Here is a 72,089-nt window from a genome sequence, read left to right as displayed (position 1 = left end):
ACATAGACACACGCATAGACACACACAAAGACGCATAGACACACACAAAGACATGGACACACACAGAGACATAGACACACACGCAGACACACACACATAGACACACACACAGAGACACATAGACACACACAGACACACATAGACACACGCATAGACACACACAAAGACGCATAGACACACACAAAGACATGGACACACACAGAGACATAGACACACACGCAGACACACACACATAGACACACACACAGACACATAGACACACAGACACATAGACACACAGACAAATAGACACACGCAGAGACACATAGACACGAAAATACACAGACACACACGCAAAGACACATAGACACACACAAAGACATGGACACACACAGAGACATAGACACACACGCAGACACACACACATAGACACACACACATAGACACACACACAGACACATAGACACACAGACACATAGACACACAGACACACAGACACACACAGACAGACACATAGACAGACACATGGACAAACACGTAGAGACACATCGACACACAGACACACATAGACACACACACAGACACATAGACACAGAGACACATAGACACACACACGCAGAGACACATAGACACACAGACACAGACAGACACATAGACACACACAGATACACACACACATAGAAACACACACACACATAGACACACACACAGACACATACAGACACAGTCACACACACAGAGACACAGACACACACACAGACAGAGGCGTGTGTCTGTGTGTGTGTCTGCCAGGATGAGTAAAAAAAAGGTGTCTCGATAAAAAGATGACCGATAAAAGTGTTTTGAAGTTATATCCGTTGACTTGTGAACCGAATAAATCCTGTGTTCTTCACACACTGAGTCTTGTCATCGTTTTTCTTTTCTTACCTATAAAAGGCATTTTTTTCTGTGTATCCATCCGTCTGTCTCTGTGTGGACGCACACTTGCTCGCGAACCGTGGAGTTTACTTTTAAAAAAAGTAGCCGGGTACCACGCAGTAAGCCCCGTGGTGAGCCAGCACCATTCCGTTTTCCCATCCGTAAACTTTAAAAGTTGTTAAATTAACAATTTAGTGCTATTTCGCATTATTTAAGTATTTCCTTGTGCCGCTAAAGCTGCCCGGGGGTTGCCCCTAGCAACGCTCGTGCGTCATCGGTGGAGGGTGGGGGGGGATTTCTCATTCGCGTTCAAAATGGTTTTACTTAACTTGATTCCTCTGTCGTGGTCAAATGTCGTGATAAAAATTTCGTCCACTTCCCGTCGTCTAATCAATTCCACATTTTGCACACGGTACTCAGATCCGGTGACAATGCATGTCTGTATAAAAATCGGCATCAATTAATTAATTGGCTCCCTTAAAGCGATTAACATTTTGTATGGACGCCTTATTATTCATATATATTTGTGTGTAGGTCAAAAACGCCACGGTCCCTAAACTGTGGAATCGCCTCGCCTGCTCCGTGTGAATGAGTTACGGGCACCCTCACTCCACACAAACAAAAGTTGTACATTGAAGATTGATTTATAAAATAACCAATTAATTCAAGTAAGCGTTGATGTGTGAGCAGGCGCCGCATCATTGACGTACTTCTCGACGGTGAGTTGAACGAAGTTGTGACAAAAAAGTTATTAAACTTCATTCCTCTGTTTGATGTCGTGGTCAAATCTTGTACTCAAGATGTCGTCCACTTCCCGTTGTCCAATCGAGTTCTTTACTTTTTAGTGCACTTTAAAATAAAACCGTTTTTAAAAGGAGTTTTTCACTATTCAAAAGCCACCACAACCATTTCAATGCTACGAAGCTTGGGCAATTATAATTGAGTTAATAAACATTCTTGTCATAACCATTCTTGTATTACTATCCGAGTGTCTACCCTTAATTAACTCCTGTCTGGTTCTCATGAACTAACCAAAGCAGCATTACATTTGTGTGAACAGGGCTGAGGGTTCAGAGCATATACATTCTAATCTCAAATCATCAGTGACGTCAATAACTGGAACAGAAGAGTATTCTTGGTTTTTTCGGTAAAGTCACCTCGTAGAAGGGAAACAATAAAATAATAAAAATATAAAACAATAAAATTCTCACGACGTTTCGACTGAAACACAAGAAGCAATCATCAGGTGTGAAAACCACAGCAAGAAAATTTCAAAAAAATTATTGCTGTGGTTTTCACACCAGAAAATTTGAAAAAAAATATTGCTGTGGTTTTCACACCTGATGATGATTGCTTCTTGTGTTGCAGTCGAAACGTGAGAATTTTATTGTTTTATATTTTTATTATTTTATTGTTTCCCTTCTACGTGGTGACTTTACCGAAAGAACCAAGAATATGAATCCCTGCAGTCACGAAAGCTTTAAATCGAAAAATGGAACAGATGTGTTATATTATCTTGTCTTTGTGAAACACAGATAAAAAGAGGCCTTCAACATTGATTGTGCCTTTGTACCGACAGTTGCTGAGTAGTCCAGTGCCATCACCATCAGAATCCACGGTCAATCCACTGCTGGATGAGGTTCTCAAAACGCTCTCACCATCTCCCGAGATCCCGAAAAGTATTAATCCACCCAGTACCTGCAGGTGATACTCATCAGCTGATAACATCCCGTCGTCTCGATGGGCATTCTATTGGCCGCATTCCATTCCTTGGCTGTCATTCCATCACTATCCTCAACCAACCATCAGCCAACATTCTATAACAGAATTCAACTAAGGGGAGAGTATTTTAAAGGATGCGATTAATTCACCCACCCATGGGATACGGGTCCATAATAGCAAATCATTACAGTCGCAGGCGCACGGCAAATTTAAACGATGGAGACACTACAGCACGCCGTCGATTTGCGGTGCGACAATGCAATTAACTGAGCTCGATTTTTCGATTTAAAGCTTTCGTGACTGCAAGGATTCATCTTCTTTGGTTCTTTCGGTAAAGTCACGTAGGTAAAAAATAAAACAACAAAAATCACGACGTTTTGGCCACACCTGATGAAGGCCGCTTGTGTTGTGGCCGAAACGTGATTTTTGTTGTTTTATTTTTTACCTACGTGACTTTACCGAATAGAACCAAAGAGTATAGCCCTGTGAGCCATCCGGCTCGTGAATCGGAGTGCAACCACATCAAACAAAAAAACAAAAACACGAACAAGAAAAACATCTTACAGTGACTACTTTGTGTTGACTGTGCAAAACAGAAAATCCATGGAGAAAAAAAACCAGCAAAAATATTCCTGACAAAAAATCACCGTACACCACCAACGCTGTGTGCAAAAAAATCCCAGTGGGATGCAAGTCAAACAACAACAACAATGACCACAAAAACTTAGATTAAGGCCATTAGTACTACAACAAAACACACATGTCCAACGAGGTTGTTGTCGTGTGTGTGTGTATGCAGGGGTGTATTACCACTCGGGAGACAAAGGCGGCCGGCCGTGGTGCTGGCCGCCCACCCCCTCGTGTGATGTGCCGGCCTTCATCGGCGCCACTCGATAACGGCACCTCCCCCTAAAGTCTGTTAATGCTGTACAAGGGATACTTGTGTGTATCTATTATGGGGGGAGTGGTGGTTGCAGTAGCGAGACAACTGCACGATGTACCCCAGCTACCCCAGTTACATTCCCGGCCACGGCTAACACGAGTGAGGGATTCTGTTCGTCCCGGTCCTGGGTCTCCCCTGGGTCTACTCGGCATGGGGAGACAAAGGCGGCAACCGGGAACGGAGTTGGCCACGCCACCCTACCGTGCGCCGCGCGGGCCTTGAGAATCGCCGCCCACCCAGCAGCACGTCCCACCGGCCAATCGAGTCTGGGGCCTGCAGGCGGGGGAGACGCGGTGGCTGTGGTAAGGGCTGACCCCGGTGTCTTGTGCGCATGGCCAGGATTTGCATATACCACGATCCAGAGGCGGAGCCGGGGGGGGGGGGGGTGACAGGGGGGGTGACATTCTGCGTGTAAGTGCACGCCACTCTTGTCTGGCGAACTCTGTGCCAACTGCAATGTCAGAGCGTGTCGCCAACCGATGGCGTCCGGTTCAACAGCCCGACTCTAAATCATTCTTGAAATTAACATTTGTTGAATGTCACCCCAGCCTGAAAATCCTGGCTCCGCCCCTGCCACGATCGCTACCCGCCGAGCTTAAAGGTCAAGAAGGAATTGGCTGGAGGCCCTGTCAGGAAGGGCAGATTGTGTAGCATGACGGGAGGGTGGGGTGGCTGTGGGGGATGACAGGGTGCAAGTGGTCGCGTCACCGCCCCCGTTGGGTCGTCAAAGACATAATCAAGTGACATTCTCTCTTGGTTAGTTTTAGTTTCATTTATTTTGGTATAGCCCTGTGAGCCATTCGGCTCTTGAATCGGGTGCAACCACAACAAACAAAAACACGAACAAGAAAACATCTTAAAGTGACTTTGTGTGACTGTGCAAACAGAAAATCCAGGAAAAAAAACATCTAAATATTCCTGAAATAGCACCGTACACCACCAACGCTGCGTGCAAAAATCCTAATGGGATGCAAGTCAAACAACAACAACAACAAGAAAACTAAGATTAAGGCCATCAGTCTAACAAGGCCCGCGTGTCATTGGAACACACGGGCCGTCACGGATACACGATTGTGTTGCCGTCACGTGACACGTCCAGCACAGTCACGTTGCAGCCCCGTGTCATGCCATTAACAAGAAAGCAACACGTCACACGATTGTGTCACTGCCACACTGCCGATGCAGCGTCACCAAATAACGAGCAATTACATGTCGTAGAATCCATTGTAGCGTGATCCCTGGACGAATTGCGCATTATTAATGTCAATTATTTTTTATTACAATTCCCCCATTGTAATAAGATGGTTTTTTGGGTTCTTTTTTTTGTTTTTGTGTTTGTTGATGGCTCACAGGGCTACACCAAATAAACTGAACTGAACTTAGTAATAGGTTTTTACCCTTTTATCTGGCACCAAAACTGACACCTTTATACAAGGGGATCATGTTTGCAATAACCACAACACAAGCAGTCAAAATGCAAACAAAACAGACAACTCTGATAATGACATTGGCACTGTCCTTGAAGTTGATTGGTCCACACCCGAGACGGCATTTCTTAGAGCCCAGTCTCCACTAGCGTTGGACCAGACGACACCAAAAGGCGTATCTTGCTCCTGGCAAAGGAGGTCTCGTAATGAACTGAACTTAACCCGTGTCTACGCTCCTGGCCTTCAACACGGCGACACAAACCGGCGTCCCGCGCGGTGCAGGATACTCGCTGAAACCTCGCGCATCGTGCGGCGTGGGGAGGCCTTCGTCCAGCAGCGGAGTGGAAGAGCAGCTGTCCGTGTGCGCAATGGGAACCGTCATGAGACTGGGACGCTCATGGAGCTTTGTTTTCAAGGAGTCTTTCGTTAAAGCCAGACGCCTGTTTGAGCGATGAGCTCCTGCAGGCATATTGCCACGTGACGTTGGCGCTGATGTTACGTAGGCCAGGCGGTATTCATAATGTTTGGGATGCTTTCAATCGGCAACCCAAGCAATCGGGATGGCGAGATTAATCTTCTTGGTTCTGTCGGTAAAGTCACGTAGAATGGGAATCAAATAATAAAAATTAAACATAATAACTAAAGCGCTGTCTTCCCGACAGTTGTTTCTTCACCTGAGGAAGGCTACTTGTGTTGTGGCCGAAACATCGTGAGAATTTTATTATGTTTTATTTTTATTACTTTATTATTTTACTTCCATTCTACGTGGTGACTTTACCGAAAGAACCAAGAAGATGAATTCCTGCAGTCACGAAAGCTTTAAAAAGGCAAGATTAATGTTTAGTTTTTGGCTGCTACAAATTTGCACGTACAATCTTAATTCGTTGAGCTTTAATTTGAGATAGCAAGGTCGCTTCTGAAATAGAGCTATATAGCTCACTGGGCCTTACCTGGTAAAATAATAAATAGTTGTAATAGTTTAATTGTAATGTACCATCCAAGGTTGGCATGCTTATATATATGTGTGTGATATAACCTGTCTTTGGTACATTAGCACTGGGATGATTGGCTGCCACCGTGTTCTAAACTTGTATTTACTACTGCACTTGTAATGACTATCGATCTATGACTTAAAGTTCTCGCTTTTAAACTCCTGGGAATTTGATTGGACAAGCACACACACACATCTCATTTTCATTATTTCCTTTTGGGAGTACAAATCTGCTCTGGAGCTGATTTGTTCATACGTCAGAGGTATTCCTGTGAGTTCCAAAAGCGTTCTGGTTCCATACACCTGCAAATGGGATTAGAAGAACCAAACATTGGCAAGAGAGGAAGGGCGGAGGTCAAGTAGAGAATTAAACAAATATATGTTGCGGCTAAGGTTGGGGGTGTTAATACTTAAGCTCTGTCTGTCTGTAACTTGGGCTCACAATTGTTCTCATCAATATGATCCAATACGCGTACAACTTTAGTTTTAACTTGCGTTACTAGAGACTTGCCCAAAAAGAAAACGAGACAAATTGACCAAAGGGTTTCCCAAAACGTTTTCTGGCCAAGGTGATGACGTCAGAAAGCATGACGTCGTGTGACGTCATCTCATCGTCAAACTTAGAAGGCGATGCCATTGAATCATCACGTTCGTTACGTACGAAGCATCACATTAATCACGCGTCAGTAATCACAGGGAAAAAAAACAGTTCTAAATAATCGTTGTTTTTTATCGGTAAAGTCACGTATAAATAAGAAATAATAAAATAACATTATAGCGTACGACGTTTCGGTTGCAACACAAGCAGCCATCATCAGGTACAGAAGAGCTACATTTAAGAGAGAGGGGAAACACATAACCCTAGATGTATACACAGACACCCAAGTAGGGGGAACTAACACCGACACAATAGGGGACACAGAGAGAGAAGCATACCAAACAGAGTTTAGCAGAATTTGGAAACCAAATAAAGCAACACAGACGGTCGGTCAAAACACAATTAACGCATAGCCTGGTTGATGACGTTATTTCAAAGATTGCTAAATTGCAAGTTAAGTATGAAATTTAAGATACAGACGGCACACACAGACATAGACACACATAAACTCTGTTTGGTATGCTTCTCTCTCTGTGTCCCCTATTGTATGTGTTAGTTCCCCCTACTTGGGTGTCTGTGTATACATCTGGGGTTATGTGTTTCCCCTCTCTCTTAAATTTATCTCTTCTGTACCTGATGATGGCTGCTTGTGTTGCAACCGAAACGTCGTACACTATTATGTTATTTTATTATTTCTTCTTTATACGTGACTTTACCGAAAAAAACAAAGATTAAGTCCTGCAGTCACAAAAGCTTTGAACCAAGTTTAGTTCTAAAGAAATACAATTTTAAATCCAGATGATTTAAAATCGCATAGCTCCAGTGGCTTCCTAATATCGGAAGGAAGAGCGTTCCAGACGGCCGCGGCAGCGCATCTGAGAGTGTGCGATGCAGTGGCCGTCCTTGTTCGATGGCCGGACGTGGTGGATCCAAGCCAAAAATGTTGCGTTGCTACGTTTGATTTTATACATGGTAGGTTAAATTCGTGGCAATATCCTCAAATAACATTAACATGTGAAATGTTATAAATGTGTTGAACTATCAAACATATGCGCCATTTCAATTGTTTACTGCTTGTGACATTTGAATCCACAATGATATAACGCACGCAGCTATTTTGCCAGTCTAATCGTGGGTCGGGTCGGGTGTGCGATTGATGTCTCTGGTCTGGCGGGCACAGACCACGTGCAGCGAAACGCCGTACACTCAGTGGTGACCACCTGGCTACCTACACTAGTCACGTGATAACTAGTGTAGCTAGCGTGGTGGTCACCACCTGGCTAGCTACACCAGTCACGTGATAACTAGTGTAGCTAGCCTGGTGGTCACCACCTGGCTAGATACACCAGTCACGTGGTAACTAGTGTAGCTAGCCTGGTGGTCACCACCTGGCTAGATACACCAGTCACATGATAACTAGTGTAGCTAGCCTGGTGGTCACCACCTGGCTAGCTACACTAGTCACGTGTCTCTGGTCTGGCGGGCACGGACCACGTGCAGTGAAACGCCGTACACTCAGTGTTGCTGTGCCTCATCAGTTAGAGTTTTTAATTTCCGCCAACAAACCGCGTCAAATATATCCTCAGCTATCAACAACAAATTAAATACGTCATTTTATATTTTCCTCTCTCTCTCTCTCTCGAAAAACGAACCGTATTCCAAATATGTGCACGCAATACACGTTCGCGAAAATCAAACACGCATGAACAAATATGAAATATCGCAACAAATATCGTGACACACCGCGATGAATTGACCTGCAAGACTTGTGGGAGGGGGGGGGACCTCCCTTGCAGTTTGCAGCGGCACGGCTGAGACGCTTGACTGGGAGGTACTCACTTGATGACTCCCACTAGCAAAGAAACCTCGTGTGCAATGTATCTGATGCATCGGGAATTAACGTAGCGTTAGCCCGGCCAACAAAAGACGCAGATCCCCCCCGTGGTAACCTTTAACAGACTGTTGGGGCAAGTGCCCGTTAGCGAGCACCTCGGAAGCAGAATGTTTATTTACACTGGAGAAATCCGATGAGCTATGAAGCTCTTTTTCACAGATGTCCAGTAGGCGCACGGGGTGAGAACGTTAAAACAACACAAAGTAGAACACGTGATGGTAGTGCAAAGTACACAAATGGTAAATAAATCGCCCAAACACACACACGCACGCAACTAAGCCATCCCCATCCTACTAGGCAAAGCCCAGTGAGCTGCTATTAACTTATTTTTCAGAAGCGATTTGGCCTATGAGGGTCGACTGACTGAGATGACTGGCCAATGCACCGCCATTGCCCCCCAACTACACACACACACTGTGTGTACGTACACACACACACTGTACACACAATGATGTCTACGTTGTTGTTGCTGAGTTCACGCACCCAAGGGAGGGGGCAATGGAAAATGAATCTAAATCAACTTAAATTGCATCCCCGCTCTGTGACATCACCACTCAGCATGACCTCATCGGCATGAAGTGCCAGCAAGAGGTGTACCTCGCTAGTGACGTGATTTCACCAAGGTATTCACACTCCCCCAACCCCGTCCACAGCGCTCTTGAGCATGACTTCACCTCCGCTTGGGTCACTGCCGATATCAATCCAGTGGCAATCCTTATTTGGGCAAAGCTACGCCCAGTAACTTGCGGTTCATTAACATAATGTATCTGTTGAAGCCGTCGAGAGTTTATTGCGACGGGTTCAGCAGCCACGCCCCATCTGTCGACATTTGGCCCGGAATCATTAACATAATTTATTCAGTTACAGAGCAGCTCATTGTGGGAGGGGCGTGTCTCTTACCCCGGAAGTGACGTCATGTTACCTGCTTACACGCGTTACGTAGCGAGGTAACAGGAGGCTGCCGATCTGCGCTTGCACTGAAATCCGAGGTGAGAAATTCTCATGGTGGTCGTGGTTGTTGTTGTTTACCAAGGTAGAGCCTCGCTCTCTCTCTCGTAGGGATGTCAGTTGAGTAGCAGCGAGCATGGGAATCGATGTCCAGGTTGGAACTTTACAACGCGGGGCCTAGCCACGCGGGGCCTTGCCTCCTGCCCTCGCCTGATTGCATTTACTTTAATTATCTCGCTTAAGTTTAATTTGTCTTCACCCGGCTCGCCACTTTGTAACTTTGTTTTATTGTAAATATTCACTCAATTTTTATTTTTTTCACCAGGCCAAGCCCGCTTGAGCTGCTATACCGCTCTTGTTATCAGAAGCGACCTGCCCACAACAACACAAGGTGAGGCTTTGTCAACGTGTGTGAATGTTTTGACTTAAAACTTTGGTGACTGCTGGAATTAATATTCTTGGTTCTTTCGGTAAAGTCACGTAGATAGAAAATAAAATTAAAATAACAGATATATACTTTTTTACAATGAAGCAAAACACCCCACAACGTTTCTATGGCAACATTAATGTTGAAGATGCGAGGGCTTACAGGAATATTTATGACATTTGCCCACTCATTGCGTGCCATGACAGTGCTGTTTGCACAGTCACACATAGTCACTGTAAGATGATTTTCTTGGTCGTGGTTTTGTTTTTTTGCTTGTTGTGGTTGCACCCGATTCAAGAGCCGAATGGCTCACGGGACTATAACCAAAATAAATAAAACTGAAAATCAAAAAACTGAAACCGTGTGATGAATTTGGGAAAGCTTTTCACTGCATCTCCAAATATATATGAAAGGCAAAGTTGTGATTGTGTGTGTTGTCTGTTCAAAATGTTTAGCGTACTTCCCGACATGCAACAAACTGGAAATTTGCCATGTGGGTGCTTTACAGACTATACACCATGCAAACATTTTACAAATACACTTTTAGTTTATTTTTTAAGGGGGGGGGGGAGCTCAATAATGTATAGATTTTTTGCACGGCAAGTGACCTGTGACTTCAAATCTGTCACGTGACCCTCGCATGTGGAAGCATCACGCATTGTAGTGTAGCTGTTAGCGTTGTCTGTGTCTGTCTGTGTGTGTGAGTGTGTCTGTGTGTGTATCTGTCTGTGTGTGTGTAAGCGTAACGCATTGTAGTGTATCGGTTAGCGCTACGCCGCGCTACGAACCCGGCGACCCGAGTTCGATTCCCGCTTACGGCCACCACCAGTGATGATTATTTGAACCGCTTCTGGGCCTCCCCTAGGTCGACTCAGCCTCAAACGAGTAACTGTTGTGGTGTGAACATCGCCACTGGGGAGACAAAGGCGGCCGGACGTGGTGGATCCAAGTCCCGGGCGAAGCCGGATAGTACAGCTAGTCGTGAATACATGAATGAATATAGACGTGTAAGTCACGTGTGACTGTATATATTAATTCCTCCATGGCTTGATACTGACGTGTAGATGGTGTGGATATTCTTATTTTCTGTCTGCAGCTGACGCTGGTCTGATGGAGCAAAGGGCCTCAGCACAGCAGCTCGGTACGACAATTCAACAATGCGACCGGCGTGCATACAGCACGGATAAGACTGGAAATTTGACACAGCACCAGAGAACTCGCACAGGAGGGAAACCCTTAAAGTGCAGTGTGTGTGACAAGGCATTTTCAAGGTCATCTACTCTTAAAATACACCAGAGAACACACACGGGAGAGAAACCCTTCAGGTGCAGTGTGTGTGGGAAGGCATTTTCAGATTCATCTACTCTTAAAAAACACCAGAGAACACACACGGGAGAGAAACCCTTCAAGTGCAGTGTGTGTGGGAAGGCATTTTCAGATTCATTTGCTCTTAAAATACACCAGAGAACACACACGGGAGAGAAACCCTTCAAGTGCAATGTGTGTGGGAAGGCATTTTCAGATTCATCTCATCTTCAAAGACACCAGAGAACACACACGGGAGAGAAACCCTTCAAGTGCACTGTGTGTGACAAGGCATTTGCATGGTCATCAGTTCTTGAGACCCACCAGAGAACACACACAGGAGAGAAACCCTTCAAGTGCACTGTGTGTGGGAAGGCATTTTCACAGTCATCTACTCTTAAAACACACCAGAGAACACACACGGGAGAGAAACCCTTCAGGTGCAGTGTGTGTGGGAAGGCATTTTCAGATTCATCTACTCTTAAAAAACATCAGAGAACACACACGGGAGAGAAACCCTTTAAGTGCAGTGTGTGTGGGAAGGCATTTTCAGATTCATTTGCTCTTAAAACACACCAGAGAACACACACGGGAGAGAAACCCTTCAAGTGCAATGTGTGTTGGAAGGCATTTTCAGATTCATCTCATCTTCAAAGACACCAGAGAACACACACGGGAGAGAAACCCTTCAAGTGCAGTGTGTGTGGGAAGACATTTTCAGATTCATTTGCTCTTAAAACACACGAGAGAACACACGGGAGAGAAACCCTTCAAGTGCAGTGTGTGTGAAGACATTTTCACAGTCATTTGCTCTTAAAAAACACCAGAGAACACACACGGTAGAGAAACCCTTCAAATGCACTGTGTGTGGGAAGACTTTTTCAGATTCATCTACTCTTAAAACACACCAGAGAACACACACAGGAGAGAAACCCTTCAGGTGCAGTGTGTGTGGGAAGGCATTTTGAGGTCCATTTGCTCTTAAAACACACCAGAGAACAGACACGGGAGAGAAACCCTTCAAGTGCAGTGTGTGTGGAAAGCCATTTTCAGATTCATTTACTCTTAAAATACACCAGAGAACACACACGGGAGAGAAACCCTTCAGGTGCAGTGTATGTGGGAAGACATTTTCATGGTCATCTGCTCTTAAAACACACCAGAGAACACACACGGGAGAGAAACCCTTCAGGTGCAGTGTGTGTCGGAAGACATTTTCAGGTTCATTTGCTCTTAAAACACACCAGAGAACACACATGGGAGAGAAACCCTTCAAGTGCAGTGTGTGCGGGAAGGCATTTGCACATTCATCAAATCTTCAAGTACACCAGAGAACACAGAAGCATCAGAAGATCCACAAGGAGTGGCGTCTGAAATCAGCTTGTGAAAGTCAAAGTGCCGCAATGAGCCCATCCCTCATGAAACACGAACCGGAAGAAAATCCCAGCTTGGACACTTTTAAAGGTATCGAGGTGAAATATGAAGAGGTGATGGTGAAATGTGAAGAAGTGATGGTGAAGAGCGAAGAAGTGAAGGTGAAATGTGAAGAGGTGATGGTGAAGAGGGAAGAAGTGAAGGTAAAATGTGAAGATGAAGATTCAACTCCAAAATGGGACCTTCACATCGATGGAGGCAACGTGAAGCAGGAGTAGAATTCTGACTGTGAGGCAGAGCGAGGCAACTCCCAGCAGTTTGTGGAAGTGGAGGTGTGGGTGGACTTCCTCCGAGACAATCCAAAGTCAAGTGGAGACCCGGTAGATGTGTAAGCCAGAGACGATGTCGCTCCAATAGATGCACCTTTGTCATAGGCCTTTAATGACAAGAATGTGAAGTTGAACACTCATTTCCTAGGTTCAACCTGCAGACTAAGGGCGGCCAGTCTTTGTAGACCTGTGGGTTGGGTAGATCTCTAACCAGGAGCGAGAGACAATAAGCCCCCAAGCATTCACTATGTTATAATAATTGCATTTACACGGTGCTTTATCGCCTCGGCAACTCGGAGTTTTGTATCGTACCTCGTCTGAAACACTCGAAGAGCATCCCCAAGTAGCAGCTGCCCCGGTGTGGCACAAGGTGGTGGCCCTGCACCGGCCTGCATGTGGACAAGAGCATGTCAGTAGGGGGCGATGATTGATGCGTCATCTCAGTTGTGTAGTTTGTAGGCAATCTTGATTCGAAGCTTTCGTGACTGCAGGAATCCACACTGTTGAGTTATTTCGGTAAAGTCACCACGTGGGTAGAAACATAACAGATCACGGCGTTTAGATCACAACACAAGCAATCGTCATCAGGTGGGACAACCACAGCAAGAGAAACTGCTGAAGTAGGCGCCTACACCAGCAGTTTCTTCTTCCTGCTGCTGTGCTTGTCCCACCTGATGACGATTGCTTGTGTTGCCATCGAAACTCCGTGATCTATTATTTGTAGCGTAATGTTTAGAATTTGCTGCATTTTGACCCAGACGCCAGCATGCAACGGCCTACTCGTTTTGAATGACGCAACAATAGTACGTTGTACATACACGGTTAAGCAGACAGTGCGTATTTGTAAAATAACTTCTTGTTAATACGATGTAACGTGATGCAGTCAACTTTGCTGCAGTAATTCAATGTTGTAATATGCCCGCCAATGATTTAGAATTAATACTTGTCTGATTGTGCGCGTGCATGTAACATTTTGTCTGAGGGTCACACATTGAATAAGTGATGTTAGGACAAAGTGTGTGTGTGTGTTTTTTGGAAGTAACCTGTACAGAGAAGTCAGGTGAGACCCGTTGTTCTTGTGATACAGGTCAAAGGGTACTTTTGTGTTTCACAAAGCGTCTGCCTCTGGAGCAACTCATTGTCTTTGAAATAGGTAGCACGCTCGGATCATTCATCAGTTACAAGGCATACCACTTGAAAGTTACACGTATAGGAGGAGGTACATTCTCTACAACACGAATTGTAGTTTTGTCTTACGTGTTGACGTAGATTTTGTCTAACTGGGACTAGAATTGCTCCTTGCTGATTCACGTCTGGATGTTCGTTACCATCGGTTGAAACAAACCCCACTGCTGTTGTTGAGACGCTGTGCACCAATAAGGGTCCAACACATTGACGGCCTTCAGGCCAGGAAAGTCACAACATTTGAACACGAAGGACGCATTCAAGCAAGTACCCCATGCTCCGTTTTGAAGTTTTAAAATGAAACATCTTTGAATTGTGTTGTGTTTTGGATTAGATGATTTTATTTCCTCATTAAAAGCTTGTATCAATTTACACCTAGAAGACTTCATTGAAAAGGACATTTCGTGTGAATTTTCTCTCGTCATTAAGTAGATGGTCTTGCCGGGGGTTCGGTTCAATGCGGACACAAACAGTGTACACACACAGTGTACACACAGAGTACACAGGGTACACAGTGTACACACAGTGTACACACACAATGTACACACACCGTTTGTACACACACAATGTACACACACCGTTTATACACACAGTGTACACACAATGTACACACACTGTACACAGACAGTGTACACACACAGTGTACACACACAGTCTATACACAGTGTACACACAGTGTACACACACACACAGTGCACACACACACAGTGTACACACAGTGTATACACACACAGTGTACACACACAGTGTACACATAGTGTACACACACTGTATACACTGTACACACATACAGTGTACACACAGTGTACACACAGGGTACACAGTGTACACACACAGTGTACGCACACACACAGTGACACAACAACAAACGCCATTCGCCACTAAGTGGCGGTGACGTCACCACGACGCTTGTGCCAAGCACAGTGACACAGTGACACACAGTGTATACACAGTGTACACACACAGTGACACACACAGTGTACACACACACAGTGACACAGTGACACAACAACAAACGCCATTCGCCACTAAGTGGCGGTGACGTCACCACGACGTTTGTGCCAGGAACAGTGACACACACACACACAGTGACACAGTGACACACACAGTTTATACACATTGTGTACACACACACACAGTTTTCACACTGTGTACACACACACTGTATACACACAGTGACACACAGTGTACATACACAACAACAACAACCGCCATTCGCCACTAAGTGGCGGTGACGTCACCACGACGCTTGTGCCAGGCTGTGTGCACCCTGAGGCCACGTGAAGTGTCGAACGCCCGCTGGCAGGAGGTCACGGGGCAGACCCAGGTGCCACGGGTCGACTGACTGAGGTGACTGGCTGATGCACCACCTGTGCCCCCTACTGTGCCAACCTGCTGTGCTTTAGCCACCCGGCGCTCTGCTCGTTGTTCTGAGCGTCGCTCCTCCACCCTCCGTTGTTGTTGGAGGGCGACTGCCTCCAACTGCCCAGTAGCATCCTTCACGAGCCTCCTCCACAGAGGCCGATCTTGACACCGCTGGTACCAGTCATCGGCAAGTCCACTCAGCTCCACGTCCTCCTGTACCACATCACTCCATCTCTTCTCTAGCCCGTGCCGCGCCCGCTTAGCCCCCTCAATCCGGCCGAACAAAAGCTGTTTCGGCATGCGGTGGCTGGGCATGCGGGCTACATGACCCAGCCATTGCAGCCTTGCCTGCCGGAGGAGCTCACCGATGGGACCCTGCCCAGATCTTTCAAGGATTTGTGAGCTCCTCACACAATCCAGTCTGGTTAAACCCAGGATGGATCGTAGGCAGGCCAGCCTAAATGTTTCTAACCGGCGAAGATGTTCCATTAGGGGGGTCCACGTTTCGCATCTGCTCTTAAAAAACACCAGAGAACACACACGGGAGAGAAACCCTTCAGGTGCACTCCGTGCGGGATAACGTTTGCACAGCAACAACATCTTCAAGTACACCAGAGAACACAGAAGCATCAGAAGGTCCACAAGGAGTGGAGTCTGAAATCAGCTTGTGAAAGTCAAAGTGCCGCAATAAGCCCATCCCTCATGAAACACGAACCGGAAGAAAATCCCAGCTTGGACACTTTTAAAGGTATCGAGGTGAAATATGAAGAGGTGATGGTGAAGAGGGAAGAAGTGATGGTGAAGAGTGAAGAAGTGAAGGTGAAATGTGAAGAAGTGATGAAGAGCGAAGAAGTGAAGGTGAAATGTGAAGATGAAGATTCAACTCCAAAAAGGGACCTTCACATTGATGGAGGCAACGTGAAGCAGGAGGAGAATTCTGACTGTGAGGCAGAGCGAGGCAACTCCCAGCAGTTTGTGGAAGTGGAAGTGTGGGTGGACTTCCTCCGAGACAATCCAAAGTCGGTAGATGTGTAAGCCAGAGACGATGTCGCTACAATAGATGCACCTTTGTCACAGCCTTTAATGACAAGAATGTGAAGTTGAACACTCAATTCGTAGGTTCAACCTGCAGAGTAAGAGCGGCCAGTCTTTGTGGACCTGTGGATTGGGGATATCTCTAACCAGGAGCGAGAGCCAATAATCTCCCAAGCATTCACTATTTTATCAATTGCATTTATATGGTGCCTGCTTAATCGCCCCCATGTGACTTTACCGAAAGAACCAAGGAGTATGGATCCCTGCAGTCACAAACTTCAAATCTAGATTGTCTCAGCAACTCGGAGTTTTGTATCCCGTTTCAGACACTCGAAGAGCATCCCCAAGTAGCTTCTGCCCCTGTGTGGCACAAGGTGGTGGCCCTGCACCGGCCTGCATGTGAACAAGAGCCTGTCAGTAGGGGGCGATGATTGATGTGGCATCTTAGTTGTGGAGTTTGTAGGTAATTTTTCGATTTAAAGCTTTCGTGACTGCAGGGATTCATCTTCTTGGTTCTTTCGGTAAAGTCACGTAGAAGGGAAATAAGATAATAAAAATGAAACAATAAATACAATTCTCACGATGTTCGCAAGAAGCCAAAACGCCGTGAGAATTTTATTTGATTATTTTATTATCTTATTATTTCCCTTCTACATGACTTTGTAGGTAATGTTTAGAATGTTATCAATTTTGACCGAGATGCCAGCGTGCAAATGGCAATAGTAGGTTGTACATACACTGTTAAGCAGGCGGCGCATATTTTTTTTTTAAATAGCTTCTTGTTAATACGATGTAACCTGATGCAGTCTATTTCACTGCAGTAATTAAATTTTGTTAAAATGCCTGTCAATAATTTAGAATGAATACTTGTCTGATTGTGCGTGTGCATGTAACATTTTGTCTGAGGGTCAAATATTGAATAAGTGATGTTAGGACAAAGTGTGTCTGTTTGGTGTTGTATACGGCCCTTTTTCCACAATTAATATCCATAAGAATATTTACGGATGCATACACGTAGATTTCTTTTTCCTTTCTTTCGTGACAAACAATATATATTTTTTTTAATGAATAAAACCCGTAAGCCAGAAACACGAAAAACCAGATGTTGGTCATAAACAGGCCATATATATATATATAAAGAAATAATAAAACTCTCAAGGCGAGGATGTAACAGCTATCGGCGAAAATCTCCAGATGAACAAGAGTTTGATGGGCGCCTTAGGAAAGGTCCCTCCGAGGTCAGAACACCAAGAGAGCAGACACAGAGACGCCAACAGGGTAAATCGTATACATATTCTTTTCCTTATTTGCCAGTAAAACAACAAAAAAAATAAAAGGCAACAAGAATAAGATAAAATTAGCGATCCTAACGCTCACTCCAATTAAGAACAGGCCACCAGACACATGTGAATTATTATCCAATGATTAATTCGCTATCAAATGATTTTCACCTTTAATACTTTTACTGTTAAAACAAAGCTTTGAGCAGGAATACCGAGTCACATCAAAGGTTATCGAGAAGGAATGAGACAACGGGCAAACTTGCGAAAGAGTTTAAACAATATCCAAAGCAATCCCGACCACCTTTGCCTCTCTCACAGTGCGGAGAAGCAGGAATTACACCTTATCACAAGGGGCCATCAGGAAAAGCCAGCCGGGTTTGATGAGGAGACACACCCCACCCCACACACGGCAACCAGGCAAACAAGTTTTAAAGAAATTGCAATATAACATTAATAATAACATGTTAACCTTAAATGATATTCCATTATAGAACATTACAGAACCAAGGGATATGGATTCCAACAATCAAGAAACGGACCTCTTAAACTCAGGATGAAAATTATTTTTCTTTTTAATACACACAAACATACACACTGACACACGAACCCCCCTCACCACCGACACACTAACCCCCCCCCACCGACATACGATCAGATCAAAGATAGCTCCGCCTCATGAGGGGAAGCCGAGAAGGAGAGAGATTTTTGGCATAAAAAGGAGCCGTTTCAGCATTGAAACCAGCTCATCAGCCCTCGGGGCCAGCTCAACAGAAGAAGACTCATCTCAACTCAGCTCAACAGAAGAAGACTCATCTCAACTCTGCTCAACAGAAGAAGACTCATCTCAACTCATCTCAGCAGAAGACCCGCTCAACTCATCTCAGCAGAAGACCAGCCATCACCGACGCCGGAGATGCCTCTACAACTCGCCGAATTGGCGAGTGTCGCCGATTGGCGACCCGCTGCCGCTGTTAGCGGCCAGCGCCACCACGAGCGAATCGTGAGCCTGCAATCTACAACCGGCGACGACGGAGCACCAGCGTGCCAGCTGCTCGCAGACGCACTGCGCCCATTACCTACCGTCCGCGTACAACCGCGCCGCTGCGGGCGTGCTTCTAACGCCGTCTACCAGACGGTCATCGCAGCTACAACAACGTATCTACTCGTTCACCAACGTCCGTCGAGTCCGAACCAACTACTGATAGAAGAATCAACTGATACGTATGATACACTGCCCCCCACTACACGACAAACCAGACGTCTGCTTGACGCAAAGAATCGATTCCAAACATTGGCCTACTCTTTCACCACTCATACCATTCAACACACACACACACGGGTCATTAACAAAGCCTAAAACCTCAAGCCATTGAACCATCCGTGATTGTGGAAACATCGCAACGATCGAGTGAATAATCCATCGTTTTTAAGAGTGTTCATAATTTTCCTCTGTAATATTGTGCTGGGGCTGTACTTCTAACCGCATAGATTACCAACTGATCCATTAACAAGGATTAATTCTTGGCACCTCACCACGGAGCGCCGCTCGCGGGGGTGGAGAGCGTGTTCAACCGGTTCCCTGTCAGGGGTCTGGCCACAATTAATTAAAAGATTGGCCCGAGATAAGGTTCTCAAAAGGAAACGTCGCCACCCATTGAGTCGCGTTGAGAAGTCGATTAGAAATACTTGAGTCGTTCGTTAATATTTTTCTTTCTACATAATCTTGCTGGTATCCACGAATGAAATAACGAATTCAAACGCATATTTGTGCCTCCAAGAATAATACTGGTTGGAGTGCCCCTTTCAACGAGTAGTGTTGCATAATAATCAGTCATCCTATTGTTAACAACGTGACAATAATTGCATTAAGGGCCGCGCATGATCAATGACCGAATGCTGTGTTGTGTGACAATTCAAGTAACGAATCATTGCGGCCATCGAGTGGTGTTGATAAGGCAATTAGAAGTATTTCAGTCGAACGCTTTAAATTCATAATCGTTATAAATCAATGAACGAACATCAACGTGGTACTGTGCTGACGATTTCAAGCATAATAACTTCGCATATCAAAATGTATTAAGGATTGGATACGAATCAAAGACCAAGTGCCGTGTTGTGTAACAATTCAAGTATACGAGTTTGCATATTATAAAATTAAGGTTTGATAGAATAGTTCGCATGTTTTTAATCTCTCTCTCAACAACCGATCGATTGCGTTACGCGTCGGGAATTAACCACAGGTGCCGCTATCGAGGTGAAACAACGCAATCGTGATGGTATCATGTTAACGCTGTGTTGAAATTCCAAAATCCCGAGATTGAGTTTTCATATTATCCAAAAATTAAAGTTAGCTAGAAAATAAAATTTATTAAAGCAGAAGGTTTGTGTGTGATTATTCCTGAAATTCTGCATAATATTGTTCTGCGTATGAGATCTGAATCCTGGGGACCTATCATAAGCACACTATCACCACACATAATCCATAACACACATAATTCGTAATGTTCAATCGAGAGTAATCGTATCCTTATCGATAATACGGAATTAAAGAGCAGAGTCGAATCGACTCTCTCTCATTCACGCTCACAACGCCTGCGTCACTGCATACGATTAATTGCGTCATTCCAATTCATAACACAATCCTAGTCACCGAGGCTCGACCTGATAATCCATAACGACCTGCATTATCCTAACCACGCCCACTCGCATAAATTAATACGATTATCTCGCGAATCAGCATAATTTATGCGCATAATTACACTGATTAACATAATTTCGGATAAATTATGCAAATCTCAAATTTCATTTAATTTTCATTATTTTCATCAATTTTCATAATACCTATATATACAACATTGTGGGCGTCATCCGGGATCTCTCGCAGACAGTTTATGCTTGAATTAAGGAACAAATCACTGTTGTATTAACCAAGGTTTTATGATCTAACGTTGCCCTGTGACTGTAACGGGTGTAAAACAAACAAAAAACGCACTCTGAAGGAAATTCCAGAGTAAGCAGAGTATAACAAAGACAGTTGAAGTAAGATTATTTGCTCGAGTCAAACTGACCATATCCTGTGATACAATTGTTTTATACGTGCTCTGAAGGGAATTTCCAGAGTAACTCACACCACACATGAAATGTCAGAATTAAGATACACTCTTAAGTCTATTAACTACACCACATAAGATAGATGGAACTGGATCTGCAACATTCGGAGGCTGACACCCCAACGCATACCACTGACTCAGAGGGGACCTCCCCGGAAGAGATGGAATGTATGGAAAAACAATATCGTGAACTTGTGTTAAAACGTACTGGCCGGACTGCTAAAGAGCAGGCAGAACAGAGAGACATATGGGAGGGGACACATATCGAGGACATTAAGGAACATCGGAAAAAACTTCTTAAGGACGTGATAAAATGTAACAAAGCCGAACGTGATGTAAAAATTGCGGAAATAGCAAGGTTAGACTCACACCTCCTCATACAGACAGGGAAAGGGCATGGAATGCAGAAAAATTTGAAAGGGAAAGAGAGGATAAACTGTCCCTGATGGGGGAGATAGAACGTCTGCGCGCCCTCGTGGGAGAGAAAGGATCAGAGCTAGCTGCACCAGTGAAACCCCCAGACGTTGATACACATAATACATACGGGAGTAGCAGTTTACCATACTCCGAGTCACGCGTACGTAGCCCAGGGCCAAAATCCCCAAAAAATATGGCCACCAAAGAAAGCAATTTTGACAGAGAGACCCCCTTGCAATTCGAGAGGAAGGAAGGAGAAACAGGGATAAAAGTGGAAAAACATGCGGATGACAACCTCGAAATAAGAGAGACACAAAAACCCAAAATAAAATTGCCAGGATACGCAGTACGAATAGCACCAAAAGGGGCGGAACCAGGGCGGAATGAGCGGCACAGAGACAATTCGCCAGAAAGACGCACGCTACGCAAAAATGACCGATATGATGCAGAGGACAGAGACAGCTCACTAGGAAGACACATTCCACACAAGCCCGACCGACGTGGAACCCACAGCTCTCCAGAGAGGCGCACAGCACGCAAAAGTGACCAGTCAGACACAGACGGCTCACCAGAGGAACGCACCTCACGTAAACATGACCGACATGACACGGGTACCAGGGACAGCTCCCCAGAGAGACGCGCAACACATAAAACTCACCAACGCAAAACAACCCGCACCACAGAGGACAGACACAGGAATCCTGACAGTCACAAAATACGAGACCAACGTAAACACAGCATATCACCCAGCAGACACCATGCACTTGATAGACGGTATGAAGGTCAAGGACAAAGACACTCACCACATAGACACAGCTCAAGGAGATCACACACACCAACCCACAAGCACGACTCACCAGACCCACATAGGAAAAACAAAGGACACAAGCCACGGGACAGATACAAATCCTCGGACAGAGGGAGACCACGGCACAGGCAAGGGAAACATGAGTGATAGCGAAGACAGGGACAGCTCGAGTGAGCACTCCTCAGGAACAGACACCACTGACGACGAACAACACACTTTTAACAGTAAAACCCTCAAAGGAATGGATAAAGCGCTCGTGAGAATTCCCTACTTCGATCCACACAACAAGAACAGGGATATCCACACTCACATAGCCACAGTAGGACAGGAGGCTAAGATCCGGGGTCTGTGTAAATCAGCAGAAAAGCATGTCTATTATCAAGGAGCTTGCATGAGTCAGCCAGACCATGGGTAACCTCCCTGCCCAATAGGGTCAGGAGCGATTTCAAGCAATTAAGCCTAGTAGTAGTTAAGAGATTCGGGGGAATACTCCACACTGTCTGAAGGATTGAACGCGGCAAAATTGATGACTCAGCGTGCAGACGAGGACCCACGAGATTATCTCCTACGCCTCAAGAGAGCGTATTATGCAGGCGACGTGGATAACGCGCAAGAAGGGAAAATATTAAAAGGTATGTTCTTCCAATCCCTAAGACCTGAAATAATGAAGATAGTAGGAATGATGTTGGATCCCGAGACTGCCTCCCTGCGCCAGATTGAAAGCAAGGCTCACACGGCCTGGGTGAACGGCCGAAGAACCACAAACATAGCCAAAACACATCACACACCAAAGATAAAGAACGACTTGATCTGGAGGGAAGCGAATGTCCAAGAAATAATAACAACACCATACGGGACGGACATGAAACCCCCCTGGAGAGGGCGCCTAATCTACTACAAGCAACACCCATCAACGGCATGCTGAATAACACTCCACGTGGGGAGAGGAGCGAGGCAAGAGGGACTTGGCATCCACGGACAACACAGCCATGGAATACAGAAGGAGGCGGATCCTGGAACTATGGAGGAGGAAGAGCGAGTGATGAATCATACCTACACCACGGGGGCCGACGCCCACCGAATCAAACACCATATCGTCTTCCACTGCCGCCTCCACTACCAATCGATCATAGACCACAGTCAGCCAACAGGAGTCGATACGCCCACCACATTCGGATGGAAAGAGGACACCAAGAGAGTATGAAGATTCCGATACCAACACCAAAGACACGAAGACCAACAGAACACACACAGGAAGAGGGCACACCCAACGCCAAAGTAGCCCAAGTAAACATGGGAAACTCAAGAAACACCAAAGCAGTCGCCGAGGTGATACCAGAGGGCAAAGGGTACCATCTGGGAGAATTAATTCCCGCAGGACCGGTCGGGCGAGTCCACATGGAAGTAACACTGCAAGACACACTGACCAGCCAGGGCCTTTGTGATACTGGAGCAGAAATATCAATGATATCCAGGGACCTATTTGACGAACTCCAGACTGCCCTCCAGAGGAAGAATGAAGCACTGCAGATGATGCCAAGCAAGCTTACCTACTCTGGATGTGAAGGGACCCACATGCAACCATTGGGCAAGGTCACGATGAAGCTCAAGTTCAACGAAGTCAACATGAGCCATCCATTATATGTCGTACAGAACCCAGGAAAAGAGCTGATCATTGGGATCGAACTACTGAATCGCCTTAAACCCATTATGAACCTTGAATCCCGACAAATATGGGCACAGTCAATGCCGGAGCAGCATAGGGACCCAGAAGAGGAAGAAGTCGCAGAAGACTCTATGGGAATTCAAGTAACCACACCACAACTCAACGACCTATCACAGACAACCAAGAACAGAACCAAGCGTCCAGCAGGAATACGAACCATTCAACTGCTGACAAATAAACTGGGAAAGGACCTTGAGGAAGCCGACCTACGACCAGCAGTTCCCAAGGACTGTCCCCTCGTGGGGTATATACCGCCCACTAGTGGTCAAACAGGTGAACAGGGGACTTTTGAAGGACAACACAAGATCAAGAGCATATTCCACTCCAGTGAAGCAAAGGCAATTCAACCGATAATAACGCAAGGGAAACAACCCACTGAGCTACCAGGAATCACAGAAGCCTTAGACCCAGACCAAGGAAAAAGAGTCCCTACAATAGAAGAACAAATTGAACAACAAATTGAAGCGGCAGACGCCCTTGAGAATGACACTCAACGAAACGAGCTCCGACACATGCTCCAGAAATACCACTTCCTGTTCTCAGAAGACTCCTATGACTGCGGCAAAACTGACCTACATGTGGTATCTATTCCCACACTGGAGGGAGCACCAGCGGTATACGTGAAACAATACAAGATTCCACTGGCCGCCTACGAATCAATCCAAGAAACCTTGGGAAACCTACTCAAGAAGAATATAATTCGGGAATGCAATTCAACCTACAACTCACCAATTTGGCCTGTGCTAAAACCCACTGGCAAGTGGCGACTCACCATCGACTATAGGCAACTCAACAAAACGGTTCCCCTATCTCGATGGCCCATGGCGGAAATCGACCAAAGTCTCAACCAAATAAAAGGCGCAAAAATACTCACCACAATGGACCTATCAAATGGTTTCTGGACCATGCCCGTGAAAGAAGCAGATCAATACAAGTTGGCCTTCACATTCAACGGGATACAGTATACTTGGAACCGATGCCCATTTGGATACTCAAATTCACCTGCAGACTTCAACATATTCCTACACAAGGCAATGGGTGACGCAAAAGAGCGAGGCACCATCGTCTATGTCGACGACATTCTGGTCAAGGACTCCTCATGGGAAGAACACCTCGAGAACCTCCAGCATACCCTCGAGCAGTTAAAAGAAGCAGGTGCAAAGATATCAATACAAAAGGGACAGTGGGCACGTAAAAGGGTGGACTACCTCGGGTTCCAGATCGGCACTGAAGGAATGTTACCCCAAACGAAAAGACTTGAAGCCCTCCGCGCGCTCAAACCGCCCACCACAGTCACGACCCTTCAGAGCTTCTTAGGGATCTGCAACTACCTTCGACAGTTTGTGGACGACTATGCAGGGATCGCTCGACCCCTAGTCAAACTACTTCAAAAAGACAAACCCTGGGAATGGGGACAAGAACAGGAATCTGCAGTGGAGGAATTAAAACGACAGATCACAGGGGCATCCTGCCTGGCATACCCAGAGAAAGGAAAAGAATACTACCTAGAGACCGCATACTCAGATCATAGTATCAGCTCGGTACTGTACCAGATACAGGAAGCAGGGAAACGAATTATTGCCTATGCCAGCAAGGCCCTCTGTGGGGTAGAGACAAAGTTCTCCGAGTGCGAGAAGGCAATATTCGGAAACATCTGGGCTATACAACATTTTCAGAACTTGTTGAACGGAGAGAAAATCATCCTAGAAACGAATCATGAATCCTTGGCGTACCTCAACAGTAAGAAGATTTGAGAGGGCCGCGTAACCAGCAGCCGGATAGCCAATTGGGCACTGACACTCCAAGGCCTACCAATCACAGTAAAATACGCAAAAAAACAAGAAAAGTCCAATGGCCCAAGGTCTGGCTAACTTACATGATTGCACCCTAAACAGCATAGAAGCATGTGCCGCAAAGGTACCTCCGGAGGACAACAGGCACCTGCCCTTCGAAAAGGAAACATGTGCCGACCTACCAATGGTGTACACCGATGGATGCTCCAAAATGAAGGAAAACAAACTCCACGCCGGATCAGGAATCGTTTGGGAAACTGGCCCACTCACAGGGATTCAAGTGGGATTTCAACTGGGACCAAAGTCCAACCAGTATGCAGAATTGGCCGGGGTACACATCGCCGTCCAAATGGCATCCAATAACCAAATACAGACCATGGTGGTGTGTACTGATTCCAACTACGTACAGCACAGCTTCCTACACCACTTACCCATATGGAAAAATAACGGTATGAAGAACCATAGAAATAAACCAATTCACCATCAAGAACTGTTCGAGGCCATAGATACGATGGTTCAGAACAAAGATATGAAGATATTTTGGAAGAAGGTCAAAGGGCACTCCAAGATACCTGGCCAAGAGAAAACTGGAAATGACCAGGCAGACGCCCTAGCAAAAGCGGGAAGCCTGGAAGGCACACCGTGGAAGCTAGAAAGCCAAACCGAAAGAGACGGACAACAAGAGTCGACGGACCAAGACCCCGCCGTAATAAGACTGATCACCAGAAGTGGGAAGAACCCTGCAGAAGCTGGAGTCAGAGCCCAATTGAACAGTGCACAGCCTTCCGAAGATCTAGTCAGAATGCAACAAGAGGACGAAACACTAAAAACACTGGCTGATCATATCCAGGATCCAACAGGAAAACCAATCACTACCGACAACCTGAACGACAACAAAGAGCTCGAGATCATGCATAACCAAATCAAAAGGTTCTCAATCCGAAAAGGGCTACTAGTATATACGAACGAAAAAGACGGTAAAACTAGATGGGTAGTCCCCTCACAATATCAAGAGATAATGTTACAACACGCCCACGACGAACCATGCAGCGGCCACCGATGCGAGATGAACGCAGGACAGATGCTGCGGCAGGTGGCCTACTGGCCTAAAATGAGTCAAGACATACACGAACATGTGTCCAACTGCCTCGTGTGTTGCAAATACCAGCCAACGACCTCACAGCATAGGGCACCCCTACAGAAGAGGGGAACAGACTATCCATGGTCCAACCTACAAATCGACTGGATAGGACCTGTCAACCGATCAACCAAAGGAAATAAGTACATGCTGACTGTGACCTGTGCATTCTCCAAATGGATAGAGTGTTTACCAGCACCCAACAACACCGCGGAAACGACAGCTATCCTACTGATCAACCAAATATTCAGTAGGTGGGGCCTACCGTCAACAATCGATTCAGACAAAGGAAGCCACTTCACAGCCGAAGTCATCACAGAAGTGTGGAAGATGTTGGGAGTAAGAAGACAACTACACATCGCCTACCATCCACAATCCTCAGGACAGGTGGAAAGAGCCAACAGGACCATCGTGAGCCTCCTAAAGAAATATGTGTCCACCACGGGACGCGACTGGGATACGAAACTACCCCTAGTCTTGATGGCCATGCGAGCCACACCCAACCGAGCTACAGGCAGGACACCATTCGAGATCATGACAGGGAGACTAATGACCCTGCCAGTGCACCTGCTGTATGTCCCACTGGAGGACGAGACCCCGACGGCAATGACGCCCACTGAATACCTAGCGGGACTGAACAGTCACCTACAGAGCACATTCGCTATGGTCAGAGACCAGTTGCAAGCAGAGGCTCAGGGGAGCAAAGCATACTATGACCAAAAAGCCAGCCACGCAGAATACCAGCCCGGAGACCAGGTGTTGTACCTCAATTACGAAAAAAGAAAGCAGAAGTGCAGGAAATTCCTCCCTTCCTGGACAGGACCACACGAGATTGTTGACAAAATGTCCCCAGTTGTATATCAGCTAAAAATAACAAAGACAGGAAGAGAGCAGCAGTACAAGTGGGTACACATCAATCAAATCAAACCGTACCCTGTGCTGAGAGAACAAGAGGAAGAATAAAGAGACAATAAAAATTAAATCAACAACTTCCCCTATAACATGTAGTCAGTAGAATACTTCCTTTTCTTATTACAAAAACATTTTCCCTTATTAATTCAAATATAATCATGCTAAGTTGTGACACGTACACGCGCATTGTAAGGAATATCAGCCAAAAATTGAAGACAATCGATGGTTCATGGTGGAAAAAGGCATTTTTCTTTAATATTAAAAATAACCGGTGGCAGACCACCGATCATTTTTAAAAGGGCGGAATGTTGTATACGGCCCTTTTTCCACAATATCCATAAGAATATTTACGGATGCATACACCTAGATTTCTTTTTCCTTTCTTTCGTGACAAACAATGAATCAAACCCGTAAGCCAGAAACACGAAAAACCAGATGTCGGTCATAAACAGGCCATATATATGAATATATGAAAAGTATAGACGTGTTAGTCACGTGTGACTGTATATATGCATTCCTCTGTGCATCGATACTGACGTGTAGATGGTGTGGATATTCTTTTTTTCTCTCTGCAGCTGTCGCTTCCTCTGCAGAATTTGTCTGATGGAGCAAAGGCACTCGGTGCAGCTCGGTGCAAAAAGGCATCAATGCGACCGGTGTCCATACAGCACGGATCGTACTGAACATTTGACATTGCACCAGAGAACTCACACAGGGGAGTGTTGTATACGGCCCTTTTTCCACAATTAATATCCATAAGAATATTTACGGATGCATACACCTAGATTTCTTTTTCCTTTCTTTCGTGACAAACAATATATATTTTTAATGAATCAAACCCGTAAGCCAGAAACACGAAAAACCAGATGTCGGTCATAAACAGGCCATATAAATAAAGAAATAATAAAACTCTCAAGGCGAGGATGTAACAGCTATCGGCGAAAATCTCCAAATGAACAAGAGTTTGATGGGCCCCTTAGGAAAGGTCCCTCCGAGGTCAGAACACCAAGAGACTAGACACGGAGACCCCAACAGGGTAAATCGTATACATATTCTTTTTCTTATTTGCCAGTAAAACAACAAGAAAAATTAAGAGGCAACAACAAGAATAAGATAAAATTAGCGATCCTAACGCTCACTCCAGTTAAGAACAGGCCACCAGACACATCAGTGAATTATTATCCAATGATTAATTCGCTATCAAATGATTTTCACCTTTAATACTTTTACTGTTAAAACAAAGCTTGGAGCAGGAATACCGAGTCACATCAAAGGTTATCAAGAAGGAATGAGACAACGGGCAAACTTGCGAAAGAGTTTAAACAATATCCCAAGCAACCCCGACCACCTTTGTCTCTCTCACAGCGCGGAGAAGCAGGAATTACACCTTATCACAAGGGGCCATCTGGAAAAGCCAGCCAGGTTTGATGAGGAGACACACCCAACCCCACACACGGCAACCAGGCAAAGAAAGTTTTAAAGAAAATTGCAATATAATATTAATAATAACGTGTTAACCTTACACGACATTCCATTATAGAACCTTACAGAACCAAGGGATTAGGATTCCAACAATCAAGAAACGGACCTCTTAAACTCAGGATGATAATTATTTATCTTTTTAATAATTCCATCATAACAATTCGAACCTCGGTAAAACCGAGAGGTGTCGGGAGGACGTAGTTACAAACACGAGTCTTGGCGAACATGGGACCAAATGGTATTTGAGAAATATAAGTTGAAAGTATAAAGAGGTGCTCCCGAACACCTTTGTCTCTCCCGAAGAGCGCGAGAAGAGGAATTTCACGCCAGGGCAAACAGATCGTTATCGCGGGCACCATCTGCCACACATGGGACTTAGTAGTGGCCCCCACCCCACCCTGCAGACGGGCAGCAAAAGAGCGAGCGAGTTTAAGCTAAACTGTCACGCATTTATAAACACAAAGTGACGAAAATTAATAAACTAAGTAAGAGCCAAGGTAACGGGGTGGATTAGGCTGGTAGAATGTGGAGTCGAAATGATATTTGCAAAGTATAGAGAGATGGGAAGATCCCGGCCACCTTTGTCTTTCCCTGCAGCACGTGATAAAATGCATACGCTCGGAAGAGCATCTTCACTTGGAAATAAATCAAATACTATGAATCACAAGCAGGATCATAACTGTGTATGATAAGATACCAACTGTGATGTGAAATGTTAAACTTAAAAAAAAATCTTAACCATTTCTTTGTGCGTCGAAAACGTGTACGAAAAAGGGGGGGGGGAACCCACCCCTCTCTCTGGGTGGATGGAGTAGACAACCAGACGCCTTCAAGATGAATCGAAGTGTCTGTTGTCTTGATGTTTATGGCTTGAGGAAAGACCCGAACAGAACCGTGTCATAAATGACACACACACAAACATACACACTGACACACGAACCCTCCTCCACCACCGACACACGGACCCCCCCCCCCCCACCGACATACGATCAGATCAAAGATAGCTCCGCCTCGTGAGGGGGAGCCGAGAAGGAGAGAGATTTTTGGCATAAAAAGGAGCCGTTTCAGCATTGAAATCAACTCATCAGCCCTCGGGGGCAGCTCAACAGAAGAAGACTCATCTCAACTCAGCTCAACAGAAGAAGACTCATCTCAACTCATCTCAGCAGAAGACCCGCTCAACTCATCTCAGCAGAAGACCAGCCATCACCGAAGCGGAGACGCCTCTACAACTCGCCGAATTGGCGAGTGTCGCCGATTGGCGACCCGCTGCCGCTGTTAGCGGCCAGCGCCACCACGAGCGAATCGTGAGCCTGCAATCTACAACCGCCGACGACGGAGCACCAGCGTGCCAGCTGCTCGCAGACGCACTGCGCGCATTACCTACTGTCCGCGTACAACCGCGCTGCGGGCGTGCTTCTAGCGCCATCTACCAGACGGTCATCGCAGCTACAACAACGTATCTACTCGTTCACCAACGTCCGTCGAGTCCGAACCAACTACTGAAAGAAGAATCAACTGATACGTATGATACACTGCCCCCCACTACACGACAAACCAGACATCTGTTTGACGCAAAGAATCGATTCCGAACATTGGCCTACTCTTTCACCCCTCATACCATTCAACACACACACACGGGTCATTAACAAAGCCTAAAACCTCAAGCCATTGAACCATCCGTGATTGTGGAAACATCGCAACGACCGAGTGAATAATCCATCGTTTTTAAGAGTGTTCATAATCTTCCTCTGTAATATTGTGCTGGGGCTGTACTTCTAACCGCATAAATTACCAACTGACCCATTAACAAGGATTAATTCTTGGCACCTCACCACGGAGCGCCGCTCGCGGGGGTGAAGAGCGGGTTCAACCGGTTCCCTGTCAAGGGTCTGGCCACAATTAATTAAAAGATTTGCCCGAGATAAGGATCTCAAAAGGAAACATCGCCACCCATTGAGTCGCGTTGAGAAGTCGATTAGAAATACTTGAGTCGTTCGTTAATATTTTTCTTTCTACATAATTTTGCTGGTATCCACGAATGCAATAACGAATTCAAACACATATTTGTGCCTCCAAGAATAATACTGGTTAGAGTGCCCTTTCAACAAGTAGCGTTGCATAATAATCAGTCATCCTATTGTTAACAACGTGACAATAATTGCATTAAGGGCCACGCATGATCAATGACCGAATGCTGTGTTGTGACAATTCAAGTAACGAAGCATTGCGGCCATCGAGTGGTGTTGATAAGGCAATTAGAAGTATTTCAGTCGAACGCTTTAAATTCATAATCGTTATGAATCAATGAACGAACATCAACGTGGTACTGTGCTGACGATTTCAAGCATAATAACTTCGCATATAAGAATGTATTAAGGATTGGATACGAATCAATGACCAAGTGCCGTGTTGTGTAACAATTCAAGTATACGAGTTTGCGTATTATAAAGATAAGGTTTGATAGAATAGTTCGCATGTTTTTAATCTCTCTCTCAACAACCGATCGATTGCGTTACGCATCGGGAATTAACCACAGGTGCCGCTATCGAGGTGAAACAACGCAATCGTGATGGTATCATGTTAACGCTGTGTTGAAATTCCAAAATCCCGAGATTGAGTTTTTATATTATCCAAAAATTAAAGTTAGCTAGAAATAAAATTGATTAAAGCAGAAGGTTTGTGTGTGATTCTTCCTGAAATTCTGCATAATATTGTTCTGCGTATGAGATCTGAATCCTGGGGACCTATCATAAGCACACCACACATAATCCATAACACACATAATTCATAATGTTCAATCGAGAGTAATCGTATCCTTATCGATAATACGGAATTAAAGAGCAGAGTCCAATCGACTCTCTCTCATTCACGCTCACAACGCCTGCGTCTCTGCATACGATTAATTGCGTTATTCCAATTCACAACACAATCCTCGTCACCGAGGCTCGACCTGATAATCCATAACGACCTGCGTTATCCTAACCACGCCCACTCGCATAAATTAATACAATTGTCTCTCGAATCAGCATAATTTATGCGCATAATTACACTAATTAACATAATTTCGGATAAATTATGCACATTTCAAATTTCATTTAATTTTCATTATTTTCATCAATTTTCATAACACCTATATATACAACATTGGAAGTAACCTGTACAGATAACTCAGGTGAGACCCGTTGTTCTTGTGATACAGGGCAAAGGGTCCTTTTGTGTTTCACGAAGCGTCGGCCTCTGCAGCAACTCATCGTCTTTGCAATAGTGAGCACGCTTGGATCATTCATCAGTTACAAGGCATACCACTTACAAGTTACACGTATAGGAGGAGGTACATTCTCTACAACACGAATTGTAGTTTTGTCTTACGTGTTGACGTAGATTTTGTCTAACTAGGACTAGAAATGTGCCTTGCTGATTCACGTCTGGATGTTTGTTACCTATCGGTTGAAGCAAGCCCCACTGCTGTTGAGACGCTGTGCACCAATAAGGGTCCAAGCATTTTAGGGTGTTCGGCCTGGAAAGTCACGACATTTACGGCACACGAAGGACGCATTCACGCAAGCGCCCCGTGCTCCGTTTTGAAGTTTTAAAATGAAACATCTTTGAATCGTGTTGTGTTTTGAATTAGATGATTGTTGTTTCTTCATTAAAAGCTTATTTCATTTTACATCCGGAAGACTTCATTGAAAAGGACATTTCTTGTGAATTTTCTCTCGTCGTTAAGTAGACGGCCTTGCCGAAGGTTCGGTTCGATGCGGACTTTCACCTGGTAGGGGATTGCGGGATCCAGATGAGGCGACACGGAGCTGCTGGCCGTCTGCAGATCGATTCCAACGTAATCGAGCGTCTGTCCCTGCCCGTCCGTCGTTCGCATGCAGGGGGCGCGTGTAGATTTACAGTGCCCCCTGCGTGAAAACGATAGTGCAGCGTTCATCACGGATAAAGTTGTGCGCTTATATTTTAAATGTTATTCTTTTATAAGGTGATGTTGATATCGAAAACTGACACATAGCCGGCATGCCATAAATAGGAAATTAACTCTGCTTATTCGAATAAATGTATTCATATATGTTGATAAACTGTTTTCAAGCAGATTTTGTGTCTCTAACGGCGACTACAGGGACCACGTGATTGTTTAAAAATGTATTTTGATTATAACTATAATTGCCTGCAATTCGTCATGTGTAGCTTATTTAGACTAAAATTTATTCACTACCCAAAATGTATTTACTTGAAAACATAGAGCTGATATTTATTCTTGTTCTTTCGGTAAAGTCACGTAGAAGGGAAACAATAAAATAACAAAAATATAAAACAATTACATTCTCACGACATTTCGACTGCAACACAAGCAATCATCATCAGGTGTCACACACAGGCACACACAGAGACTCAGGCACACACAGAGATACAGGCACACACACTGTGTACACAGTGTACACACATAGTGTACACACACACACACAGTGTAGACACAGTGTATACACACAGTGTACACACACACAGTGTGTACACACAGAAACAGTGTGTACACACAATAATGTCCACGTTGTAGTTGCTGAGCTCACGCACGCAAGGGGTCTCTGTTCAAGAGATGGAGCAATGGAAAATGAATCTAAATCAACTTAAACTCCATCCCTGCTCTGTGACGTCACCACTCAGCATGACCTCATCGGTGTGAAACGCCAGGGGGAGGTGTGCCTCGCTAGTGACGTCATGTCACCAAGGTATTCACCCCACCCCCGTCCACCGCGCCCTTGAGCGTGACGTCACCTCTGCTTGGTCCCTGCCGATATCTGTTCCGGTACAATCCTTATTTGGGCAAAGCTACGCCCAAGTGACTGGCGGGTCATTAACATAATGTATTTGTGAAAGCCGTCGCGAGTTGATTGGGACGGGTTCAGCACCCACGCCCCCATCCCTCGACATATGGCCCGGACTCATTAACATAATTTATTCAAATTTTGATTTAAAGCTTTCGTGACTGCAGTAATTCATATTCTTAGTTTTTTCGGTAAAGTCACGTTGAAGAGAAACAACAAAATAATAAAATATATATAAAACAATAAAAAATTCTCACGACGTTTCGACCATAACTCAAACGGTCATCTTCAGGTGTGTTGGTTTGCATAAATTTATTTTTAAACGGCGCATTTATTTATTTATTAAAAAAACGTTAGCGTCACGCGCAGCGATTTGGCAGTTTACCCAGGACTAGTCCATCTATATTTTGAAAAGAGGAGGGGGGAGACGAAATTTTGTATAATGTATGCTGTCTGAAAGCCAATGTAAGCGTGAACAATCAATTAAGAACTGAAATGGTTTATCAAATCTTTCCAATGATTGCTAAGATAGAATCCATCTTCTCGGTTGAAATTGTCTCTGTGCTTGTATATGTGGATAGCCTCATGAACGAATCTCTCATGGAAGCCAGATGGCTTACAAAGAACCTCTGTCTTGGAAAAGTCCATAGCATGTGAGCCTACTGAATTAGAACAATGATCTGCTACCGCCGAGGTGTTGGTCCTACCGTGTTTAAGGTCTGCTTTGTGTTCACGAATGCGGTCCGAGACATGGCGTTTGGTTTCTCCAATGTAACTACTACCACAGAGGCAACTTACTTTGTAGACACCAGGGTATTGTATGTCCGGAATCACATCTTTTACAGACGGAACCAGATCACGGATTTTATGTAATGTGTTGAAACGGACCTGGATCTTGTGTTTATTCAAGATTTTGGAGATCTTTTTTGTGATCCCAGCAATGTAGGGTAAAGTGATGGTTTTGAAAGGCTCCTCAAGAGGGTTCTTCTTCATGGTTTGAGTGATAGCTTTGCGGATTGTATAGTCGGAGTAACCATTAGCCCTAAGAGCTTGGTGTACGTGCTTGAGTTCACTGCTTATGTGTTCCTGGTCGGATATGCATTGGGCTCTATGATACAGAGTCTTGATGAGAGAATTCTTCTGTGATGGATGGTGGTGGGAATCCGGTTTCAGATAAGCATCCGTATGGGTATCTTTCCTGTAGACAGAGTGGCTCATTGAACCATCAGGTCTCTTTTTAATTAGGACATCCAAAAGTTACATTGGAGAAACCAAACGCCATGTCTCGGACCGCATTCGTGAACACAAAGCAGACCTTAAACACGGTAGGACCAACACCTCGGTGGTAGCAGATCATTGTTCTAATTCAGTAGGCTCACATGCTATGGACTTTTCCAAGACAGAGGTTCTTTGTAAGCCATCTGGCTTCCATGAGAGATTCGTTCATGAGGCTATCCACATATACAAGCACAGAGACAATTTCAACCGAGAAGATGGATTCTATCTTAGCAATCATTGGAAATATTTGATAAACCATTTCAGTTCTTAATTGATTGTTCACGCTTACATTGGCTTTCAGACAGCAAACATTATAAAAAATTTCGTCTCCCCCCTCCTCTTTTCAAAATATATATGGACTAGTCCTGGGTAAACTGCCAAATCGCTGCGCGTGACGCTAACGTTTTTTTTATAAATAAATAAATGCGCCGTTTAAAAATAAATTTATGCAAACCAACACACCTGAAGATGACCGTTTGAGTTATGGTCGAAACGTCGTGAGAATTTTTTTATTGTTTTATATATATTTTATTATTTTGTTGTTTCTCTTCAACGTGACTTTACCGAAAAAACTAAGCATATAATTTATTCAGTTACAGAGCCGCTCGTGGGAGGGGAGTGTCTTGTACCCCGGACATGACGTCATGTCACCTGCAGCTGCCGCGTGACGTCACGAGGTAACAGGAAGCGATCGCTTCGCTCTTGCACTGAAATCCGAGGTGAGAAATTATCGTGTTGGTGGTCGTGGTTGTCGTGGTGTTGGTGGTTGTTGTTGTTTACCAAGGTAGAGCCTCGCTCTCTCTCGTAGGGATGTCAGTTGAGTAGCAGCGAGCATGGGAATCGATGTCCAGGTTGGAACTTTACAACGCGGGGCCTTGCCTCCTGCCCTCGCCTGATTGCGTTCACTTTAATTATCTCGCTTAAGTTTAATTTGTCTTCACCCGGCTCGCCACTTTGTAACTTTGTTTTATTGTAAATATTTACGCAGTTTTTATTTTCTTTTGTTAGCAGGCCAAGCCCGCTTGAGCTGCTATACCGCTCTTGTTATCAGAAGCGACCTGCCCACAACAACACAAGGTGAGGCTTTGTCAACGTGTGTGAATGTTTTGACTTAAAACTTTGGTGACTGTAGGTATTAATATTCTTGGTTCTTTCGGTAAAGTCACGTAGATAGAAAATGTAATAAAAATAAATTGTAAATAAAGCAAAAAAACTCACGTTTTGATCGCAACACAAGTGGTCTTTATTTAATGTAATTGTATGATCTGTTATTGTTTTTTTCTATCTACATAACTTTACCGAAAGAAACAAGAATACATGTGTCAATGTCTATCGGTCAAAGACGCTCAGCGGAGAGATGCGCAAACTCCAAATATACAGCAGGCGTCAGGGTCGGGATCGAACCCATGACTTCCTGTATACCAGGTGAGGTAGTTAACATCTCACCACGGAGAGAGACACGCAAACTCCAGTTAGCCTCGGATATGTTCACTGATCCTCGATTAATTACTTGGTGGAGTGAGAAAGCATTGATGCCGAGCAGATGAAGGTGGCCAGCATGATTCTAGACACGCCACTGCCAGTGTGTGACAGTGTCAAGTTTGTGTTTGAAGTAAAGTCTATTAACTCTATTGAACACGGAAGTTATATCAAAAAAATAGTTTATTTTTGTTTTCCTCTGGAACTCTTTGTAAGAATGGAAACTGGAGGTGAACACAGCACACACATTCAGCTGAAGTCGGATCTGTTCATCCCAGCATTCAAGGACATCTGAGCCTGGATTCACACCTCTAAGTTGCGATTGAACATTAATTTCTGCATTTCTGCATAACACAAATAGTATTGTTTTCAACACCCTTTGCTATGTCAGCTGAATTTAGCTTTCATAAATATTCCTTTTGTAGTCAGACAGCCGAAATTGTGTGCTTAGAGTTTTGAGTTAACATTCATCTTGATGATATGAAGGCTTCCAGGCATATTAATGACATTTTCCCTCTCATTGTGTGCCATAGCAGCCCGTGGAGAGAAACCCTTCAGGTGCACTCTGTGTGGGAAGGCATTTGCACGTTCATCAAATCTGATGAATTTGGGAAACTTTTTCACTACATCATGAATATATTAATAAGTATAGACGTGTAAGTCACGTGTGCATTCCTCTGTGCCTGACGTGTAGATGGTGTGGATATTCTTTTTTTATGTCTGCAGCTGACGCTTCCTCTGCAGAATTGGTCTGATGGAGCAAAGGCAGTCAGCGCAGCTCGGTACGACAAGTCAACAATGCGACCAGCGTGCATACAGCACGGACCGGACTGGAAATTTGACACGGCACCAGAGAAGTCACACAGGAGAGAAACCCTTCAAATGTACTGTGTGTGGGAAGGCATTTTTATGGTCATCTACTCTTAAAAAACACCAGAGAATACACACAGGAGAGAAACCCTTCAAGTGTACTCTGTGCGGCAAGGCATTTTCAGATTCATGTTATCTTGTAATACACCAGAGAACACACACGGGAGAGAAACCCTTCAAGTGCAGTGTTTGTGGGAAGGCATTTTCACGGTCATCTGCTCTTAAAAAACACCAGAAAACACACACAGGAGAGAAACCCTTCAAGTGTACTCTGTGCGGAAAGGCGTTTTCAGATTCATATAATCTTGTAACACACCAGAGAACACACACGGGAGAGAAACCCTTCAAGTGCACTCTGTGTGGGATCGCGTTTGCACAGTCACCACATCTTAAAGTACACCAGATAACACACACGGGAGAGAAACCCTTCAAGTGCAGTGTGTGTGGGAAGACATTTTCAGATTCATATAATCTTGTAAAACACCAGAGAACACACACGGGAGAGAAACCCTTCAGGTGCACGATGTGCGGGATGGTGTTTACACATTCATATCTTCTCGTAATACACCAGAGAACACACACGGGAGAGAAACCCTTCAAGTGCAGTGTTTGTGGGAAGGCATTTTCACGGTCATCTGCTCTTAAAAAACACCAGAGAACACACACAAGAGAGATACCCTTCAAGTGCAGTGTGTGTGCGAAGACATTTTCAGATTCATGTAATCTTGTAAAACACCAGAGAACACACACAGGAGAGAAGCCCTTGAAGTGTGCTCTGTGCGGGAAGGCGTTTGCACGTTCATCATATCTTGAAGTACACCAGAGAACACACACGGGAGAGAAACCCTTCAAGTGCAGTGTGTGCGTGAATAGATTTGGACAGTCATCTACTCTTGTAAAACACCAGAGAACACACACAGGAGAGAAACCCTTCAAGTGTACTCTGTGCAGAAAGCCGTTTGCAGATTCATCAACTCTTCGAAGACACCAGAGAACACAGAAGCATCAGAAGATCCACAAGGAGTGGAGTCTGAAATCAGCTTGTGAAAGTCAAAGTGCCGCAATGAGCCCATCCCTCATGAAACACGAACCGGACGAAAATCCCATCTTGGACACTTTTAAAGGTATAAAGGTGAAATATGAAGAGGTGAAGGTGAAATGTGAAGAAGTGATGAGCGAAGAAGTGAAGGTAAAATGTGAAGATGAAGATTCAACTTCAAAATGGGACCTTCACATCGTGAAGCAGGAGAAGAACTCTGACTGTGAGTCAGAGTGAGGCAACTCCCAGCAGTTTGTGGAAGTGGAGGTGTGGGTGGACTTGCTCCTATACAATACAAAGTCAAGTGGAGACCCGGTAGATGTGTAAGCCAGAGACGATGTCGCTACAATAGATGCACCTTTGTCACAGGCCTTTAATGACAAGAACGTGAAGTTGAACACTTTGTGGGCCCGTGGGTTGGGTAGATCTCTAACCAGGAGCAAGAGCCAATAAGCTCACAAGCATTCACTATGTTGTCATAATAATTGCTTTTACATGGTGCTTGCTTAATCGCCTCAGCAACTCGGAGTTTTGTGTCGTACCTCGTCTGAAACACTCAAAGAGCATCCCCAAGTAGCAGCTGCCCCTGTGTGGTACAAGGTGGTGGCCCTGCACCGGCCTGCATGTGGACAAGAGCCTGTCAGTAGGGGGCGATGATTGATGTGTCATCTCAGTTGTGTAGTTTGTAGGTAATGTTTAGAATTTGCTGCATTTTCTCTCAGACGCCAGCATGCAATGGCCAAACTCGTTTTGAATGACACAATAGTATGTTTTACATACACTGTGAAGCAGACTGTGCATTTTTTTTAAAGCTTCTTGTTAATACGATGTAACGTGATGCAGTATATTTCACTGCAGTAATCCAATTTTGTTAATATGCCTGTTAATAATTTAGAATGAATACTTGTTTGATTTTGTGCATACATGTAACATTTGATCTGTAAGGGTCAAACATTGAATAAGTGATGTTAGGACAAAGTGTGTGTGTCTGTTTGGAAGTAACTTGTACAGAGAACTCAGGTGGGACCCGTTGTTCTTGTGATACAGGTCAAATGGTGTTTGTGTGTTCCACGAATCATCTGGAGCAACGCATTGTCTTTTAAATAGGTAGCACCCTCGGATCATTCATCAGTTACAAGGCATACCACTTAAAAGTTACACGTATAGGAGAAGGTACATTCTCTACAACACGAATTGTAGTTTTATGTGTTGACGTAGATTTTGTCTAACTAGGACTAGAAATGTGTCTTGCTGATTGACGTCTGGATGTTCGTACCTATCGGTTGAAGCAAACCCCACTGCTGTTGTTGAGACGCTGTGCACCAATAAGGGTCCAACACATTGACGGCCTTCAGGCCAGGAAAGTCACAACATTTGCACACGAAGGACGCATTCACGCAAGTACCCCGTGCTCCGTTTTGAAGTTTTAAAATGAAACATCTTTGAATTGTGTTGTGTTTTGAATTAGATGATTTTATTTCCTCATTAAAAGCTTGTATCAATTTACATCTGGAAGACTTCATTGAAAAGGACATTTCGTGTGAATTTTCTCTCGTCATTAAGTAGATGGCCTTGCCGGGGGTTCGGACACAAACTGTACACACAGTGTACACACAGTGTGCACACACACAGTGTACACACATACAGTGTATACACAGTGTACAAACACACAGTGTGCACACACACAGTGTACACACAATGTACACACAGTGCACACACAGTGTACACTCTGTGTGTGCACACAGAGTGTACACACACTGTACACACAGTATACACAGTGCACACACAGTATACACAGTGTACACACAATGTACACATTGTACACACAGTGTACACAGACACAGTGTACACACAGTTTATACAGTGTACACACACAATGTATACACATAGTGTACACACACAATGTGCACACACACAGTGTACACACACAGTGACACAACAACAACCGCCATTCGCCACTAAGTGGCGGTGACGTCACCACGACGCTTGTGCCAGGCACAGTGACACACAAAGACAAAGATCCCCCGTATAGCCTTAACAGACTGTAGGGGCAAGTGCTGTTAGCGAGCACCTATGAAGGCCGGAACGGTACACGAGGGGGTGGGTGGCCAGCACCACGCCCGACCGCCTTTGTCTCCCTAGTGGCGATGTTTACACCACACCAGGTACTCAGTGACAGCGACACACAGTGACACAGTGACACACACAGTGACACATGGTGTACACATACACAGTGTACACACACACGGTGTATACACAATGTCCACGTTATGAGACCTCCATTGCCAGAAACAAGATATAGGAATAGGTTTTACCCTTTTAACTGGCACAAAAACTGACACCTTTATTCAAGGCATCATGTTTGCAATGACCACAACACAAGCAGTCAAAACGCAAACAAGAAAGACAACTCTGATAATAATATGCACTGTCTCGGGTGTGGACCAATCAAATTCAAGGACAGTGCATATTATCAGGGTTGTCTTTATTGTTTGCGTTTTGACTGCTTGTGTTGTGGTCATTGCAAACATGATGCCTTGAATAAAGGTGTCAGTTTTTGTGCCAGTTAAAGGGGTAAAACCTATTCCTATAATGTCCACGTTGTTGCTGAGCTCACACACCCAAGGGAGGGAGCAATAGAAAATGAATCTAAATCAACTTAAACTCCAACTCTGTGACGTCACCACTCTCCATTACCTCATCGGCGTGAATCGCCAGTGGGAGGTGTACCTCGCTAGGGACGTCATGTCACCAAAGTATTCACCCCTCCCCTGTCCACCGCGCCCTTGAGCGTGACGTCACCTCCACTTGGGTCACTGCCGATATCGTTCCAGTGGCAATCCTTATTTGGGCAAAGCTACGCCCAGTGACTGGCGGCTCATTAGCATAATGTATTCGTTAAAGCCGTCGCGAGTTGCGACGGGTTCAGCGCCGACGCCCCCATCCCTCGACGTGTGGGCCGGCCTCATTAACATACTTTATTCAGTTGGAGAGCCGCTCGTGGGAGGGAAGTGACGTCATACTACTTCCTGCTGTCGCGAGGTAACAGGAAGCTGCCGTGTGCGCGCTTGCACTGAAATCCGAGGTGAGAAAGTCTCTTTGCGATTGTGGTTGTTGTGGTTGTGGTTGTTGTTTACCAAGGTAGAGCCTCTCTCTCGTAGGGATGTCAGTCGAGTAGCAGCGAGCATGGGAATCGATGTCCAGGTTGGAACTTTACAACGCGGGGCCTAGCCACGCGGGGCCTTGCCTCCTGCCCTCGCCTGATTGCGTTTACTTTAATTATCTCGCTTAAGTTTAATTTGTCTTCACCCGGCTCGCCACTTTGTAACTTTGTTTTATTGTCAATATTCACGCAGTTTTTATTTTCGTTCTTTTGTTAGCAGGCCAAGCCCGCTTGAGCTGCTATACCGCTCTTGTTATCAGAAGCGACCTGCCCACAACTACACAAGGTGAGGCTTTGTCAACGTGTGTGAATGTTTTGACTTAAAACTTTGGTGACTGCAGGAATTAATATTCTTGGTTTATTCGGTAAAGTCACGTAGATAGAAAATTTAATGAAAATAACATTGTAAAAATAACTAATAATTGTAAATAAAGCAAAAAACCCACGTCGTTTTGATCGCAACACAAGTGGTCTTTATTTAATGTAATTGTATTATCTGTTAATCTTATTTTCTGTCCACGTAACTTTACAGAAAGAACCAAGAATACGTGTGTCAATGTCTATCGGTCAAAGACGCTAAACGGAGTGACGCGCAAACTCCAAATATACAGCAGGCGTCAGCGTCGGGATCGAACCCACGACTTCCTGTATACCAGGTGAGGTAGTTAACATCTCACGACGGAGAGAGACACGCAAACTCCAGTTAGCCTCGGCTATGTTCGTTGATCCTCAATTACTTGGTGCAGTGAGGAAGCATTCATGCCAAGCAGATGAAGGTGGCCAGGCGTGATTCTAGACACACCACCGCCTGTTTACCCAGTGACAGTGTACAGTTTGTGTTTGCAGTAACGTCTATTAAATCTGTTGAACACGGAGGTTATATCATAACAATAGTTTACTTTTGTTTTCCTCTGGAACTCTTTTTAAGAATGGAAACAGGAAGTTAACACAGCACACACATGCAGCTGAAGTCGGAACTGTTCATCCCAGCATTTAAGGACATCTGAGCCTGGATTCACACCTCTAAGTTGCGATTGAACATTAATTTATGCATTTCTGCCTAACACAAATAGTATTGTTTTCAAAATCCTTTGCTATGTCAGCTGAATTTAGCTCTCATAAATATTCCGTTTGTAGCCAGACAGCCGAAATTGTGTACTCGGAGTTTTGGGTGAACATTCATTTTGAAGATACGAGGACTTCCAGGCATGTTTATAACCATTTGCCCTCTCATTGTGTGCCATCACAGCCCTGTGATGAATTTGGGAAACGTTTTTACTACATCATAAATATATTAATATAGACGTGTAAGTCACATGTGACTATATATGCATTCCTCTGTGCCTCGATACTGTCGTGTAGATGGTGTGGATATTATTTTTTTCTATCTGCAGCTGGCGCTGGTCTGATGGAGGAAAGGCAGTCAGCGCAGCTCGGTACGACAAGTCAACAATGCGACCAGCGTGCATACAGCACGGATCGGACTGGAAATTTGACACAGCACCAGAGAACTCACACAGGAGAGAAACCCTTCAAGTGCACTGTGTGTGGGAAGACATTTGCTTGGCCATCAGTTCTTCAGACCCACCATAGAACACACAAGGGAGTGAAACCCTTCGGGTGCACGGTGTGCGGAAAGGCGGCGGTGGTGGTAGCAGTCCTGACGTGGCACTGTTCCTCCTCAAGGTGCTTCTCCTCCAAGAGGCGCTTCTCCTCCTTGACGCTCTTCATGTTGGTGAGACACTTCTTCTCCTCCTCCTCATCCTCCTCCAGACGGTTCTCTTCAAGACACTTCATTTCGCAAAGACGCTTCGCATCCGTGAAGCACTTCCCTTTAACGAGGCGCCTCTTGAGGAGATAGTCTCGGAAGCACTTCTCCTCTTTGCGGCAGTTCACCCTGGCAAGCCACTGCACCTCAAATAGGCGCTCCTCTACCATGAGGCGTTTCTCCGTTGCAAGGTCCTTCTCCTCCTGGAGATGCTTCACCCTGCGGAAGTCTTTCAACTCCCCAATTATCTTCTGTTCAAGCAAAGATAACCACAGGAATATTCAGACATGCACATGCAAATACATACTCACACATCTGTGTACAGATGCAGACATCCACGTTCACTCATTCAAACTTGGTTAGCACACACATGAATATACACAATCACCTGATGTTAACATAAGGCCTTATCCATCAATACTTTGATCACATTGTACGTGTAGCCATAACGTCTAAATATCCCAAACCCCTACAGAATCAAAATCCATGTTACATCCTCAAATATCCTCACAAACCCCATACATGCACTTAAGGCTGTGATCGACTGTGAAGATTTGATATATGTTGGCAACAATCATCACTGGCAATAGTTTCCACATGTTCCACTTTAACGATCAGGAAGCCCATAATGATGACAAATTTCACTGCAGTGCCCATAATGGGCAACTGGAATGGCAACTTCCAATCAACTAACATAAATAATTAATGTGACTGATTTATATCATTCTGTCTTCATTGTTAATAAATGACCACTTCAAGTGCTTGCATGAGTGGGATGGTCGAGAGATTGGGTGATGGTGTTGGGAGATGGTGTTGTTTTATGAAGAAGTGAAGTAGTGGAATGTTCTAGAGAGATGGTGTCTTGTGATGGTATAGAGACATGATGAGGCTCTATGATGGAGTATTTAAATGATGGTGGTGTGGTGTGATGAGAAAGGTGATGTGGAGAGATGGTTTAGTGATATTTTGGTGTGATGGTGTGATGACACAGTGTGCTAGTTTTGGAGAGAATGTTGTGTTTGACCCCACAGATCCCATACACACCTTTGGGGAGCGATGCTTGTAACCTTGACCTGGGAAAGGGTCCACATCCATAATGTCCCCCCATGAGGTCGACTGGCAAGACGACTCCCGGCCTACGAAGAACAGAAAATTCATTCAAAGGACGAGTAATGAATTAGAGAACGAAGGACATGGAGTTTCACAGAACTAATTTTAAGATCCCTGTAATTACCTCTTAGCACACAACAGGACCTGCTATTGAGAAATATTCATCACGTAGCAGTAAAACTTTACAAGTCATTTTTTTTGTGGGCATGCTGAGACTATTAAATGCATAAGCTTGAGACATCTGTTTAAACAAGGATGGCTGAAACTCAGATCTAAACCCATCGTCTCTGCCACACTCGATCATTACGTCTTCCCATCACCACCAAGCCATGTCTACTAAAATTAATTGATCAAGGACCCTCCTCTGCATATAAGCCACGTGATGCAGGTATCAGGGAACTTACCCTCATAGTCATCCAAGATCTCAGCCCACTTGATTTGTCCGTCCATGTTACAAAGGAGTAGATTCTGTTTGAAGTTGGATGGTCTGGGGAGGTTGGAACAACGCTCGGATTTAGCAACAATTTGAATCACTGATCCTCTCAATTATTACATATTTGACCACTCACTGGACCAATCCAATCACTTCCCTGCCAGTTGCCTTCAAGCCCACTCACTCGCTTGTTTGCCCACTCATGCGTGTGTCCATCACTCATTCATCCACCAGCACCAACATGTTTATTCCAACTGCCCATTGCATTAAACATAATCGCCAGACTTAATTATATTTAATCTCTAATCCAGACATGCATCTAAATGTACACCCTATTTGTATTAATCGAATATATGATCAAGCCCCTCCCCCCCCCCCCCTGGTGATTTCATAAAGCAGTGCCTCATCAAAGTCACAGAAATAATGTGCCCGGAAAAAGTGCAGGATTTCAACAGCGTGAGCTTATGCAGAAATACAGTGATGCAGAGAATCGAGGACTTGTCAGCTAACTTGAAACTTCAGCTGAGAGACAAAGCTTGTGCTTTTGATTTTTACTCGATAGCATGCGATGAGAGCACATGCCACAGACACCGCGCAGCTGTTAATTTTTTTGCGGGGAGTAGATGATAATTTTTGCTGTCCGGAGGAACTGCTTGATATGATGAGCATAAAAGGCACGACGGGTAGAGATATTTTTGAAGCTGTGTCAGAGGCAGTTGAAAAGATGGGGCTTAAATGGGACAAGCTCTGTGGAGTAACAACGGATGGAGCTCCGGCCATGACGGGCGAGCGCAAAGGAATGGCATCGATGGTGTGCGCCAAGGTAAAAGAGAGCCTAGGTGAGGCTTTTAGGATGCACTGTATAATCCACTAAGAAGCACTGTGTGCCAAGACTGTCCAGCTGGGCGATGTGATGAACACCGTTGTAAAAAATGTCAACATAATTCGAGCTAGAGGACTGTACCACAGAGAATTTCAAGCTTTCCTATCTGATGTGGATGCTGAATACGGGGATGTACTCTACCACTCTGATGTGCGCTGGCTCAGCCACGGCTCTGTGCTGCAGCGGTTTCATTCGCTGAGATCAGAAATCGACCAGTTTTTGAAAGAGAAGGGCCGAACTCTTCATGAACTGAGTGACCCTCTGTGGCTGGCAGACCTGGCATTTTTAGTTGATCTTACTCATCATTTGAATACACTGAACAAGAACTTACAAGGCAAAGAACAGCTGGTGCCACACCTGTATGCGCACATGAAAGCCTTCTGTGTGAAGCTCCGCCTGTTTGAGACACAACTACGAAGCTTTAATGCTGCACACTTCCCTGCGCTGTCTGAAATCAAGTCTGCTTTTCCAAAGGACGACCTTTCTGATAAAAAGGAGAAATGTCTGTGATTGTATCTCTCGTGACAGAATTCAACCAGCGTTTCCAAGATTTTTCTGTCATTGAAAAACAAATCAAGCTGTTCTCGACCCCCTTCCTGGTGGATGCAGAAGAAGTGGAAGAGAGTCTGCAGTTAGAACTGATTGAAATGCAATGTGATGATTCTCTGAAGAGTCAACATCAGCTTCTCTCCCTCCCTGACTTCTATCAGAGTTTGGATAATGCCAAGTTTCCTCTGATGAGATGCCACACAGAAAGAATGATGAGCCTATATGCTTAGTTTTTTTCGGTAAAGTCACGTTGAAGAGAAACAACGTGACTTTACCGAAAAAACTAAGAATATGAATTACTGCAGTCACGAAAGCTTTAAATCAAAATGATGAGCCTGTTCGGCTCAACATACATATGTATGTTAAATCAGAACAAAAGCAGACTGAGAACCAGAATGACTGATAGCCATCTCTGTGAAGTCCTTCGTGTCTCAACCACCAAACTTTCTCCTGACATGTCAGCCATCCTTCAATCCAAAGGACAGCATCACTGCTCCCACTGAGTGCAATGTTCTTCACATTATAGGTGAGTTAGAAATACACACAGTATTCATGTGTCAATGTCACCTCTAGTGTGTGGCCCGGCCTTTTGTTTATTTTTCTGTATTTGGCCCTCACTAAAAAAACTTTGGACACCCCTGGTGTAGTGTATAGTAGTGTAGTGTATAGTGGAGTGTATAGTGTAGTGTATAGTGTAGTGTATAGTTTAGTATACTAGTTATCACGTGACTAGTGTAGCTAGCCAGGTGGTGACCACACTAGTGCGTGCATCTCCACTCGTCCGTGTCTGCAAGTAAGCGCTCGTGTGTGTATGTGCACCCGCGTGTTTGTTCGTGTCTGCATGTACGCACACTGTTGCACGTGGTTCGCTCGTGTGGGTGTGTAGTGGAACGCACTGCTCATGAAAACGTTGCCTCGTTACGCGGTAAATGCTGCGGCACAACAGGAGGGAACTGCAGGGATGAGGCTCTCCACTCTTGATGCCGTGAATTAAAACAGCGCCAGGGTGGAGCGTCCCGTCCCTACAGCTCGTAGCTGTGACGGAGCGAGAGTGATCAGCGGACAGCCACCATGGTTGCCAGGTAAGGGGAGACTTCACCCGGAACTCTCCTCCACACGTGTTCCCCTTGAACATTGTCGCAAGAAACATACGATCAGGAATCTTTAAAATATCCGACCTTTGTTGTTCCGCAAGAATATTAACGCTCAAACTCGCATCGAAACTCTTCATGAATTCACTTGGTCAAACAGTTCAGGTACTCGGCAAAGCATTTCACCACCTGGTATGTAACAGTTAAACAATCTACTCCAAATCAACACCGAAATGTCAAATTATCATCCACCGTTGACTTCCACATCGATGGAAGCCATTTACCATGACGTCCAAGCCATTAAACACCGGAACAACGAACGTGCCATTCAAGTACATCTTGAAACCCATTATCTGAAGTTGTTTGTATTAAACAATAACTAAATAATAGAAACACGTTTACAATATTGAGCGAAGTTATAGTCACGGACTTTTTACAACTTTAGCTCAACAGGACCACAAAAGCTCGGATGTGGTGCATAATAAATGAATCAATCTGATTGAAATCATGAACTGGCCAAACACTTTTCGATTTCAACATCACCTTATACAAGAATAACATTTTAAATATAAACGCACAACTTTATCTATCTGTGATGAGCGCTGCACTTTCCGTTGTTTTCATGCAGGGGGCGCTGCAAACCTACGCACCCCCTGCATGGACGACGGAGGCGCAGGGACAGACGTTCGATTACGTTGGAATCGATCTGCAGACGGCGGTCTTCTCGCACGGCCAGCTCCGTGTCGCCTTATCTCGATCCCGCAATCCCAAACAGGTGAAAGTCCGCATCGAACCGAACCCCCGGCAAGGCCGTCTACTTAACGATGAGAGAAAATTCACACGAAATGTCCTTTTCAATGAAGTCTTCCAGATGTAAATTGATACAAGCTTTTAATGAGGAAATAAAATCATCTAATTCAAAACACAACACAATTCAAAGATGTTTCATTTTAAAACTTCAAAACGGAGCATGGGGCACTTGCGTGAATGCGTCCTTAGTGTGCAAATGTTGTGACTTTCCTGGCCTGAAGGCCGTCAATGTGTTGGACCCTTAAATGGTGCACAGCGTCTCAACAACAGCAGTGGGGTTTGCTTCAACCGATGGTTACGAACATCCAGACGTGAATCAGCAAGGTGCATTTCTAGTCCCAGTTAGACAAAATCTACGTCAACATGTAAGACAAAACTACAATTCGTGTTGTAGAGAATGTACCTCCTCCTATACGTGTAACTTTTAATTGGTATGCCTTGTAACTGATGAATGATCCGAGCGTGCTACCTATTTCAAAGACAATGAGTTGCTCCAGATGCTTCGTGGAACACAAAAACACCATTTGACCTGTATCACAAGAACAACAGGTCTCACCTGAGTTCTCTGTACAGGTTACTTTCAAACACACACACACACTTTGTCCTAACATCACTTATTCAATGTTTGACCCTTACAGATCAAATGTTACAAGTATGCACAAAATCAGACAAGTATACATTCTAAATTATTGACAGGCATATTAACAAAATTGGATTACTTCAGTGAAATATACTGCATCACGTTACATCGTATTAAGAAGTTTTTAAAAAAAAGTTGCAGTCCTCTTCACAGTGCATGTAAAACATACTATTGTGTCATTCAAAACGAGTAGGCCATTGCATGCTGGCATCTGAGTGAAATTGTAGCAAATTCTAAACATTACCTACAAACTACACAACTGAGATGACACATCAATCATCGCCCCCTACTGACAGGCTCTTGTCCACATGCAGGCCGGTGCAGGGCCACCACCTTGTGCCACACAGGGGCAGCTGCTACTTGGGGATGCTCTTCGAGTGTTTCAGAAGAGGTACGACACAAAACTCCGAGTTGCTGAGGCGATTAAGCAAGCACCGTGTAAAAGCAATTATGATAACATAGTGAATGCTTGGGAGCTTATTGGCTCTTGCTCCTGGTTAGAGATCTACCCAACCCACAGGCCCACAAAGTGTTCAACTTCACATTCTTGTCATTAAAGGCCTGTGACAAAGGTGCATCTATTGTAGCGACATCGTCTCTGGCTTACACATCTACCGGGTCTCCACTTGACTTTGGATTGTCTCGGAGGAAGTCCACCCACACCTCCACTTCCACAAACTGCTGGGAGTTGCCTCGCTATGCCTCACAGTCAGAATTCTCCTCCTGCTTCACGTTGCCTCCATTGATGTGAAGGTCCCATTTTGGAATTTAATCTTCATCTTCACATTTCACCTTCACTTCTTCCCTCTTCACCATCACCTCTTCATATTTCACCTCGATACCTTTAAGAGTGTCCAAGCTGGGATTTTTGTCCGGTTCTTGTTTCATGAGGGATGGGCTTATTGTGGCACTTTGACTTTCACAAGCTGATTTCAGATTCCACTCCTTGCAGATCTTCTGATGCTTCCGTGTTCTCTGGTGTGATGACTGTGCAAACATCATCCCACACAGAGTGTACCTCAAGGGTTTCTCTCCTGTGTGTTCTCTGGTGTACTTGAAGATTTGATGAATGTGCAAATGCCTTCCCGCACACACTGCACTTGAAGGGTTTCTCTCCCGTGTGTACTCTGGTGTTTTTTAAGAGCAGATGAATGTGAAAATGCCTTCCTACAAACACTGCACTTGAAGGGTTTCTCTCCCGTGTGTGTTCTCTGGTGTGATTTAAGACCAGATGACTGTGAAAATGCCTTCCCACACACACTGCACTTGAAGGGTGTCTCTCCCGTGTGTGTTTTCTGGTGTGTTTTAAGAGCAGATGACTGTGAAAATGTCTTCCCACACACACTGCACTTGAAGGGTTTCTCTCTCGTGTGTGTTGTCTGGTGTTTTTTAAGAGCAGATGACCGTGAAACTGTCTTCCCACAAACACTGCACTTGAAGGGTTTCTCTCCCGTGTGTTCTCTGGTGTTTTATTAGATGAATCTGGAAATGCCTTCCCATACACACTGCACTTGAAGGGTTTCTCTCCCGTGTGTGTTCTCTGGTGTTTTTTAAGAGCAGATGACCGTGAAACTGTCTTCCCACAAACACTGCACTTGAAGGGTTTCTCTCCCGTGTGTTCTCTGGTGTTTTATTAGATGAATCTGGAAATGCCTTCCCATACACACTGCACTTGAAGGGTTTCTCTCCCGTGTGTGTTCTCTGGTGTTTTTTAAGAGTAGATGAATCTGAAAATGTCTTCCCACACACACTGCACCTGAAGGGTTTCTCTCCCGTGTGTGTTCTCTGGTGTGTTTTAAGAGTAGATGAATCTGAAAATGTCTTCCCACACACACTGCATTTGAAGGGTTTCTCTCCCGTGTGTTCTCTGGTGTGTTTTAAGAGCAAATGAACCTGAAAATGTCTTCGGACACACACTGCACCTGAAGGGTTTCTCTCCCGTGTGTGTTCTCTGGTGTTTTTTAAGAGTAGATGAATCTGAAAATGTCCTCCCATACACACTGCACTTGAAGGGTTTCTCTCCCGTGTGTGTTCTCTGGTGTGTTTTAAGAGCAAATGAATCTGAAAATGTCTTCCCACACACGCTGCACTTGAAGGGTTTCTCTCCCGTGTGTGTTCTCTGGTGTGTTTAAGAGCAAATGAATCTGAAAATGCCTTCCCACACACACTGCACTTGAAGGGTTTCTCTCCCGTGTGTGTTCTCTGGTGTCTTTGAAGGTGAGATGAATCTGAAAATGCCTTCCCACACACACTGCACTTGAAGGGTTTCTCTCCCGTGTGTGTTCTCTGGTGTGTTTTAAGAGCAAATGAATCTGAAAATGCCTTCCCACACACACTGCACTTGAAGGGTTTCTCTCCCGTGTGTTCTCTGGTGTTTTTTAAGAGTAGATGAATCTGAAAATGCCTTCCCACACACACTGCACTTGAAAGGTTTCTCTCCCGTGTGTGTTCTCTGGTGTGTTTTAAAAGCAGATGAATCTGAAAATGTCTTCCCACACACACTGCACTTGAAGGGTTTCTCTCCCGTGTGTGTTCTCTGGTGAATTTTAAGAGCAGATGACTGTGAAAATGCCTTCCCACACACAGTGCACTTGAAGGGTTTCTCTCCCGTGTGTGTTGTCTGGTGTTTTTTAAGAGCAGATGACCGTGAAACTGTCTTCCCACAAACACTGCACTTGAAGGGTTTCTCTCCCGTGTGTTCTCTGGTGTTTTATTAGATGCATCTGGAAATGCCTTCCCATACACACTGCACTTGAAGGGTTTCTCTCCCGTGTGTGTTCTCTGGTGTTTTTTAAGAGTAGATGAATCTGAAAATGTCTTCCCACACACACTGCACCTGAAGGGTTTCTCTCCCGTGTGTGTTCTCTGGTGTTTTTTAAGAGCAGATGAATCAGAAAATGTCTTCCCACACACACTGCACAAGAAGGGTTTCTCTCCCGTGTGTGTTCTCTGGTGTGTTTTAAGAGCAGATGACCATGAAAATGTCTTCCCACACACACTGCACCTGAAGGGTTTCTCTCCCGTGTGTGTTCTCTGGTGTGTTTTAAGAGTAGATGAATCTGAAAATGTCTTCCCACACACACTGCATTTGAAGGGTTTCTCTCCCGTGTGTTCTCTGGTGTGTTTTAAGAGCAAATGAACCTGAAAATGTCTTCGGACACACACTGCACCTGAAGGGTTTCTCTCCCGTGTGTGTTCTCTGGTGTTTTTTAAGAGTAGATGAATCTGAAAATGTCCTCCCACACACACTGCACTTGAAGGGTTTCTCTCCCGTGTGTGTTCTCTGGTGTGTTTTAAGAGCAAATGAATCTGAAAATGTCTTCCCACACACACTGCACTTGAAGGGTTTCTCTCCCGTGTGTGTTCTCTGGTGTGTTTAAGAGCAAATGAATCTGAAAATGCCTTCCCACACACACTGCACTTGAAGGGTTTCTCTCCCGTGTGTGTTCTCTGGTGTCTTTGAAGGTGAGATGAATCTGAAAATGCCTTCCCACACACACTGCACTTGAAGGGTTTCTCTCCCGTGTGTGTTCTCTGGTGTGTTTTAAGAGCAAATGAATCTGAAAATGCCTTCCCACACACACTGCACTTGAAGGGTTTCTCTCCCGTGTGTTCTCTGGTGTTTTTTAAGAGTAGATGAATCTGAAAATGCCTTCCCACACACACTGCACTTGAAAGGTTTCTCTCCCGTGTGTGTTCTCTGGTGTTTTTTAAGAGTAGATGAATCTGAAAATGTCCTCCCACACACACTGCACTTGAAGGGTTTCTCTCCCGTGTGTGTTCTCTGGTGTGTTTTAAGAGCAAATGAATCTGAAAATGTCTTCCCACACACACTGCACTTGAAGGGTTTCTCTCCCGTGTGTGTTCTCTGGTGTGTTTAAGAGCAAATGAATCTGAAAATGCCTTCCCACACACACTGCACTTGAAGGGTTTCTCTCCCGTGTGTGTTCTCTGGTGTCTTTGAAGGTGAGATGAATCTGAAAATGCCTTCCCACACACACTGCACTTGAAGGGTTTCTCTCCCGTGTGTGTTCTCTGGTGTGTTTTAAGAGCAAATGAATCTGAAAATGCCTTCCCACACACACTGCACTTGAAGGGTTTCTCTCCCGTGTGTTCTCTGGTGTTTTTTAAGAGTAGATGAATCTGAAAATGCCTTCCCACACACACTGCACTTGAAAGGTTTCTCTCCCGTGTGTGTTCTCTGGTGTGTTTTAAAAGCAGATGAATCTGAAAATGTCTTCCCACACACACTGCACTTGAAGGGTTTCTCTCCCGTGTGTGTTCTCTGGTGAATTTTAAGAGCAGATGACTGTGAAAATGCCTTCCCACACACAGTGCACTTGAAGGGTTTCTCTCCCGTGTGTGTTCTCTGGTGTTTTTTAAGAGTCGATGAATCTGAAAATGCCTTCCCACACACAGTGCACTTGAAGGGTTTCTCTCCCGTGTGTGTTCTCTGGTGTTTTTTAAGAGTCGATGAATCTGAAAATGCCTTGTCACACACAGTGCACTTGAAGGGTTTCTCTCCTGTGCGAGTTCCCTGGTGCTGTGTCAAATTTCCAGTGCAATCAGTGCTGTATGCAGGCTGGTCGCATTGTTGACTTGTCGTCCCGGCTTGCTGTGCTGAGTGCATTTGCTCCATCAGACCAGCGTGAGCTGCAGACAGAAAATAAGAATATCCACACCATCTACACGTCAGTATCGAGCCATGGAGGAATGAATATATACAGTCACACGTGACTTACACGTCTATATTCATTCATGTATTCATGACTAGCTGTACTACCCGGCTTCGACCGGGACTTGGATCCACCACGTTCGGCCGCCTTTGTCTCCCCAGTGGCGATGTTCATACCACAGCAGTTACTCGTTTTAGGCTGAGTCGACCTACGGGAGACCCAGAAGCGGTTGAAATAATTGTCGCCGGTGGTGGCCGTGAGCGAGAATCGAACTCGGGTCGCCGGGTTCGTAGCGCAGCGTAGCGCTAACCGCTACACGATAATGCGTTACGCTTCCACACACACACAGACACACACACAGACACACACAGATACACACACACAGACACACACACACAGACACACACAGACACACACAGACACACAGACAACGCTAACCGCTACACTACAATGCGTGACGCTTCCACGTGCGCGGGTCACGTGACAGATTTGACGTCACAGCTCACTTGCCGTGCAAAAAATCTATACATTATTGAGCTCCCCTCCGCACCCCTAAAACAACACAAAAGTGTATTTGTATAATGTTTGTATGGTGTACAGTCTGGAAAGTACCCACATGGCAAATTTCCAGTTTGTTGCATGTCGGGAAGTACGCTAAACATTTTGAACAGACAACACACACAATCACAACTTTGCCTTTTATATATATTTGGAGATGCAGTGAAAAACTTTCCCAAATTCATCACGCGGTTTCAGTTTTTTGATTTTCAGTTTGATTTATTTTGGTTATAGTCCCGTGAGCCATTCGGCTCTTGAATTGGGTGCAACCACAACAAGCAACAAAACAAAAACACGACCAAGAAAAACATCTTACAGTGACTATGTGTGACTGTGCAAACAGCACTGTCATGGCACGCAATGAGAGGGCAAATGTCATAAATATTCCTGTAAGCCCACGCATCTTCAACATTAATGTTGCCATAGAAACGTTGTGGGGTTTTTTGCTTCATTTAAAAAAAGATAAATTATTATATGTTATTTTTATTTTATTTTCTATCTACGTGACTTTACCGAAAGAACCAAGAATATTAATTCCTGCAGTCACCAAAGTTTTAAGTCAAAACATTCACACACGTTGACAAAGCCTCGCCTTGTGTTGTTGTGGGCAGGTCGCTTCTGATAACAAGAGCGGTATAGCAGCTCAAGCGGGCTTGGCCTGCTAACAAAAGAAAATACAAACTGCGTGAATATTTACAATAAAACAAAGTTACAAAGTGGCGAGCTGGGTGAAGACAAATTAAACTTAAGCGAGATAATTAAAGTGAATGCAATCAGGCGAGGGCAGGAGGCAAGGCCCCGCGTGGCTAGGCCCCGCGTTGTAAAGTTCCAACCTGGACATCGATTCCCATGCTCGCTGCTACTCAACTGACATCCCTGAGAGAGAGAGAGGCTCTACCTTGGTAAACAACAACAACAACCACCACCACCACAACGACCACCACCACAACGATGAGAATTTCTCACCTCGGATTTCAGTGCAAGCGCACACACGGCAGCTTCCTGTTACCTCGCGAAAGCAGGAAGTAGTATGACGTCACTTCCCTCCCTAGGGCGGCTCTGTAACTGAATAAATTATGTTAATGAAGCCGGCCCATATGCCGAGGGATGGGGGCGTGGGTGCTGAACCTGTCGCAATAAACTTGCGACGGCTTTAACGGTCACATTATGTTAATGAGCCACCAGTCACTGGGCGTAGCTTTGCCCAAATAAGGATTGCCACTGGAACGATATCGGCAGTGACCCAGCGGAGGTGACGTCACGCTCAAGAGCGCGGTGGACGGGGGAGGGGTGAATACCGTGGTGACATGACGTCACTAGCGAGGTACACCTCACCCTGGCGTTTCACGCCGATGAGGCAATGCAGAGTGGTGACGTCACAGAGTTGGCGTTTAAGTTGATTTAGATTCATTTTCCATTGCTCCCTCACTTGGGTGTGTGAGCTCAGCAACAACAACGTGGGCATTATTGTGTATACACTGTGTGTGTGTACACTGTGTGTGTACACTGTGTGTATACTGTGTGTGTACACTATGTGTATACACTGTGTGTGTACACTGTGTGTATGTACACTATGTGTATACACTGTGTGTCACTGTCACTGTGTGTGTGTCACTGTGCCTGGCACAAGCTTCGTGGTGACGTCACTGCCACTTAGTGGCGAATGGCGATTGTTGTGTCACTGTGTGTGTACCCTGTGTGTACACTATGTGTGCACACTATGTGTGTCACTGTGTGTGTATACACTGTGTGTACCCTGTGTGTACACTGTGTGTGTACACTGTGTATACACTGTGTGTGTACACTGTGTGTACACTGTGTGTACATTGCGTGTGTACAGTGTCTACACTGTGTGTGTACACTGTGTGTGTACACACTGTGTGTGTACACTGTGTGTGTGTATACTGTGTGTGTGTACACTGTTTGTGTCCGCATCGAACCGAACCCCCGGCAAGGCCATCTACTTAATGACGAGAGAAAATTCACACGAAATGTCCTTTTCAATGAAGTCTTCCAGATGTAAATTGATACAAGCTTTTAATGAAGAAATAAAATAATCTAATTCAAAACACAACACAATTCAAAGATGTTTCATTTTAAAACTTCAAAACGGAGCATGGGGTACTTGCGTGAATGCGTCCTTCGTGTGCAAATGTTGTGACTTTCCTGGCCTGAAGGCCGTCAATGTGTTGGACCATTATTGGTGCACAGCGTCTCAACAACAGCAGTGGGGTTTGCTTCAACCGATAGGTAACGAACATCCAGACGTCAATCAGCAAGGAGCATTTCTAGTCCCAGTTAGACAAAATCTACATCAACACGTAAGACAAAACTACAATTCGTGTTGTAGAGAATGTACCTCCTCCTATACGTGTAACTTTCAAGTGGTATGCCTTGTAACTGATGAATGATCCGAGCGTGTTCCCTATTTCAAAGACAATGAGTTGCTCCAGATGCTTCGTGAAACACAAAAATACCCTTTGACCTGTATCACAAGAACAACGGGTCCCACCTGAGTTCTCTGTACAGGTTACTTTCAAACACACACACTTTGTCCTAACATCACTTATTCAATGTTTGACCCTTATAGATCAAATGTTACAAGTAAGCACAAAACCAGACAAGTATACATTTTAAATTATTGACAGGCATATTAACAAAATTGGATTACTGCAGTGAAATATACTGCATCACGTTACATCGTATTAACAAGAAGCTTTTAAAAAAAGTGGCACAGTCTACTTCACAGTGTATGTAAAACATACTATTGTGTCATTCAAAACGAGTAGGCCATTGCATGCTGGCGTCTGAGTGAAAATGTAGCAAATTCTAAACATTACCTACAAACTACACAACTGAGATGACACAACAATCATCGCCCCCTACTGACAGGCTCTTTTTTTCGATTTAAAGCTTTCGTGACTGCAAGGATTCATCTTCTTTGGTTCTTTCGGTAAAGTCACGTAGAATCTTAGCAGCGTTCATTGTAGCTCTGACGTCCCGACAGGTTTGTTCCTTCACCTGAAGGCCACTTGTGTTGTGGCCTAAACGTCTTGAGAATTTTATTGTTTTATTTTATTATTTTATTCTCATTCTACGTGACTTTACCGAAAGAACCAAAGAAGATGACAGGCTCTTGTCCACATGCAGGCCGGTGCAGGGACACCACCTTGTACCACACAGGGGCAGCTGCTATTTGGGGATGCTCGAGCGTGAGATGAGATACAAAACTCCGAGTTGCTGAGGCGATTAAGCAAGCACCATGTAAAAGCAATTATTGTAACATAGTGAATGCTTGGGAGCTTATTGGCTCTTGCTCCTGGTTAGAGATCTACCCAACCCACGGGCCCACAAAGTGTTCAACTTCACGTTCTTGTCATTAAAGGCCTGTGACAAAGGTGCATTTATTGTAGCGACATCATCTCTGGCTTACACATCTACCGGGTCTCCACTTGACTTTGTCCACCCAAACCTCCACTTCCACAAACTGCTGGGAGTTGCCTCGCTCTGCCTCACAGTCAGAATTCTCCTGCTTCACGATGTGAAGGTCCCATTTTGGAGTTGAATCTTCATCTTCATATTTTACCTTCACCTCTTTGCTCTTCACCATCACTTCACCACATTTCACCTTTACTTCTTCGCTCTTCACCATCACTTCTTCCCTCTTCACCTTCACTTCTTCATATTTCACCTGGATACCTTTAAAACTGTCCAAGCTGGAATTTTCTTCTGGTTCGTGTTTCATGAGGGATGGGCTCATTGCGGCACTTTGACTTTCACAAGCTGATTTCAGACTCTACTCATTGTGGATCTTCTGATGCTTCTGTGTTCTCTGGTGTAGTTGAAGATTTGATGAATGTGCAAATGCCTTCCCGCACACACTGCACTTGAAGGGTTTCTCTCCCGTGTGTACTCTGGTGTGTTTTAAGAGCAGATGACTGTGAAAATGCCTTCCCACACACACTGCACTTGAAGGGTTTCTCTCCCGTGTGTGTTCTCTGGTGTGTTTTAAGAGCAGATGACTGTGAAAATGCCTTCACACACACACTGCACTTGAAGGGTTTCTCTCCCGTGTGTATTCTCTGGTGTGTTTTAAGAGCAAATGAATCTGAAAATGCCTTCCCACATACACTGCACCTGAAGGGTTTCTCTCCCGTGTGTGTTCTCTGGTGTTTTTTAAGAGCAGATGAATCAGAAAATGTCTTCCCACACACACTGCACAAGAAGGATTTCTCTCCCGTGTGTGTTCTCTGGTGTGTTTTAAGAGCAGATGACCGTGAAAATGCCTTCCCACACACACTGCACTTGAAGGGTTTCTCTCCCGTGTGTGTTCTCTGGTGTGTTTTAAGAGTAGATAAATCTGAAAATTTCTTCCCACACACAGTGCACTTGAAGGGTTTCTCTCCCGTGTGTGTTCTCTGGTGTGCTTTAAGAGCAGATGACCATGAAAATGCCGTCCCACACACACTGCACTTGAAGGGTTTCTCTCCCGTGTGTGTTCTCTGGTGTTTTTTAATATTAGATGAATCTGGAAATGCCTTCCCACACACACTGCACATGAAGGGTTTCTCTCCCGTGTGTGTTCTCTGGTGTGTTTTAAGAGCAAATGAATCTGAAAATGTCTTCACACACATACTGCACTTGAAGGGTTTCTCTCCCGTGTGTGTTCTCTGGTGTTTTTTAAGAGTCGATGAATCTGAAAATGCCTTGCCACACACAGTGCACTTGAAGGGTTTCTCTCCTGTGCGAGTTCTCTGGTGCCGTGTCAAATTTCCAGTCCGATCCGTGCTGTATGCATGCTGGTCGCATTGTTCACTTGTCATACCGAGCTGCGCTGAGTGCATTTGCTCCATCAGACCAATTCTGCGGAGGAAGCGTCAGAGGAAGCGTCAGCTGCAGACAGAAAAAAATAATATCCACACCATCTACACGTCAGTATCGAGGCACAGAGGAATGCATATATAGTCACATGTGACTTCCACGTCTATACTATACTTGTTCATATATTCATGATGTAGTAAAACGTTTCCCAAATTCATCACAGGGCTGTTATGGCACACAATGAAAGGGCAAATGGTTATAAACATGCCTTGAAGTCCTCGTATCTTCAAAATGAATGTTCACCCAAAACTCCGAGCACACAATTTCAGCTGTCTGGCTACAAAAGGAATATTTATGAGAGCTAAATTCAGCTGACATAGCAGAGGGTGTTGAAAACAATACTATTTCTGTAATGCAGAAATTCATAAATTAACGTTCAATCGCAACTTAGAGGTGTGAATCCAGGCTCAGATGTCCTTGAATGCTGGGATGAACAGTTCCGACTTCAGCTGCATGTGGGTGCTGTGTTAACTTCCTGTTTCCATTCTTATAAAGAGTTCCAGAGGAAAACAAAAGTAAACTATTGTTATGATATAACCTCCGTGTTCAACAGAGTTAATAGACGTTACTGCAAACACAAACTGTACACTGTCACTGGGTAAACAGGCGGTGGCGTGTCTAGAATCACGCCTGGCCACCTTCATCTGCTTGGCATGAATGCTTCCTCACTCCACCAAGTAGTTAATTGAGGATCAACGAACATAGCTGAGGCTAACTGGAGTTTGCGTGTCTCTCTCCGTGGTGAGATGTTAACTACCTCACCTGGTATACAGGAAGTCGTGGGTTTGTGTGTCACTCCGTTTAGCGTCTTTGACCGATAGACATTGACACACGTATTCTTGTTTCTTTTGGTAAAGTTACGTAGATAGAAAATAACAATAACAGATAATACAATTACATTAAAGACCACTTGTGTTGCGATCAAAACGACATGAGTTGTGCTTTATTTACAATTTAGTTTTATTATTTTATTGCTATTTTTATTTTATTTTCTATCTACGTGACTTTACCGAAAGAACCAAGAATATTAATTCCTGCAGTCACCAAAGTTTTAAGTCAAAACATTCACACACGTTGACAAAGCCTCACCTTGTGTTGTTGTGGGCAGGTCGCTTCTGATAACAAGAGCGGTATAGCAGCTCAAGCGGGCTTGGCCTGCTAACAAAAGAAAAAAAACTGCGTGAATATTTACAATAAAACAAAGTTACAAAGTGGCGAGCCGGGTGAAGACAAATAAAACTTAAGCGAGATAATTAAAGTGAATGCAATCAGGCGAGGGCAGGAGGCAAGGCCCCGCGTGGCTAGGCCCCGCGTTGTAAAGTTCCAACCTGGACATCGATTCCCATGCTCGCTGCTACTCAACTGACATCCCTACGAGAGAGAGGCTCTACCTTGGTAAACAACAACAACAACCACCACCACAACAACCACAATCGCAATGAGAATTTCTCACCTCGGATTTCAGTACAGGAAGCTATTGCTATTGCTTCCTGTACCTCGTGACGTCACGCGGCAGCAGGTGGCGTGACGTCACTTCCGTGGTACGAGACACGCTCCCACAATGAGCTGCTCCGTAAATAAATAAATTAGAGTATGATTAAATTATGTTAATGTACCATGCGATATATCATAGGTGCTGAACCCGTCGCAATAAACTCGCGACGGCTTTAACGAATAGATTATGTTAATGAGCCGCCAGTCACTGGGCGTAGCTTTGCCCAAATAAGGATTGGCACTGGAACGATAACGCCAGTGACCCATGCGGAGGAGACGTCACGTTCAAGAGCGCGGTGGAATACCTTGGTGACATGACGTCACTAGCGAGGTACACCTCCCCCTGGCGTTTCACGCCGAAGTAATGCTGAGTGGTGACGTCACAGAGCAGGGTTGGAGTTTAAGTTGATTTAGTTTCATTTTCATTGCTCCCTCCCTTGGGTGCGTGGGCTCAGCTACAACAACGTGGACATTATTGTGTATACACTGTGTGTGTGTACACTGTGTGTACACTATGTGTGTGTGTACACTGTGCGTGTGTACACTGCGTGTACACTGTGTGTACACAGTGTGTGTGTACAGTGTGTGTGTACATTGTGTGTACACTGTGTGTGTGTGTACTGTGTGTGTACACTGTGTGTGCAAGCCAACTGTGGACCGGTTTTGGTGGACAATGTCTCAACAGCAGTGGGGTTTGCTTCAAGCCATGGTCGTGAACATCCAGACGTTAATCAGCAAGGAGCATTTCTAGTCCAAGTTCGACAAAATCTACGTCAACACGTAAGACAAAATTATAATTCGTGTTGTAGAGAATGTACCTCCTCCTCTACGTGTAACTTTAAGGTGGTATGCCTTGTAACTGATGAATGATCCGAGTGTGCTTCCTATTTCAAAGACGATGAGTTGCTCCAGATGCTTCGTGAAACACAAAAGTACCCTTTGACCTGTATCACAAGAACAACGGGTCTCACCTGAGTTATCTGTACAGGTTACTTCCAAAACACACACACACACACTTTGTCCTAACATCACTTATTCAATGTGTGACCCTTATAAATGAAATGATGCATGTACACACAAAATCAGACAAGTGTTCAATCGAAATAATTGACAGGCATTTTAACAAAATTTAATTACTGCAGTGAAATATACTGCATCAGATAACATCTGATTAAGAAGCTATTTAAAAAAATATGCAGCGTCTGCTTAACAGTGGATGTAAAACATACTATTGTAGTGTCATTCAAAACGAGTAGGCCATTGCATGCTGGCGAATTCTAAACATTAGCGACAAATTGCAGAAGGGTCAAATACTTATTTCCCTCATTAAAATGCAAATCAATTTATAACATTTTTAACATGCGTTTTTCTGGATTTTTTTGTTGTCATTCTGTCTCTCACTGGCCAAATAAACCTACCATTAAAATTCTAGACTGATCATTTCTTTGTCTGCGGGAAAACGTACAAAATCAGCAGGGGATCAAATACTTGTTTCCCTCACTGTACATACATACATTCCCTCACTGTACACACAGTGTGCGGGTTGACTGAATGAGGCGGTGTCCAGGTCTGGCTCAGGTGTCACTCCGCCACTTGACGGTTAGCCGTGACGGAGAATCAAACTCGGGCGGTGGAGTTCATCGCGCACCGCGCTCACCACGGCGACAACCGCTCCACCCCACGCGTTATTGAAAGATGAAATTTTCACCGAAAACTTTCGCGGCTGCAGGAATTAAAATATTCCTCATTTGCCGTTACGTCTACGTGACTTTACCGAAAGGACCGAGAATATCGATGTGAAACACAACACACGATTCGCAATAGCTAAACGGTTTGCGCCTGGGTACATGCTAATTTGTGTCCCATTGTCTCTGAAACCCAGTCCCTTCATCTCTGGCTATTTAAGGGCTCGGTACAGAGCTGCTTCACCTCTTAACTGTGTGCGTGTCTCCCCCATAGGTCTCTCTACGGTATGTATTCTATCACTATCTTAAATTTCACACTCAACTTACAATTTAACAATCTTTGAAATAGCGTATTCAACTAGACCATGCGTTAATTGTGCTTAAACCGACCATCTGTGTTGCTTTACATAGTTTCCAAATTTTGCTAAACCCTGTTTGATTTAGTGTGATGCTCCGTCTCTCTGTATCCCCTGGTATATCTGTGTTAATTCCCTCTACTTAAGGTCTGTATATATATCTGCGGTTACGTGTTTCCTCTACCTGATGATGATTGCTTGTGTTGCGATCGAAACGTCGTATGTTATGTAATTTTATTTTTTCTTATTTCTACGTTACTTTACCGAAAAAAAACAAAGATTAATTCAGTGGATGTTTGTTCGATGCGACGGCGGTGTTGGCGCGTAGGGGGCTGCGTATTTGTGGAACGTCGTCGTTTCAGACTCAGAGTTTGCTGCCAGCGGCGGAGACCGCTGTGGCTCGCAGCTGTGGGCTTGTCGGAGCAACCCCGAAACTTGGGGGGGCTTGCCCCACTTCCTCCTCCCTCGGTGGCCGTACCAGACGAGAGCCGCTGACTTCTTTGCCAATGGAACCCATTTCAAAGCGTCTCTTCTTCTTCTGCTGCTGCTCACCCAAGCATTGCCGCCACTCTTCTCAGATCGGCAGCTGCGAGCTCGTCGTGACGATCCCTCATTGCTGCGACGCGAAAGACGACCACGATTACAAACAGCGTCTTACGACGACAATGCGACTGAAGATGTGGACAGCGTCGACTGGACGCGTTGACAGCTCAGGATGCGGCACGGGAGAGTTTGATGTGTGCACGACCGTGTCTCGCGTTATATATTAATACACACGCCTACTCGGGATGTGTGTTTTAAGAGAGAAGGGCCTTTGTGGTGCTCGGTTTTTTTGTTATCACCTCTGACGGATTATGGCCCAAGTCGAACTTCGACTTTCATTTGAATGTTCAACCTCTTGACCCCGAGTAAGACTATACGCAGTTAATACCGCTCAGCTTATACAACAACACCTCGCTTTTACAGTTGTATTGATCAACCTCTTGACCCCGAGTAAGACTATACGCAGTTAATACCGCTCAGCTTATACAACAACACCTCGCTTTTACAGTTGTGTTTGATCAACCTCTTGACCCCGAGTAAGACAATACGCAGTTAATACAGCTAAGTTTTTACAACAACACCTCACTTTTACAGTTGTATTTGATCAACCTCTTGACCCCGAGTAAGACTATACGCAGTTAATACCGCTCAGCTTATACAACTACACCTCACTTTTACAGATGTGTTTGATCAACCTCTTGACCCCGAGTAAGACTATACACAGTTAATACCGCTCAGCTTATACAACAACACCTCGCTTTTACAGTTGAGTTTGATCAACCTCTTGACCCCGAGTAAGACAATACGCAGTTAATCCCGCTCAGCTTATACATCAACACCTCGCTTTTACAGTTGTATTTGATCAACCTCTTGACCCTGAGTAAGACTATACGCAGTCAATCCCGCGCAGCTTATACAATAGCCTCGCTTTTACATTTGTATTTGATCAACCTCTTGACCCCGAGTAAGACTATACACAGTTAATCCTGCTCAGCTTATACAACAATACCTCGCTTTTACAGTTGTATTTGATCAACCTCTTGACCCCGAGTAAGACTATACGCAGTCAATCCCGCGCAGCTTATACAACAATAGCCTCGCTTTTACAGTTGTATTTGATCAACCTCTTGACCCTGAGTAAGACTATACACAGTTAATCCTGCTCAGGTTAAACAACAATAACCTCGCTTTTACAGTTGTATTTGATCAACCTCTTGACCCTGAGTAAGACTATACACAGTTAATCCTGCTCAGGTTAAACAACAATAACCTCGCTTTTACAGTTGTATTTGATCAACCTCTTGACCCTGAGTAAGACTATACACAGTTAATCCTGCTCAGGTTAAACAACAATAACCTCGCTTTTACAGTTGTATTTGATCAACCTCTTGACCCTGAGTAAGACTATACACAGTTAATCCTGCTCAGGTTAAACAACAATAACCTCGCTTTTACAGTTGTATTTGATCAACCTCTTGACCCCGAGTAAGACTATACGAAGTTAATCCCGCTCAGTTTATACAATAGCCTCGCTTTTACAGTTGTATTTGATCAACCTCTTGACCCCGAGTAAGACTATACGCAGTTAATTCCACGCAGCTTATACAACAATACCTCGCTATTACAGTTGTATTTGATCAACCTCTGCGCACCTTATTCGTACGTAAATGGAATTGTAAATCCACGTGAGGCAGGTAGGACTTGTGACAGCCTTTATTACGAACGAGCTTTACTACCCGGCTTCGCCCGGGACTTGGATTATCGTCTTGGATTAATTTAATATTCCCTTTTATTTCAGTGGAAAACCCTGAAAAAACATTGATGCCTGCAAGAAAGAAAAACATCCGAAACAAATCAATTTAACTAAATCGGATGTCTTTCACTCAAGGAAATTGAACCTTAACCAGGCAACTCGGAAATGGAATGATGTGGCGAGCTGAGAATCGTCGCGTTCCCTTAGAAATTCCAGACGGCGTAAGCTGTGCAAATTTCATGACGATTTAAAGCTTTCGTGACTGCAAGGATTCATCTTCTTTGGTTCTTTCGGTAAAGTCACCAACACGTAGAATGAGAATAAAATAATAAATTAATAAAATAACACAATAAAATTCTCACGACGTTTTGGCCACAACACAAGTGGCCCTCTTCAGGTGAAAGGAACAGACCTGTCGTCCAACCTGAAGAGGGCCACTTGTGTCGTGGCCGAAACGTCGTGAGAATTTTATTGTGTTATTTTATTCTATTAATTTATTATTTTATTCTCATTCTACGCGGCGACTTTACCGAAAGAACCAAAAACGAAATTTCATGACGTTGGAGGGTCAGCGTTCGAGAGTTTTTTGCCGCTTCGCACAAACAGACGAATCTTTATTTTATTTTGATTTAAAGCTTTCGTGACTGCAAGGATTCATCTTCTTTGGTTCTTTCGGTAAAGTCACCATCACGTAGAATGAGAATAAAATAATACATTGATAAAATAAGATAATTTTATTGTCTTATTTTATTTTATCAATTTATTATTTTATTCTCATTCTACGTGGTGACTTTACCGAAAGAACCAAAGAAGACTTTATTTTATTATTTTATTGTTTCCCTTCAACGTGACTTTACCGAAAGAGCTAAGAAGACGAACCTTCTGCTTTGTGTTTATGAGGGCGAACTGGAAACAGCCGCGTTGACTCAGAACATCGAGACAACGATGCGGCGCGTCTGTGCGGGACACACGGCCTACGCGGAGGCTTGGGGAGGGATGACGTCAGCAGGCAGACCGCGTGACGCTGCCGCATGCCGGTGACATCACAGACGTGACGTCACCGCTCACTTGACGTGCAAAATACACGAGTCTATTTTTATACTTTTTGCATTGTGTACAGTCTGGAAGCTACCCAAATGCCAAATTTCAAGTTTGTTTTGCATGTTGGGAGGCACACTAAACATTACTGCTCAGCGCCAAACGTTTGTTTAACGTTTGTTTAATGTTGTGAAAAAGAGTGCCGGGGTCACTCTTTTCACAGTGAACATCTACGTAGCCACCGTGATGAGGATGATGATGATGATGGCAGAGACATGCAAACTACTCCCCCTTTATTATCATTGTTACCATTATTATCGTTGTTTTTATCATTATCATTGTTATTAAAACTAGTTTATTGCACTTACAAGTGACTGCCAATCCACCACCACCACCACCTCCACCACCACCACCACCGCCACCACCACCACCTCCACCACCACCGCCACAGCCACCTCCACCACCACCTCCACCGCCACCGCCACCTCCACCGCCTCCGCCACTGCCACCTCCACCGCCACCTCCAACACCGCCACCACCACCGCCACTACCGCCTCCGCCGCCACCGCCACCGCCGCCGCCGCCTCCGCCTCCGCCGCCGCCTCCGCCATCGCCACTGCCACCGCCACCGCCGCCACCGCCACCGCCACCACCGCCACCACACACCGTCACCGCCACCTCCACCGCCACCACCACCACCACACACCGCCACCGTCACCTCCACCACCACCTCCACCACCACCTCCACGACCACCACCACCCCCACCACCACCACCACCACCTCAACTGTACCTGCATCTCCACCTCTCCGCCGGTCGACTCTCTCTTCGCCCTCCGCGTCTGCGTGAGGCAGAAGGCGGCGACGCCGGCGATGGCGGTCAGCAGGAGGAAGCCGGCGGTGCAAGAAACGTCGCCCGCCGTCAAGGGAGCGGCCGAGACGGCCTCCACCGTGATGGAGACATCGGGAAACATCGCTGACATGCACACGGAGAGCACACACACGGTGACACACGGGGAGCATACACACACACGGTGACACACGGTGACACACGGTGACACACGTGGAGCACACGCACGGTGACACACGGTGACACACGGTGACACACGGGGAGCACACACACACACGGTGACACACGGTGACACACGCACGGTGACACACGGGGAGCACACGCACGGTGATACGCGGTGACACACGGTGACACACGGGGAGCACACGGTGACACACACACGGTGACCCCGCCTCCACTGTGACAGGGACGTTGGTAAACATCGCTGACGCACGCGGGAAGCACATGGTGACACACGGTGACACACGGTGACACACGGTGACACACACACGGTGACACACGGTGACACACGGTGACACACACACGGTGACACACGGTGACACAAGGTGACACACACATGGTGTTACACGGTGACAAGCGCGGAGCACATGGTGACACACGCACGGTGACACACGGTGACACACGGTGACACACACATGGTGACACACGGTGAGCACGGTGACACACACACGGTGACACACGGTGACACACGCACGGTGACACACACGGTGACACACACACGGTGACACACAGTGACACACGGTGACGCACGGTGACACACGGTGGCACACGGTGACACACACGGTGACACACGGTGATACACACACGGTGACACACGGTGACACGCGGTGACACACACACGGTGACACACGGTGACACACACACGGTGACACACGGTGACACACACACGGTGACAAACGGTGACACACGGTGACCTTGGGGTCACTCTTGTTGTCACACCTCCCTAGCCACCGTGATGATGACGATGATGACGATGACAGAGAGAGACGCAAACTCCACATATACAGCAGCAGCAGCAGGCGTCGTCAGGGTCGGGATGAAACCCACGACCTCCTGCGTACCAGGCGAGGCGGTCAACATCTTCCCGGCCCCCGCGGTCGTCGTGGCGGCGAGCGTGCGGCCCCCCGCCGGCGTCTCGCCCGGCACGACGAGCAGCCAGGCGGAGCGCCGAGCGAACCCCACGGCGTTGACCGCCAGGCAGGTGTAGCGGCCCGAGTCGTCCGTGCTGACGTTGCGCAGGTAGAGGACGTTCATCTCCACGTCCGTGACCTCCACTCCGACCGTCTTGACGCGAACCGACGGGCGGCACGGAGAGAGAGAGACGAGAGGAAGTCAGAATCTTGCGTTCCCACGCCAACGTGGGGTTCATTTTTTTGTATCTGTCGTCACTCAGCGAACGCGTAGAGTCTGAGCCAAGCGGGGAGCTGCTGGGTCCTGTTGTGTTGAGGGTGATGTCAGCCTCCGCTGAGTTTGGATGGGTGGGTGGGTGAGTGAGTGGGTGGGTGGGTGGGTGAGTGGGTGGGTGGGTGGGTGAGTGAGTGGGTGGGTAGGTAGATGGGTGGGTGAGTGGGTGAGTGAGTGGGTGGGTGGGTGGGTGAGTGGGTGGGTGGGTGGGTGAGTGAGTGGGTGGGTGGGTGAGTGGGTGTGTGAGTGGGTGAGTGGGTGAGTGAGTGGGTGGGTGAGTGGGTGAGTGAGTAGGTGAGTGGGTGAGTGAGTGGGTGAGTGGGTGAGTGAGTGGGTGAGTGGGTGAGTGAGTGGGTGAGTGAGTGGGTAAGTGGGTGAGTGAGTGAGTGAGTGAGTGGATGAGTGAGTGAGTGGGTGAGTGGGTGAGTGAGTGAGTGGGTGAGTGAGTGGTTGAGTGAGTGAGTGTGGGTGAGTGGGTGAGTGAGTGGGTGAGTGAGTGTGGGTGAGTGGGTGAGTGAGTGGTGAGTGAGTGGGTGAGTGAGTGGTGAGTGAGTGCCCCCATGCCTCGCTCGCTCACCGTGACAATGCGCACGTAGGGCGAGCCGTTGGGCGCCTCCAGGCTCCCGTTCACCTCCACGTGCTTGAGCCACTGCACGTGGTGCTGGTGCTGCTGGTGGTAGTGTTCATCGCCGCCATCGCTGCCCTTCAGAACGACGCAGCGGAGCTGAGCGTCGCTCCCCACCACCGCCGTGACGTTGGCCGGGAGGCCGTCCTGCAGAGAGGGGCGCTGGGGCTGGCCCCGCCCTGCACGCCGGGGGGAGGGGGGAGGGGGGAGCCGCCCCCCGGGTGGTGACGGGGTCAGGACAAGCGTCGGGGGTCACGGGGTCAAGGAGGGAGGGAGGGAGTGTTACAGTGTGTGTGTATAACACACAGTGTGTGTAACACACAGTGTGTATAACACACTGTATATAACACACTGTGTATAACAGTGTGTATAACACACTGTGTGTGTGTAACACACACACACAGTGTGTGTGTTATACACACACTGTGTGTGTGTGTAACACACAGTATTACACACACACACAGTGTCACACACACACACACTGTGTGTGTGACACTAACACAGTGTCACACTGTCACACACAGTGTGTGACAGTGTGACACACTTTGTGAGCTCCCCACTCGTCTCGTTACCTTCGTGAGCGGTCACCACCGCGTAGACGGCGGTGGCGGCGACGCAGACGGCGAGGAGAGACCCCAGACGCCTCCTCCTCCTGCTGCTGTACAGAGACGCCGTGCGGACAAATCCCGAAGCCATGGAGCTGATGGTGGTGGTGCTGGATCGTGGTGGTGCTGGATCGTGGTGGTGGATCGTGGTGCTGGTGGATCGTGGTGGTGGATCGTAATGCTGGTGGATCGTGGTGGTGGTGGTGCTGGTGGATCGTGGTGGTAGTGGATCGTAATGGTGGTGGTGCTGGTGGTGGTGGTGCTGCTGCTGCTGGTGGTGCTGAGGGGGGTGGTGGTGCTGGTGGTGGTGCTGAGGGGGGTGGTGCTGGTGGTGGGTGGTGCTGATGGGTTGTGTTGCTGCTGGTGGTGCTGCTGCTGGTGGTGCTGGTGGTGGTAGTGGTGGTAGTGCTGCTGGTGCTGCTGGTGGTGGGTGGTGCTGATGGGTGGTGCTGGTGGTGGTGGTGTAAAAATTCCGCGTGCGTACAGGGAGGGAGGGGTCAAGTTTTGACAGATTTTTGCGTGCCGACTAAATTGATGGCCCCTTAATGGTTTTATTATATTTCATATTATAATATTAAATATATAATACACCTTTTTGTTCATAATTCTTTTTATAGATTTATTTCATATAATATAGCATTTTATTTTAATGGTTATATTATATTTTATATTTAATATGTTATAATAAACCATTTTTTACGTAAAAAATATATTTATAAGTCTCCACAGAGCTACGTAGCTATTTTTCAGAAGCGACCTGGCCACAAATGAAAGTTCAACTTAGTTGGCTTATCACGTGGACATGGATCGCAGCCAAATACCGGAGGACCCGGAGAAACATCCACACGATCACGGAGAGAGAGACACAAACTCCAAATATACAGCAGCAGCAGGCATCGTCAGGGTCAGGATCGAACCCACGACCTCCTGTATATCAGGCGAGGTAGTTAACATCTCATAGCTACCGTGATGAGAGGCACACAAACTCCAAATATACAGCAGCAGCAGGCATCGTCAGGGTCAGGATCGAACCCACGACCACCTGTATACCAGGCGAGGTAGTTAACATCTCTCAGGGACATGATCTAACCCACGACCACCTGTATACCAGGCGAGGTAGTTAATATCTCACAGCCCCCGTGACGATCGTCAGGGTCAGGATCGAACCCACGACCTCCTGTATACCAGGCGAGGTAGTTAACATCTCTCAGGGACATGATCTAACCCACGACTTCCTGTATACCAGGCGAGGTAGTTAACATCTCTCAGGGACATGATCTAACCCACGACTTCCTGTATACCAGGCGAGGTAGTTAACATCTCTCAGGGACATGATCTAACCCACGACCTCCTGTACACCAGGCGAGGTAGTTAACATCTCACAGCCCCCGTGATGATCGTCAGGGTCAGGATCGAACCCACGACCTCCTGTACACCAGGTGAGGTCGGTAACATCTCAGCCACCGTGATGAGAGGCACACAAACTCCAAATATACAGCAGCAGCAGGCATCGTCAAAGTCAGGATCGAACCCACGACCTCCTGTACACCAGGCAAGGTAGTTAACATCTCTCAGGGACATGATCTAACCCACGAACTCCTGTAGACCTGGCGAGGTAGTTAACATCTTTCAGAGACATGATCTAACCCACGACCTCCTGTACACCAGGCGAGGTAGTTGACATCTCTCAGGGACATGATCTAACCCACGACCTCCTGTACACTAGGCGAGGTAGTTCACATCTCTCAGGGACATGATCTAACCCACGACCTCCTGTACACCAGGCGAGGTAGTTAACATCTCTCAGGGACATGATCTAACCCACGACCTCCTGTAGACCAGGTGAGGTAGTTAACATCTCTCAGAGACATGATCTAACCCACGACCTGTACACCAGGCGAGGTAGTTCACATCTCTCAGGGACATGATCTAACCCACGACCTCCTGTAGACCAGGCGAGGTAGTTAACATCTCTCAGAGACATGATCTAACCCACGACCTCCTGTACACCAGGCGAGGTAGTTCACATCTCTCAGGGACATGATCTAACCCACGACCTCCTGTACACCAGGCGAGGTAGTTAACATCTCTCAGGGACATGATCTAACCCACGACCTCCTTAATACCAGGCGAGGAATTAACATCTCTCAGGGACATGATCTAACCCACGACCTCCTGTACACCAGGTGAGGTAGTTAACATCTCTCAGGGACATGATCGAACCCACGACCTCCTGTACACCAGGCGAGGTAGTTAACATCTCTCAGGGACATGATCTAACCCACAAACTCCTGTAGACCAGGCGAGGTAGTTAACATCTCTCAGGGACATGATCTAACCCACGACCTCCTGTAGACCAGGCGAGGTAGTTAACATCTCTCAGGGACATGATCTAACCCACGACCTCCTGTATACCAGGCGAGGTAGTTAACATCTCTCAGAGACATGATCTAACCCACGACCTCCTGTACACCAGGCGAGGTAGTTAACATCTCCCAGCCACCACTGCGCCCACTACTGACGGTGCTCCTGTAGAGTCTCAATGCGTGACGCGTGATTTACCGACGGCGAT

At 45.6% G+C, this 72,089-nt stretch overlaps 3 protein-coding genes across 3 annotated transcripts; 2 read left to right on the top strand and 1 right to left on the bottom strand.

Moving 5' to 3' along the window:
• The first annotated feature begins 10,920 nt into the window (after positions 1–10,920).
• LOC142915915 (uncharacterized) lies at positions 10,921–12,469 on the top strand. Its single transcript, XM_076061541.1, has one exon. The coding sequence runs from the start codon at positions 10,958–10,960 to the stop codon at positions 11,939–11,941; it is 984 nt and encodes a 327-aa protein (XP_075917656.1). The 5' UTR covers positions 10,921–10,957; the 3' UTR covers positions 11,942–12,469.
• A 24,958-nt stretch (positions 12,470–37,427) lies between these two features.
• LOC142915914 (uncharacterized) lies at positions 37,428–40,076 on the top strand. The gene has a single exon (XM_076061540.1). The coding sequence runs from the start codon at positions 37,450–37,452 to the stop codon at positions 38,839–38,841; it is 1,392 nt and encodes a 463-aa protein (XP_075917655.1). The 5' UTR covers positions 37,428–37,449; the 3' UTR covers positions 38,842–40,076.
• Positions 40,077–57,377: 17,301 nt separating this feature from the next.
• On the bottom strand, positions 57,378–59,163 carry LOC142915913 (uncharacterized). Its single transcript, XM_076061539.1, has one exon. It carries the CDS (start codon positions 59,136–59,138, stop codon positions 58,086–58,088), a length of 1,053 nt encoding a protein of 350 aa, XP_075917654.1. The 5' UTR covers positions 59,139–59,163; the 3' UTR covers positions 57,378–58,085.
• Between the last annotated feature and the right edge of the window lie 12,926 nt (positions 59,164–72,089).

Source organism: Petromyzon marinus, unplaced genomic scaffold (assembly GCF_048934315.1).
Source record: "Petromyzon marinus isolate PM22_M1 ecotype Great Lakes invasive population unplaced genomic scaffold, UKy_Petmar_22M1.pri1.0 PM_G_Scaffold_37, whole genome shotgun sequence".
In the NCBI taxonomy this organism is placed as follows: Eukaryota; Metazoa; Chordata; class Hyperoartia; order Petromyzontiformes; family Petromyzontidae; genus Petromyzon; species Petromyzon marinus.
The sequence above is the reverse complement of the archived record's forward strand: the minus strand, read 5'-3'. Positions and strand labels throughout refer to the sequence as shown.

Bases quoted from the DNA above. Each gene is read 5' to 3' on its own strand.
- LOC142915915 (XM_076061541.1), top strand. From the start codon at position 10,958: ATGGAGCAAAGGGCCTCAGCACAGCAGCTCGGTACGACAATTCAACAA.
- LOC142915914 (XM_076061540.1), top strand. From the start codon at position 37,450: ATGGAGCAAAGGCAGTCAGCGCAGCTCGGTACGACAAGTCAACAATGC.
- LOC142915913 (XM_076061539.1), bottom strand. From the start codon at position 59,138: ATGGAGCAAATGCACTCAGCGCAGCTCGGTATGACAAGTGAACAATGC.